Below are 72089 nucleotides of genomic sequence, written 5' to 3' on the forward strand. Positions count from 1 at the left end.
CTTCAAATTATTCTCAAACATATCCAATAAATAATTCTTGTTCTGCAGACTATTTGTAAAATGCATATTTATCTGGAATTGAAAATTCATGCTATGCAGTAATTAGCCTTCACAGAGGGCTTAAGCAGGCCTGAAGTGTGCCTAGGGCTTCTACTAGCTCTCGGTACAGGGGTGCATTTCTCCTAACTGAATTTACATTTCTAAATTTCTTGGACCATTTTATCTGGAAATCAGATCATGCCCCTCCTCCACCCCTAGCTTTCTACTTGGATCTCAGTCCAGTATTTGTTTGGTTTGATCAGTGTCTCCTAGAATAATGAAATGCACTCCTGCTCTCTCACTAGGTTAAAGAACACTTAAAACTGTATCTTAAATTCAGTTTAGAAAAACAAATCAGCCATATAAAAAGAGTATGAAGAAAGTAGGTGTCTTCCACGTAGCTTTCTTGTTAGATGCTCATCTTTTAATTTATTCTCCTCTGTACTTACCTCTTTCAGTGTATTTTTTTTTATTTCTGCATGCACTGTGCATGTTTAACTGTACAAAACTTAGACCTCTTCAAATGCAAAGAGACTTAGCCACTATTTAACATGGCTACTATTCTTTCAATACCTATCCCACTTATTGATAATAGCACATTAGGTTACAATGAAAAAATAAGATAGATAATTTATTTAAAAATTATAAAAATTTGTTCAGTTCCATGATCTCCCAAATCACTCATGATCTTCAGATAAAAATGCTAATTTTTGTCTGCTAGGAGATAATACACATCAATAAGAATGATTTTTGACTAATTTCTCCCTCGTAATTTTCTTCAATATTTAGAAAATTCATTTGTCAACATCTTTTACTCTTCAAGAAAATACAAATTATTTCAATTGTCAAAGCCCTGTTAGAACAATTTTGGCTGTAATAGTTTTGAAGATTGTTGGATGTATGGTCTTTCAGTGGAAAACTCTGGAACCTGTCAGATCTTCCAAATATGCTATACTTTCATTGTGCCAATATAGTGACAATGTGGGTGACAATACTGGGACAGATCTCTGCTGCATTTGATTTTGGTCAAGCTTTAAAATTACTGACCAATATTTAGAAATATCATCAAACAGGCTCAGTCATGCATACAAAGATGAACTCTCAGTGTTCAGAGGAATCAGAGGTTCTACCAAACAAACAGCCATGTATGCACCTAACTATTCTAAGAAAAGCTATTGAAGTTATATTTAAAAGAAAATAAACCACCTTTCAGATCACGTGGGTTTATATCTGAACATATTGCTATCAAATCCAAATTCTGCCTTAGTAAGGAGAGTAGGAACAGAGAAACTAAGAAAGCTGGAGATGTACCTAGATTTAGGAACACCTTTTCAACAGGGTGTATTTATTGACATTCCTAGAAATACTGGGCTACTTGCAGAAACATGACTTTTAAAGACAGAATTGCTGACTAGCAAATCTCATGTAGTCCCATCTAGCATTAAATATCTGCTTTTAAAGGTGAAACTTTAAGGAATTAATCACAAGATAGAAGCTTAGATCAGCTGAACGATGTAATTATTGAGAAAGAGCATGGCAAGTTGAGAGCATACAGACTCCACCCTGTTTTATTTCTGGAGCTGACGAAAGCTGCAATTTGTTATTGAATTAAACCTGGCAGATTAATGACCTATCAAATTGGAGATGCAGTACACTGCATCAAAGTCATAACCAACTTATTCAGATCCCTTATTTATTAAATCAAATCTATAACTGAGCAAACCACAAACATCACAAGCGAAACATATTCCCCAATCAACCCCACTGAGATGCTAATCAGTGTTGCCATCCCAACTGTGGACTTCATTGTGCTGGAGTCATGCAGGACAGCTGTGACAGTGCAGTGCCTTATGGGTGGATGAGTTGCTTCGGCATAAATATTTTCTCCCTCTAAACTTGCTCTTGCTGAATATCTATCATTCCTAAGCTAATCTCTGGAAGTAAACTGAAACTCTCATCAATGGCTACCTAGAACAAGAGAATCTGGATTATGAAGCCCAGGAAATCCTTGCTTTGAAACCAAATTTCAGAATACGATATCACAAAACATCTGAGAAACTGTAAAATGTATTTCAACAGATTAAGTTCTCTTTTGTACATCACATGTATGCAAGTTTGATGCCAAAAAATTTTAAAACAGCTAGGTCAAGAAGAATCAATATTCCTTTTGCACATACACAGCCAGCAAAGAACCTTATAGCAGTTGTCCTTGGAAGCTGAGCTCTGGAAGAACAATTTCCAGGATTAAATAGTTAGACGCAGTATTAATACTGCAGACTTAATCTGATTCTTAATTTTTGATTTGGAGTCACAGACAGGCAATTAATTTAAATTAGGTAGTATCAGAAGGGATGCCGCTGTTACAGATTTCTCATCTGTTAATTTAGAACTAGCAGCAATGGTATCCAGTCAAGTTTGTTTTAATTTATGGGCATATTCAGCCTTCTGCTCAGAAGGAAGAGTAAATTGATGAACTGATCAGACTTTTTCAGTATTGTTTTTCCTTCTCCTTTTAATTTTGCAGCACTTGCTTCCAAATGTCTGACACACAAACACAGATGAAATGCATGTCAGAAGAAGTAGAAGTCCTAAATTGTTAAAACTGATCAAGATCTGAGCATCCTGGATATAGGTAGAATCTCTTTCCCTTTGTTAATTAGCTTCCCACAGTCTATAGGTAGGAATCTTTTTTAATTTGAGAATTTCTTAGAATAAGTATATTCTCCCAACTACAAGAGTATCCCAAATTATTTGAAATGTACTTGACTTTTTTTCCAAAATTACATATCAATTCAGATAAAGGATAACATTAGAGGTAAAAAGTGGGTAGTATTATCATATTTGTTTTGTGGAAAGCCACGTCTGACTCCAAGGGTTTGGTCTACTGGTGAACAAAGTAATTTCCCTCAGCACCCTGCCCAAAAGACCGGTTTCCTTAATCTACTCCAGCATCCTGGCAGACAGTGAAAGCCTTACATGCACACGCTGTCCTATTAAGAAAGGATCTTTCTGACTTGCTGTTCATTTTTCAAATGTTACAAGATTTAATCCTGCCTGTGGGACAGGTTTTAATATGCAATTTTGCCAAGACCTCTGACTCCTCTTTATTGACCTGGGCCCCTGAGTTGCTCTGTATATATCTTAGATCTCCTCATATGAAGGACATGGACTTTGCTAGAACAAAACCAGGACCCTTCCCTAATTTTAGCATGTATAAAATAAAATCCGTCACAAGAAATTCACAGATGTTGCAAAATTGATCATTTTAAGGTAAAGTGCCATCTCAAGCCAGGCCCCCAAGGCTGTTTATGTCATGAACATAAAATGGAACATGAGCATAAACTCCTCTTTCCCTCAGGAGCTGTGGCCACATCCCACAAGCCACTATTTGCTGTGTGGTCAGTTTGTGGTACCACTGCTGTTCATCATATGAAGGCCTGTGCCCAACCTCTCACACCATGGTTCCTGCAGGGCTCATTACTGAGCTTTAAAAGGACTGATAAGCCTGTCGGTGTGAGCAAGGAGTATCACTGCCACTTTTGAGGGGCACTTCAAAAGAAACAGAAACAAGGGTTTGTCAAGGAACAGAAACACAGGATGCAGTAGAATTGATTGTGGTCATAACACCTATTGAACCCTGCACAACTTCAGTTGAGCATATAGATCAGGACCCCATCTGCTATTTAGGTAAATAGAGACAAAGCTAGGAAAAATTCATGTGAAGCGTGAATTCAGCAAGAGCCACCACACAAAGTGCTATACACCAGGCATCTGTAGCCTCTCACTCTTACTGGAACCTCTCCAGTATGGTATGTCAAGTAACATCTGGGCAGTCAGAAGTCAAATTACTGAGTCTTCTGCTTGGGAGGAATTCCTAGTTAGGGTGGGTGCATGTTTACTGCATTTATGTAGCACCTCACATGTGTCAACAAATACATAGGAAGAGTTTTTACCATCACAATTCTCAACTTGGATATCTCAGTTGCACCTATGTTGCATGTCAGGCACAGAAATTTTTTTTTGATCTTAGTTTTAAGACCTTGAGGTATGAACTGTCTTCTGGAACTTATCTCTTTATCACTTGCTCATGTATTTGAAGATGTTCAGCTATATATTTCCAGATAGTTAAGGCAGCTATTTGAGTGGTAGGCATGCATTGTAATGTTCCACAGAGAAAGAGAGAAATGAAGCCGAAGGAAAGGGCATCAAACTCTCACCACCATGTCCTTAATGCAGTTTAGGGATACTCCAAGGCCACACATCTTACTTGCCAGGAGAAAGAATGACAGACATTCGGAGGAACTTTTAGTCCAGACTGAATCCCTTTAACAGGAAGACTGACTCAGAAGAATAAGAATTAAGTTCTCTCCACAAGTGTTATTCTGACCCACAGGCAGCAGAACACCAAACCCCAACATGGGAATTCCTAATGTTTCCTGTAAAGAAAGTTTTTGATTTTACAGGAAGGCAACAAAGATACCACAGTAAATTGATATAATTTTGAGGCACTAATTTTTACCTGTAGCCTTTTGTGCTATTTTAGACCTTACTAGAGGAAAAGTTACCTTGACTGTGCCACTTAATTTGACTCAGATTTATTACATTCTCCTAGCAATTTTTTTAATGTGCCTTCGGAGCATTATGTAAAAATTGAACAGGCAGAAGAGTCTGCTCCAGAGCTGTACACAAACATGTCTTGCAGTGTCTTTCCAAGTCTCTATCCCAGTCGGAAATATCGAAGCTGCAATGTCCACTCAACAAGACTGTCAAAGTCATCTCTCATCAGCAAGGACAGCAGGACACAACTTTTGTGGATCAGGTCCAGTAATAATAACATCAACCCCAAATTAGGCTCTTGGGTAGCAAGGGAAACAGCCAAGTGAATACGAACATTAGGAAAACAAAATTCCACAATTATGACCCATTCCTGGTTTCAGAGGGAGAGAAATCTCCATCTAGGATTTGTATGCAATTTTTTTTATATGCAAAGATAGGAGAATTTTTTCTGTGTTTTACTGAATTCATGAGAGATTAAGAAATGTTCTAAAAAGCACTAAATTACCTAAAGGACTTAATTTTTAAGAGTTATTTTAATCTACATTACTTAATGATCCTGTTTTAAAAACCTGTTTTAAAAAATACATATTGTGCTTCAATATTACATATATGCTGTATATTATACGCATGTATTCACTGATCCCCTATGACAGTGGTAGGAAGAATACACTCTATATAAAAGAACACATGCAAACAGAGTTATTAGATATGCTAATAAGCTCAGAGGAAAGTGTGCTTCTCTTAAATGACTGCTTATATAAGGAAATCACATGCTTAAAAATGGCCTTGGTGAAGTACTGAAATTACAAATCAAATAAACAGGAAAGTACTTATTACATTCTTTATTATGAGAAAGTTGCTCTCAAGGTTGCTTTCAATCCATCAAACAGATAACGGATATACCTCATTTTCCAAATATTTGGAAATATTTCTTCTATGCCTTTTAAACTGGCTTTGGGAATGAAAACATCAGGTGTGTGTTACTTAGAAGCTCTGTTATACATCATGCAATTGTTCTGCAGTGGTCTTATTTTATTAATGTATTGTACTTACTAGCTCAAAAGGAACTTATGACATAAAAAAACATACCTGTTGAGCTCCCAACTCTTCGGTGCATGAACAAGGACAGTAGAGCACATAGCTCAATATAAAAAGATAAATAAATGGTAACTACACTGAATTTCAGAAAGGCTCTTGACATACTGAATATGTAGAGTGAAGGAATATAAAATAATTCCTTTGCAACATGTGGTGCTTGCTTTAATGATTTCTGTAATGCTGGAAATACTTTCTCTCTGTATACTAATTGAAATATTGTTCCTTGTACATTTTATCTTTTCACTAGACAAATTGTTAGAGACTGAAATGGTCAATGGCTTAAACATTGTTAAGATCACCAAAAGAGTTTTGTCCACTGTAGCAAACTGCAAATAAACAGCTGCTCACCCAGAGAAGCCCACCTCTCCCTGAATATGCCTCCTAACTTGGACTGTAAAAGGACCTTGAGATAAGATAAGGGGGTCCTATTATCCAGCTATCCCAGGTGCAGAAGGGCGTGCATACCTGAAGCTACAAACTGGATTTCCAGATAAGGGAGTTGTAAATCCATTGTAAAACTTCCCACCCCAAGGGAAGTAATAGGTGTGCCCACCTGAGCCTATATAACTCATGAAATCTTTGAGTTTTGGGGACTTGCCCCATCCCTGATAGATCAAGACAATCACTTTGACAGGACTGGAAGCATCACTTCAACCAAAAGACATCAAAATTGCAACTACCAAGTTTCATCGCTGGATCCAATGGGTGGTGACTATACATATCTTTCTACTTTTATCCTTTTGTTATTTCTTCTCCTTATACATTTTTAAAGTGTTATTTTTATGCTTTAATACTGCTACATTACTACAGACAACAACAACCAAAACAGCTACATACCTGTTTTCCTCTGAAACCAAACTGTTCTAAAAGAAACCCTACTTGTATAGAGTTTCAAAACCCAATCATTTAGTGTCGCTTCACTTAATTCACCCCAAGGGATCTATTAACAAGAACCTGGGTTACCTTTGCTTTCTGGGGCAGGTCATAACACAAGTCTGAGATGAAAATTAACAGCTGAGAAAAAAATCTGCATAGGAATTTATGGTAGAGTCAGCAACTGGTAGCCTGTACACCTCATGGTAAGGCTAGACCTAGTACAAGTGTGCTTGTTTCCCCACCAGAGTTAATCAGTAGGTGATGGCAGAGTCTGGTTAGACAATACTGTATGTTGTAATAGTCTCAGGCTCTTTCATGTCTGATTCAGGCATTTCTACTACAGCACTGTATGGTTCTATCCCCAAGGTAATTTCACAAAGGTTTATAGAGTTCAGTAGGAATGATACCTGGGTGAACATTCTTTTCAAATTTAGCCTCTTAGGTGTTTTTTTTAAAGGAAAGCTTCTCACAGAATGCAACCTCAAATGGGGATGCTACAAACACTTTAAAACTGCCCTCTCGAGTGAAGTGAAATTTTGATCTGAAAAGCAAACCTCCACATTATACTTTCTGAAATCAATTAAAAATTAGTATCTTCCTCGTGCATACTATACAAATATTGACCAAAGGAAAAAAAGAAATTACAATGTTCTGGTGTTTTAAGACTGCAGTGTTAAGGTTAGCTAAAACTGAGCAAGTAAATATCTTGGTATGATTATTAAAAATATATTGTTACCTTTACATGTTATTAAGTGTTTAAAAAGATATATCAGATAGTATTGGAACCTCATTAAGCTGCTTTAGATTATCTCTAGAGATAACTGAAAGATAAATTTTAATATTTCAGCATCTGTACATATGTAAACAAATACAGTTATCCTTGGATATTAAGAGGTCTATATTTGAACAAAAAAAAATTTAAAAGCAGACAATTTGTGGGTTCTGAATGTTTTATTTAATGCTGTTTTGTTTTTCTAGGCAATGTACTTGATCCACTGGTTTTTGCATTTGATGTAGCAAATGGTAATTTTGATTCTGTGTGTGAGGTACATGGCATGGTAGGTGAAATGGCTGATAAGTAGGGAATTTAACTGAATAGGAAGTATATTTCATTTCACAGTTAAATGTCTGCTTAAAATATTCTTGTTCAAGGGGGGAAAGTGTTTAACATAGCCTGTTGATTTCATCACTAGCTGTCTTTGAGATACCTTCATATACAGTAAATATTTTTATTGCAATATTTTCTCAGTTTTTCCCACTCTATTTAAGTGTCTTATGCATTCAATAAAATTTTAGACTGGGAGACATCCTCCCTTCGTCCAGTGCAGTGGGGAGGGACAGGGAGAGAGCTTCACAAGCCCCAAGCTGCCTTTCCTCTCTTGTCAAGCAGCTCTGCCCTAGAGCTGCCTTCAGCCTCAGGGCACCTCTCCCCGGCTGAGGAGCTGTTTCCCTGTCTGGCTGGTCCTGGAGCATCCCCCCAGCTTACCCCTCTAGTGTGCCCACCCACAGTTCCTTCAGTGCCGGGGAGCTGCAGAAAGAGAGGAGAACCATTGTCAGGCCCCTCAGCCCCATAGCCCGTGGGCAGACACGTGTACCTGCACAGTCTGGCACCATGGGGAAGGACTCAGAGCAGGATGAGGCCCCGTGGTGGGGGCAGGAGAGAGTTGCTGCCCAAGCCCTTGATCCCTTGGACCTGCCAGAGCAGCGAATTTAGCCTTCCCTTCTGGGCACCAAAAGGAGACCAGGGGACGAAGGACATAGAAATGCCCCCATCCATTCCTTGCCCAGGCTCTGCATGGAGGGCAGAGGCCATTTCAGTGTGGTGTATGCATGGCTGGGAAACTCTCCTGCCCTGCTGTGGGATATGGCACCATGACTCACACAAGTGGAACCTGCAGGTACATTCACAATTGAGTATGGGCTTCTTGTTACGGAGGTGGGAAATCAACAAAGGCATCCTCTCTGCTACAGCCCATGTTCACAGTGATAGATGGCACCACCTTTCCACCTTTGTTTTGCACCTCCACACCAAAGTTCAATCACACAGCTGATGATAGAACCAGAAGGAAGATTAATCTCTGCAATTTCTTAAGAGATTTTGGAGTCTCCACTCACGAACACATTCAAAAGCCAAGGGCACACAGTCCTGGGCAACTTGTTCTAGGTGAGCCTGCTCAAGCAGGGGAGTTGGACCCCTCCCAACCTCAGCCATTTTGTGTGATTCTGTGCTTTGGTCTAAATTCTACAACACCTGATCTCAGCCCTTATGCCAAACTCCTCCCATAAGATTCATCACCAAATAGCATCTCCTCAGAACATTGTATGTCAGTCATAGTTAGAAGAAAAGATAATTTCATTGCAAACATCAACTGTGGGGGTGGAGGGCAGGCCCAGGAGTCCCCCGGGGTTCAACTGGTGACAGGAAATCGGCACCTACAAGGGCAGAGTCAGAAGCCAGAAAATGAAATCACAAAGGCAGAAATTGGCGTGGCTTGGTTCCCCTGTCTTTGGGGAATGCAGCTGACAAGGAGCTGTTTGTGGCCCAGTAGAGAGAGCTCTTGTTGGCAGTGGTGATGGGCTGGTTCTGGGGCCTTTACCCCATGGAGGATGGTGCCCAGTGCCCCTGTGCCACACAGCAGGGCAGGGTGGAGATCCTCTGGGGAGCTGCCATGGAACTCTTGCCAAGCCCTGCTCAGCACCATCCCTTGCCAGCCCTTGCCAGGAGTTGGGCTGACTTGGGGCAGTGTTGAGAGTTGGGAAAGATGGACAGCAGAACCTGAGACACACCTGGGCTTCTTGACTTGCTGGACCTTCCTGAATTTTCTGGTGCTCTTTTTTCTCTCTTCCTTTTTTTTTCTAGTTGGCATTCCTTCTCTCCTGCCCAGGCCTCTTCTCTATGTATTTTTCTTCTGTGTTCATTTTCGGGGGGGGAGCCTGAAAACCTTTATACCCAAAGTTTGATTAGACAGGCAAAGCCACAGGCTATCAGAGTCAGTTCTTATTTGAAGCCACATGAGCTCATTTTACCTTCTTAACTATGAAAGGCTTGTCAGCGGTTCAGTGTGTGCCAGGGAGTCTGCTGCACTCTCCAGTTTTCTCTCCCTCTTTGCCAGACCTCTTATCTCATAATAGAGACAACTCCTCATCTCAAGTGTCAGTGACTAACTTTTTTCTTCTCATGCAGGTTACACCTCTGGTTTTCTTCTCATGTTCATTTCTCCCTCCATCAATGTAAGAGTTTAAACCTGGAGTTAGATGTGCCTGCATCCCACCTCCATAAAAGAGTAGGAATTGAGAAATACAGAGGAAACCTGGGGAGACTGTTCCTTACCCTGAGGCTTGCATTAGTCTGTTGGAATGTCTGCCTAGAATTTCAGAGAAAGAGGAAGTCTTAGAGAAGAGAAAAAATGGTCACAAATAAGAATAAAACAACTATCAGGACAGATAATATCATTTAAGAGATATGTCTCTGAAGAGACATTGGGTTGATGGCCACAAACACTTCAGATGTAACAAAAGGACATAGACTGGGAAAGCATCCCTCCAGAGAAATGGCAAGAGGACATAAGCTGATTTATAAGCCCAGAAGCTGTAGAAAACATAACAAAATGCTTGTAAGTAAGCAACAGGGAAAGATTAAATGTTTCCTTTAACCTCCTCAAAATGTATTAACATGGTTTCTGAGTGAAATTACACTGCTCAAAGTGGACCAGGTCAATACAAGGCATTTCATGATCCAAACCTAAGTTGTTTTAATAATACGAAAGTGTGTGTATTTTGATCATACCAGATTTATCTCTGAACCAGAAAAAGAAAACCCACAATGTTTGAAAGAGCAAAGACACTGTTTGATGCATATTGCTCTAGAAAACCTGAGAGAACCCCTGGGGAGAGTGAAAAGCAGTGGGGACGAGAAGTGCATACAGTTATTGTAGGACAGCACACCAAAGCTTTTTGAGAAGCCAAGTAAACCTGTAGCAGAGGTGCCTGTAGGTTACAACAGGGGCCTTGACCCTAGGAAATATATTTTTCATAAAGCTCCAAGAGCAAATATCATGATTTGGAGACAAAAAACCCCCAAACAAACAGAGAGACAGAGAAGAAAAAGAAGAAAATGAGCTCAAAAGGGAAAAAAAGAAAAAGAAAAAAAAGGAGATTTGGTCCTTTTGGGTCAAACGCTATATTTGTAATACCTGCACTCCCATAACATTTCACTAGGTTATATGAGTAAAAATCTGAAAAATGCCTCAGATCCAGGTTTTCAAAGATATCTATGGAGAGAATAGCTACATTTTAAAAAATCAGGAATAAAGTGCTTTCATATATCTCTTTTAAATTCATAAATGCCATGTAGATGATTTTCAAAATCTTGCTAAAAGTCCATGGGCCAGCATCTCTTAGGACCTTTCCAAAATGAAATACAATTTCTTGTGTTCATGGGTTAGCAATTTTAATTCTTCCTGCACTGAAACAAAGACTGTTAGGGTCAAAAGCAGAATTTAAAATAGTAACATATTCCAGTCAGGACCCTGAAGAACTGTGAGGTTTTTTGAAATTTCCACCAGGAAATTAAGTAAAGTGTACTTCAATGATATAGTAGAGATAAAAAAATATGTATTTTTTCTAGCTATGTTTTATTATGTTAAATTATGCAAGTTGATAGCGGAATTATAAAAATACATTTTTGTATATTCTGTGTGAGGTGTGGGTCTCTGATTTCATAATTTTGTGATATATTTTTCGTAATGATGACTTTTAATTGTAGTTGATGACAGTTTTGAAGGTTAATAGTGCTTGAGAAAAATATATCTTTCTGGATCCAACAGCCCTAGAGGGATGAAGCTACTGCTGCTCCATGGCCCCTGATCCAGACAAAGCAAGGCTACAGGTTTTTTCCCAGCAGACACATACAGAGAGGGCACATATAAACCATGTGTGTGTATATATATATGTGTGTTTGTGTGTGTGTGTGTGTGTGTGTGTGTGTGAGTAAGTGGGTGGTCACACAGAACACAGACACTCAAAATGCTCACCTGAAAAAGGACTGACCAGCATACTGACCAGCCCACTATTTAATCAGACCTTTCATTCCATTATACCTTTATTTTCCCTTATCTGTTTCTCCCCAGATAACCTAAATCCCTCCCCAAGTTTTATCACCTGAACATCCCCAAATAAGTCCTGTGCAATCCAAAACTGCTTTTCTCCTGCATCCCATAGTAGGTCCCACACCCCAGTGATGGGCCAGGTCTCCCCCTCCTGCCATTGTCTCTCTGATCTCCTCTGTGGACGTGCAGAAGAGCTTTTATCACATAACATAGCAGATACCTTAAGTAAATGTATTGTGAAGTGCGATTATGCTTGACAACACAGCTGCAAAGATCCAGTAAAAAACTTTATACAGATAAAGTCACATCTACTTTGACTGCAAAATTATTTAATTGTATTTCTTTATTAATATTCTAAAAAGTGGCTACATGGAAAAGTATTTAAATTGTCACAAATATAAACAGATGCTATGTATGTTCACATATGCATATTGCTCTTTTATCACTGGGAGGCTTTATTATTGTGCTGCTTTAACATTCACAGCAGAGGCCTTATGCTGTGGTGCACAAGTCAACACATTTTCAGCTTAAATACCACTCTTCTATATTTCTGATTAATGAATTTTGCTTTAGTGTTCACTTTATCAACTACCTAAAATTTAAACCTGCTATCAAATCAATACAAGCCTTTCCAGTGTTCATTATTCAATTCTCAAATGCTTTTCCTTCCTTATAATTTTTTATCTGTCTTCCTTAGGTGTATTAAGTACTTTGGAGATGTGCTGTAAAGGCCCTAACATATGACAGAATTACTTACCAAATCTTATGTTTAAACTACCTTTCTCTACAATACTAAGTAAAAATAGCAAATGGCAAAATAACTGTAGGACTGCTACAGTCTGCTTAAATGTTACAGAAAGAACTTCAGATTCGAATATTCTCCTAAGCAAAATTAAAACTCACACAAAGTTATCTGTTAATACCAAAAACTGATATTTTTATTTTATTAATTGCTAAGAGATGCAAAGAGAAAAGAGGAAAAAAATAAGAAAAAGTTGGAAAAAGCTAAGATTACTGCTAGAAGCATAGCAGAATTACCACCAAAAGTAATTGGTGAACCGTGCAGGGTCCCAGTTCAGCAGCACCTTCCAGCCTTTAGAAATATGGTAAGGCTAGAAGGATAAGATATAACTCACGCATGTGGCTCAGTTATGAGAAATAAAAATACGGTTTTTAATATAAATAGGCGTATCGTGAAGTTGTAAAATATCCAAGTTCCAAGACCTGAACTTGGGTATCAGAATCTCTTTAGGCGGGATAAGGGAAATGAGAAAATTCTTAAAAATTAAATCTTTTAGGGCCATTTTGTACACGAGGTTCCTTTTCTCTTTGGGCTAAGAAAAAAGGAAGAGCCATCACCTTTGACAGGAGATGGCTTGCAGCCAATTAGGAAAAGAAACCTTTTTAGGTAAAGATGAACACATTAAAACTTATCTGAGAAGGGTGGGATTTTGTGAAACTATAAAACGTATGGAATTTAAACCAAAGGTGTCTTTTTCCCCAGAAAAAGAGAGAAAGACCCAATGCGTTGAATAAATTCTTCCTTGTTTCTTTGTTCCCTAAGTTTCTGCCGTCTTTCTAAATTTAAAGAGAGGAATATTTCCCACACAGTGGCTCTCAGTTCTTCTCCAGGCCGGCAAAGTTTCAGTCTCCGCTGGCAGGCAGGCAGCACATGGCGGCAGTGGAGAAGAAGTGAGGGGGAGGTGGGGAGAGATTCTCAGCCACGGTAAAGAGTTCTCTCTCCCTTTCCTCTCCCTCATTTTCAAAATTTTTCCTCAACTTTTACAGTGTTCAAAAGGAGGTTGTATGTGGTTTCTTGGTACGTAGCCCTATTCAGATGTTCGAAGAGATGTGAAAACCATAAACAATAGCAGAATCTTTTGGCAGGAGAACTCCGGCAAGAAGCTCTGGTAAGGGATTCTGGTATAAAAGCTGACAGAGAGTTTTTGGTAGGAAGTTTTGACCTGCAGAAACAATGGTGAAACGTTATTTTTGGCATTTCTATATTATCTGGTTGTTACAAGGACATACATTTGAACAACTTATATGTCCCACTTAGATCACCCAGGATCCCTACAGGTTGCATGATCACATATACACCTTCATAAGTGGTTACTGTGACATATTTCTGTGATGAGTCACTACTTTCATTTGTAGGTTGGATTAACGTTAATGCACCTTGTCCAAATACTGCACTCAGTTTAAATAAGACACAACATGAGCCCTGTAGAAAACATTTAATCTAAAAGAAATTGCACTCCAGTGACATAAAAGTTGTATATATAAAAGTAGGTATAGACACAACTTTATATGTGAATATTACATTATATTACATTACATTATATTATTATTATACATTACATATCTATAAACCCCTATACACATCAGCAAGACGGTATCCTACATCTTTATTATGATTAATGGCTTTGGCAAACTTGACATTCAGTGTTGTCACAACAAAACTGTATGAATATCTTTAGTCAGGAGGCACGCCACGTTTAGCCTCATTTATCAAAAATAGCTCAAGCTATTTCAACATTATAATAAAGGCTATGGAATCTATTTTAGTTGTTTCTTTATTCTAGAAAAAATATTTTCCCTATGTCATCATATCTGTTTTGTACTTGACCTTTAAATCAAAATGTTTACAGTCTTTTCATCCTATGTTTGTTTACTGATTACTTTTGCTCATGATTTGTGTGTTGCCTGAGTGCCGAGTAACCAAAAGCCAGAAGGGTGACTCATTAGCACTATAAACAGCTACTATGCTGTTCTAGGCGATGACTGAAAAAACCCTCATGCAGGATCTGTGTGTGTCTTCCCTAAGGCTGTGGAGCTGCAAATCATAGTCACAGTGATAGGACACTGCCCAGGGAACTGTGAGGGAGTGCCTGAGCCCATGTCAGAGACAAATAATGTTGCAGTTATACTTTAAAAACTTTCTTCTTTCTGTGTTAGTTGCAGCAATTTAGCTACATGAAAAGTCAAAATTTGTCGAGAAATATAAAAACCTTTCTTTAGGAAAAAAGAAAAACAATTAATTTTAAAATACAGAGCAAGCTATCAGTTCTGCAGTAATATTTAAAAAGAATTAATCAGAATAAATATATTTAAAAAATACAACCTAGAGGACAGAATAATTTTTGCATAAGCCGTACTTCAATACAGAGTAAAGCCACAAAAAAAAAAGTTTTCCAATAAACATTTTACAAAACAAAATAACTAATTCCCTTGATAGTAACTAACTCCCTTAATATAACTAACTTCCTTAATATAACTGATCAGTGTTGACCTGCAATACCTCCTTACTAGGTCAAACATGAAAATCAGACTTTCTTCTCACTAAGTAAAAACTTTTTCCAACTGAAAGGACAAAAAAATTAGGTATCTCTGTAAAGTTGATTAAAAGTTCACCCAAAGGAGTCTTTCAAAGGCTGGATTGGAAAGAAACATGGTCCACTATAAAAAGATAGTTAGAGAAGCACCGTAGGCAATGCAATCCTTCTCTTACTCAATATATATGAAGAATATTGATAGTGGAACTCAATTATGAATGACAGAGAAAAACACTGAAAATTAATCTGAATAAAATGAAGGCCATTGATCACTGTCAACAACCACGAAAATCAAAAAAAAAAAAACCACCAAAAAAACCACCCCACCAAACAAAACCCAGCTCAGCATATTGGGAGACATAATTAAAAAGAAGAACAATAAATTTGCTTTAATAGCCATTTGGTGAAATAGAAATCAGATAATAGAAGTCAGGTAGAAAAGAATCAGTCTAACAAATCCATTTACAAATGGATTTGCAAATATGAAAGGTAAAATGAGAGCATTCTTCTCCACATCTTATAAATAATGAGACCATACAGGACATCCATCAGGTAACATATGGTTCAGAAAGGAGGTGCAGAGTTTGAAGGAGCCATATTATACTGTCTAATAAAACATTTTGAAAATGAGCAGATTAGAAAGAAAGCAATTAAATTCAAAAATTTTAAAAAGGGAAACAGCACAACTTTCCTCTAGAAGGAAATATGCTATAAATGGTTTCCAGCTTGAAGCCTGTAACTGGAAAATTAATCTATCAGCCACTGACATAGACACTGAACAGAGGTGTTCAGATACAACTTGTGTTGATATTGAATTGAGGGACAGAGGAGAACAGAGGTTTTACCTGAAACGCCTTCTAAAAAAATTTTATCTGCACCTCCATTTCACTAGAATAGGGAAGTTAATGTGTATTTTGGGTCCTCAGCCTGAGTAAAAAAAATGAAGAATCTATTATTACACTCAGATAAGAGAAAATCTATTAGCTAGCCCTTGTCATTTGTTGATTTTTTATTCTTATCTGTACAAAGCTGCTTTCATCAGATTTATTTTTCTATCCTGAACTACTTATAAAAATGCTGAATCATAAAGGTAAAAAACCTTTAAATTAGTATGAAGCAGATTCACAATACACCATTTTAAAGGTATCACCTTTTAATACATTTTTAAAAGTGTTACTGTCAAAGGGTAGAATTTCTTCACATCTTAAAACTACTTGGAATAAAATGGTCATCAGAACCTTGAGTCAAAATTATAACTCCTAAGTTAATACAATTTCCTAAAATGTTGCTCAAGATCTTTAGACAGTATTTAACTTCCCTTCTCCAAATTCTGAAAGAAAATTATAGATTTAAATGTTACCAACGTTAAGGGCAAGATTAGTCTTAAGTGGATTTTATTATAGTGATTGGAATTATCCCCTAGCTTACCACTCCCTTATGAGGCACACACCCGACTTTGCAAATCAAGAGCTACCTTTGCTAAAAATCATGAGAAACCTGACCTTTAGTTCAACTTCTCTGCAAAACATGTTGAACAGGTGTCTTAATAATCACCTCAGGAAAACAACATTACCTCTCTATATTGTTGTTGTTGCTGTTGTTGTTGTTGTTGTGTTTGTTATTGCTGGGTTGGTTTTGTTTGTTTGTTTGTTAGTTCCACATATTAGCATAACTGGCCTTTTTTTCTCCCGCTATCACCTTAATAGTTAAGGAAGGAAGGATGGTTCACCTATGAGCATTTTGTTCTTTCAAAAAAAAAAAAAAGAGGGAAATTCTCAATTGAACATAAAGAAAAACAAAAGGAGGACTTCTCTGAAACTGCCTTGAATCTACAGGAGAGGGCAGATGTCTAAATGCAAATGAATCCACAAATCTCTTTGCAGATCCTTGGAAAATCTGGTAATTCCAAAACAAGAGCTAATAACCCAATTTCTGTAAAGGGAAAGCCATCCTCTGAGGACTGATTTTAGAGGAACCAATACTGGGGCAAGTTTGAGGGGAAAAAAGTGTTATAAAATATATTGATATTTATAGTACAGCAGGATATGGGCAATAAAACTGTAGGTAGTCCTATAGAATACTCACAGAAATAGTGGTGAGTAAAGCCTCTATACCACATCGAATTTCCAAGCATTCCACTGCAGAACGATGTGTGTTTCCTTCCCCACTCTACAGCTTCCCTTCCACGGAGAGGGTATCAGACCACTACAGCAGCAGGGTACTTCAAAGAAGGGAAAAGGAAATGAGAGTGAGCAGCCAAAGAGGATTCAAAAAATCAACAGCTTTAAAAAAAGGAACACAACCAGGATTTGACACACTTAATTCACTCTGCGACGCTGTCTGCTCCTAAACCATTACAAGAATAATTTTGTGAAAGCCTTTATTGATACCAATATTCACGTGCTTCCAGTAATTATAAAATGACAGGAACCAAAGAAGACAATTTCTTAATTTTTGCTGCTTCTGAAAATAACCTTAAAACAAGTTTTGCATAAATAACACGTAACTCCTACAGCATATACATCGACTTTAAGATGCTTAAAGGGGAGTGTGGAGTGAAACCGGCTGGTCCCAGTCTACCCTTTCACGTGGCATGAAGAGTGTGCATTAGCCATGAGATTTAATCAACTTCAGATTATGGATTTTCAGGTACTGGATACTCTCTCTATTCCAGATTAGGGAGAAATATAGAAATATTGAATTCACTTGAAAAATGAAAACTCATCTAAACTGTTGTTTGTGTCTTTGAAAAGGGCAGCTTTCAGAGAAACAAAACATTCAAAGGAGCTCTTTCCATAAATTTAGCGTTGTCTCATAGAGACAATGAATGGATGGAGTATTCCACTTGTCAAATTATTTTTTCATGGATGATATGTTAGATTGCAGCTGGTAGAGTTGATAAACAGCCAGTCCTCAAATCTCCTCACTTTTACCACTCCATTTGGGAAGCTATTTGTGCCCAAGATATAGTCAGTTAGCCCAAACAACTGCAGAAAATAGACTCCTCAGCTCTCCTTCCCCCCTACTGAGCCACAGAGCCTACATCATTCTTCAGAATTATCCTAGTCCTTTTCTTCTTGTTGAAATAACAGAATTTGTCCAAACTGCTATGACAAATAACTCAATCACTCTCTGCCATATCTGTTCTCCTGCCACACTCAAACCTTCTGACAATGTGTCAGGATAAGCTTGCAGAATTAATTTTGTGCATTTTGTCATTAGAAAGTGGTTTTGACTTTTCCACTGCCCTCTAAATCTTCTCTCCTTGTGCTGTTGATCACCTTGGGTTTGCTTCATGGCAGGGAAGTCGCTTACTTCTTACTCTATCACCATTGAGCAAAGTCCGGTGTAGAAGGCTGATTTTGCTCATTTTGTATAAACATCAGCTGGAATGCCAGGACTTGATTCCAGCCTCACTTCTACTTGCTTTACAGCATGACAATTAAATTTCCTTCATTACTTTTATGATGTGCCAATAAGATGACAAAAAAAGTTCAAAACACATCATCCTGTGCATGAGCCTAATTTATTCCTCTGGATTACTGGGAAATTTATTTTGTCACGAGCTCATACCCATATACACAGTGTATATGGATGTTTATTTTTCCCAGAACTGGAATCCTGGCTGTTCTAATGCCTAATGTACTAAATGTCTTTCCCTCACACTTGCAGACTCAAGTCTTATCTAGCTGAAGTTTATGGCAGTTAAAATAACCCCATATGACCAAATGTTAAATCTCATTGTTAGTTCAGGTAGATATTATAGGCACACTGTTCATATTAGGGTGGCTCAAGTCACATCAGCACTTTCAGTGTAAACCCTGTCCTAAAAATTGTCCAAGATGAAACATGATTGGCATATGGGTCCCATATTGAAAGTCTTTTATTAAAAAGTTGAAGAGTTTGTTTATTCTTAAACTGTAAGAAGAAAATAAAAGGAAACAAAACTAAATTCTCATTGTTGACTACACATACAGCAGAAAATATTTTTTTCCTTCAAAGCTGGCAGTCACTTCACTTAGACTGTTCACTAGATTCACTCTAAATCTTTATGTAGGTGGAATGAGAGTTGCTAGGGAAAGAAAATTCGAAAATTAGCAAGAGGACACAGGAAGCATGGCAAAGTAAGGGGAAAGCTGATTTCATTCTCCTCCACTGTAAGAGCTTGATGTACTAGTGGATTAAGATAAAAGTGATAGATAGGCTGATATCTCAGTCTTTCTTTTGAGTCTTATTTTTCCTTTCCAGGGTGGTGAATCTCTTCTGTGACATCAATCAGGTGTTTGCATTTCAGACCATCTGAGTGATACAGATTATATTAATGCCATCAGCATTTCAGGTTGAGTTGATTAAGCATGCAACTGAGACAAGTGACCTGGTAGACTCTGACCATCACAGCAGGACTTCTGATTCCAGTACTGTTTCCAGGAGGCAGACAACTGAAAACTGTTCAGCCAGAAGTCTTGGCAGACTCCCAGTTTCATTCAGGCAGGCTTACTGAGGAACTTTCTAGATCAATATAATCAAAGAGAACACACACAGGAGACACTTCTTATTCCAGTCTGAAAGAAAACTACAGTTAAAGATACTGGCATTTGCTTTAAAGCATGTTTTGAGACACATTTCTCTGTTGTTGATAAAAGATCAAACTGCTTAAGAAGGCAGCCTATTTAAGCTTTTTGATACCAACCTTTGCCCAAGCAGCGTGGCAGGACTATTCTTCTCTGGCAGGTAAAGCCCTATCGAGGAAACCAATTGACAGACAATATTCCCAGAGTAAGGTAAACATGGCTAGCTGGATCATGTTCTTCCTTGGCACTTGCCATATAAAAAATACAATAAAATAAAAAGAATCATTGTACTGTTTATCACAGATGCCTAGAAAATCTTTCAAGTGAGAGGAAGAGTTTTCAGCTTCTGCAAACAGCATGTTCTCTGCAACCAAGGCAGCCAAGTTGTTAAGAGAGAACACACTTCAGAGGCCTTATTGGTTTAGAGGCTGCAGATGTAATCCAGTTTCAAACATGCACAAAATCACAGGCTTTGAAATTTCCTGAAGCAGCAGCTTCCTGGCTGACAAATGTCCTATTGGGGGATGAGAGAGAATTCACAGTCATGAAGCTCACTGGGATCTATTCTTTGATTATTCCTGTCTGACCCTTGGAGCATTTTGTGCTACAGCAAGTGTTCTAATACATCAAATCTCAACTTTCCTCTTCCTGCTACCAGAAGCCAATTTTCATTAGTTGTCATGTATTGTCTCTGCACTTCTGTCGACAGCAGGGATGTGCAATGGCCCTAATAAATTTTGCAAGTTCAGTTGAAAAAGAGCCTACTCTTTCAGCTGCTTTATCTCTAAACAAATTGCATTGATTACCTCACAGACTGGTGAAAATGTCACTAGAAAATCTGACCTAGCAAATTCTTGCAATATGGATTAGTAGTGAGAGAAATTTAAATAAAACCTTATTTTGCTAGGTTTGAAAAGGAAAATAATAGATTATGCATAAAGCAACTTTCTTCAGCAAAAGAAAAACTGTCAGTAAAACAGACCGAGTCATGCTGCAAACATGCTGTCAGATCTCCAGTGGTAAGAAGGAATTGGAAATTTGTCTTCAAAACCTTAAACACAGGTTAGAGGAATGCCCTTGACACTGGTCAATGCACTTGGGAGTACTCTGCCTCCATCTCTGGAAAGCAGGGTGGTATGATTTGCAGTACATCATGCAGTTTTAGGAGGAAATAAAAATTTAACTTGAAGTTTGTCAATACCCATGCCACTTCCTACAGATAGATATGGTGACAAAAGCTATTTTTCAGGGTGTGTTTATGTCCTGGTTCTGGCCAGGAGAGGGTTAACTTTTGTAGCAGCCAGGAAGGGCATGGCCAGGAGCCGTTGGATACCACCTCATTCCATGTGCAGGGGTGGTCACATCTTTTCCAGTTTGCCGGGTGTGCTGTCGGATGTGTTCCGCATGGGAAGCAACCGCACGTGAATCATTCTCCTGTCTTGAACACTCTGTCATTAGTATTGTTGTTACCGTTCATTTTTGTTGTTACTGTTCGTTTTTATTATTTCACTGCTGTTTCCCGTAAATTGTTCTTATCTCCACCCGTGACCTTTACCTTTTTGTGCCTCCAATTTTCCTCTCCATCCCACTGGAGGAGATGAGGAAGTGAGCAAGTGGCACGGGGTCCAGGGTCTTTCAGTGGGAACACCAGATTGGGGAATACCATTCCTAAACCATGATACTTTATTATACAAAGAATTGAGATGTGACAAGATGCTATTTCTGTTCTCAGAAATCCTGCCTGCACTGAGGCCTGCTTGACCTCTTTGGAGTTGGCTCCACATGCACAGACTTGAGAGGGTGCCGCGGTCCGAAGAGGGATTGGGACACGAGGAAGGGTGCAAGCAGAATGCCCTATTCACGCGTGCACCCTGTCTTTTGTCAGCTCGGGCGGGGAAGGGGCCAGAACATAGGGCGGAGCATGAGACAGACAAGCAGGGGAACAAACCAAGATAGGGACATGGACAAAAGGGGGAGGAGTGGAGGAAGCAGGGAGCAGGCAGCAGGCAAACTCATGGCAAGCCTGGGCACGACCACTGTGTAGTGTGAATACAATGAAACCACATAATAACAGTAAAGTCCATATGATAACTGTAAGGTCCATATAATAAAGTCCTGCCAATTGCTGTATGCTTTTCTTCATGCCTGGAACTGTTCCCATCCTGAATCTTGCTCCTTCACAAGAGGGGACTTGAGATGGTTAGGAAGACAGTCATTTTTTTCTGTTTCTCATGCAAAGTGGTCCTTATGAACACTAGAAGCAAAATTATTCCTAGTACTCATTTCTCAGCTAGTATAGAAGAGAATGAGTAAAAAGTTTACCACGCTCCATTGAGAAGGCATGGAAGAAGGATGAATAGGGAAAGAAGTAAAGGGAGAATAATAAACAGGCACTGGTGGAGGTTGCCAGCAAGCAGGGCAGAAGGGAGCAATTGGAACAGAAACCTCCACCAGAAGGAGGAACTGAAATGTGGTCAGGCAACAGCTTGGCAATTTAGCAGCAGAAGTACATTACTCATTCTTCTCTAGTACCACATCTGCAAGAATCCTCAGGTCTTCATGACACAGCTTTCCCTGTAAACTCAAATGGCTTTCATTTGTGCTATTGACTTGAGAGTCCTGATTGTAAGCTATTGCACTAAAACGTTGGGTCCTGCCAAAATGCCTGCTTTCCTCTGCATTATCCAGCACCAAAAGACTGCAAAATTCCCATTGATCTCCAACCTTAATTACTCCATGATCCTATGACCATAATGAGACCAAAATTTTTGTACAGCTCTACTGAAAGACGCGTTGGTTTACTCTGAAATTTTTGCCTGTCTCATTTTCCTTCAGCTGAAAGAGTATAATGGCCAGTCTTCGCGAACGAAGATTTTGGGAAAGGTCTTTTTACCTTTCCAGCCTGCGCAATGGATTTTTTAGGTGAGACACAGCCTGCGCTGAACTGAGCCCACCCTTTAATCCTAAGGTTCATCTGCCGGGGCAAAGCGAGCTTGGACAATGGCAGTGAGGTCCTCAGGACGTAGGTTTGTTTAGAGTGACCTTCTCATAGATGGATGGCCTCACAGGGCTAACGGGCTCCATCTGCCCGGGAGACTGGCTGGGATTCAAACCTGGGTTGCAGAGGTGAGAGTCCTGCATGCTAACCACTAGGCCACCAGGGGTCCCACGTGCTTAAACCACCCAAAAAGGTGACAGGGAAGGGTTACAGACAAACAGGTCTCAATACAGTTGCCCAGCTCTAAGTGTCTGACTGCCAGATGAGAGGCAGTCAGATGCCTAACAGTAGGCAGTAGAAATAATCCCAGAGACTGCTATGGTCCAAGACTGTGTTGAAACCTCTGACAAGCATTTCACAATCAGTGCACACCAAACAATCATCTACAGAGAAGAACCGCTATGATTCAAATTATTGAAAAAAACCCAAACCAACAAAACTGAAGTAATTTTGTGACTATTTTTGCCAAAATGCCAACACGAAACCAGCTAAATCTTCTGAGATAGCATGCAGAGCCTTGCACTAACAAGACACATTTCACACTTAGGTTTTGCATTTTATATGTAACAGAGTGTTATGCTCTGCAATTTCATTCCACAACCTTAAAGGATTTCACACACATTAACTAATTACTCTTGACAAGACTACTCTGAGGTAGGTGTGAATTTATAATTTGCATTTTACAGGTGAGGAAACTGAAACAGAAGAAGATATTCCTGTCCCACACTGCTGTAAACCCATTGAAAAATACGTCTTTATTAACTAAGGGAGTTCCAGACTCAGACTAAACAAATGTCAAAGTTCAGTGCTCGACATTTTGTTCTTTTCACTGATATCTGTGCTCATTCTAAAATGCCACAGTAACTTCCTCTTGTTCCTATATGAAAGCTTCCAGCGAGGGTCCCTACCTTTCATGAGCAGTCACTTGAAACTTGACATGATATAAGCCCTTAAAGAAACCAGGGCTTTGGGTTTAATGTTAAAAGATGACAAATATTTTCCAATAGACATGGTCAAAAGTTTTTCAATGGATGTACCTTCTCTGACAGAGACAATCTAGAGGGATGAGACATCTCTACCAGAACCACTGGTAGAGAGCAGGCAGGGGAGATGTGGTGGTCCTTGTGGGGTGGCACCAAGAAGCTGGGATGCCCCAATTCCCAACCAGGGAGGCATGGAATCCCCTGTCTCTTAACCCTGTCCTTGATAGCTCCTCACTTAGCAAGCTGCTGGGCTGAAGAAGACATATCTTTAGTCTGCTTTACTTCCCAGGTAGTCAATGTACACTTGTAGCTCCAGAGAAGATTATATAATATATGAAGTACCAGACAACAAATATAGAGCCATTGCTTAAGGATCCACACACAAGGTATTTCATTTTACTTCTCATGTAAAACCCCTTCCGCTCAAAATTTCTTTACATAAGAATTTCTTAAAGTAAAAAATAAAATGTTTCATTGTAATTCAATATTTTATATATATATATACACATTGAAGACTAAAGGGAAATAACTATTTTCATCAACAATCCATTCAGAAAAATCACATATTTCCTAATTTAGAACATCCAGAACTGTATTTAAGACTCCTAGCACTTCAAACAAATTGCTTACTAAACTTACTGATGCTCAAACTTTGGATCAGGCTAAATTCTAATGCTGAAAAATGAAGAAGTTGAGAAAACTTAGGGAAGCAAAAGGGGAAAAAAAATCTTTTATTTCACAAGGGAAAGTCTCAGTTTTACTTTTCTAATGACTGTCAGCAGTCTGTATCCAGCTATGCAGATAATTGCTCATGTATACGTACATCAACACAGTCAAACTTGATGAGGCTTTTCTGGACAGAATTTTTCCTATTTGGTCTTATAACTCCAGAGATTTCTAATCTATCACACCAAAACTATTGCAGTTCCTGTGTTTCCAAATTCATATAAAAAAAACCAGAAAAAAAAATTCTAAAAATTATTTAAATATACTTGCCTGGAAACTGGCAGTAAGCACGAGCTTGAGGAAAAGCTGGGAGGAACAGACAGGGAAGATGTGTCATACAAAAGGAATTCTACCCAATATGTAACAACAGTTGAAGAATGGGAATGGATTTTTAACTTAATTTATACACATTAACAGAACATATCATAGACACATTTCCTTGCAACCCACAAGTCTTTGAAACAGGGGTTCTTCATATTCTAGGCAGGGAGCTGGGTAGCAGAAAGGCCTGAAACACCACACTATGATAGCATCTTAGGGCCTGAGATAATTTCTTTCTTTTAGCTTTCATGAAAAGTGGCAGGTTTTCGGTAAGTGAAATCTCCCTGGTAAATAATTTCTGCAAAACCATGGCATGTGTAAAATGCTCACTGTGTACGTTCACTTTTCTTGCTTGTATTTTGCAAAACACTTGATGAAAGGTTTATTTACTGTGATTTTTCTCTCTTCTGAACTTAAAATGTAAGTCAACTGCTGCCTGATTTCTATTCAGAAATGCGAAGATACAAAAAGGTAAAGAGAAATCTTTAAATATTAAAGGGTATAAACCCACCTAACACAGGCATACCACATTATAACTGATCTGATGGGGACTTCTGCAATATGATACAAAGCATGAAGAAACAATACACAGTAGAGCATATGACATAAACATTCAATTTTGGCAGATGTTCTCTTTGCTACATTCAAGTCTTTTACTGTGCCCTGAGATATTTATGGAAGTCTCACTTCCACTGAAATCCTGGGTAAGAAGTGATACACAGCACTAGGATGTGAAGCACCATAAAAACAGCTCTGCAAGCTGACAAAATCCTGTGGAAAGACCCACTGGAATAAACATTGTGTACAGGGGGAAAGAAAGGTGATAGATGTCACTGAATGCTGCAAGAAATGTACTGTCTGCATACATCGTTCCCTGTGGCTAAATCTATCACTTCTATTGAAATGCCTATACTCTGCGGAAAAAGCAAAGCATTAGACACAGCTAGATCAGAAGAATGAAACAGCTTCGAGGTTCTCGAGTAAGATGAGAGCAAAGCAAGCTTTATATGGTTGGTTGAGAATGGATGGAGTAACAAACGTTATGAAAGAATTCACAGCCTTTATTGAAAAACAGTGCATTGCTCTGGGACCTTGTTACAATCCAATTATTGAGAGATACCTCTGCCTAAATTAACGTGCAAACGAGACCATATGCCGAAGTCAATGGTACAGATTTTATTTAATGTGAGGCAGAGAGATAGAAAGAAATAGAAATAGTCCGGGAGGAGGGAGAGAGAGAGAGAAGCATGAGAGAGAGACAGATTAGCAGAAGATGATCACCATCTGTGGATCCAACGGTGTCCTGTTGGTCTTTCTTCACCCTGCACTTCTCAGTGGTGGTAGTCCCAAGGTCATTCAAAACTTTTCACTATCTACACATTTTAGCAAACAAAGGAATTAATGCTCATTGGCCACACAGTTCTCTTATTCTATTGGTTAAATGGTCCCCTCACTTCTAATGCTGATTAGTCCCATGCTCAGTCTTTCTCTTCTTTTGAATCAGTGGGTTTTTGAGTCAGTGGGTTGTGATCTCCCCCTGCCAGAATTACCTTTCACCCAGTCCGAGCTGGGTAAACAGTTGCAGAGTTGGCTTTCCTTGTGGTCCATAAACTCTGCATTCTTTTTGTCCATTATCAGTGATACATTTTTCTCCCCCAGCTTTGTTTACCTCCCCTTAGGCCTGAGAGAATGCTTGGACAAGAGTACCACCTTTATCTTATCTCAAGTTTCTCGGTCACAGTGCCTTAACTTACAGTCCAAGTTTCAGGTATCCATGGAGGCATATTGGGGGGGCCTCCAGTGGTCGCAGATGCCATCTGCCAACTTGGGGTGATTTTTGACCAGTGAAATGCGCATGAGCAGCTACTTCTTTACGAAATTTGCCACAGTGGGAATTTTTGTCTGGATGTATTACCCAGGATGTGCTAGCCAGACCTTACCAGGCCTGGAGTCAGCACCATCCTGTTGTTCCATTCTATGCCTATCTCATGGCACAGTCCTTCTGTGGTCTTAACAGTGTTTGAGACATGCAATTATGCACCTTAAGTCCTTACAGATCCTTACATACAGCCTTTAAGAAATCCAGTCCACACAACTCCATCTGCATGTCTATTTTTGTTTGAAAATAATAATGAGACAAATGTTTTGTGTATATTGATAAGAGGTGACATCAATGTGAACATTATAGTCTATTAGAAATGGTGGAGGAGTGAAGAGGGATGAAATACAAACTCAGTTAAAAATGCCACGCTGAGATTTGGGGAAAAGTAGAAATAACTGAAATTTGAGGTTTTCTCTAAATTAATAGAGAATTTCTAACTAAATTTGTAGATGTAGTACAGCTCAGATTAACTTTGTTTAATGAAATTGTGTTGGCCATCCAGTTGAGCATGGGGCAGGGTTGTAGAATGTCCTGAGAACTGGTGCATGTTAGTGGTTCTGTGGCTTAATATTCTTATACTCTCACAGTCTCTTAATTTGATCCAGTTTAAATCAATTATAGGCAGAACCAAGGCTTGTGAGTGAGCCTCAAGCATACTTCATCTTCTCCTGTCCTTATTTCCAGGTGAAACAAAGCCAGGGTCCATGGGAGTTCCTGGGCACATATCAAAGGATTGCTCAGTCTCAAAAAGACTGGGATCACAGCACAATATTCATCCTCTGGAAAACTAAAAGGACAAGATCAGTACATTTTAAAAATTGTATTACTATCACCAATAATAATGTTTATTATTCCCTTTTTTGGAATAGGGCAGCTTATACAAAAGCTGTGGAAAGAAACACAGCATTGCCTTGCTACATTTATATGCTCCTAATGATCTTGTATCCCAAAAAGTAGAAGGGGAAAAATAATAGAAAATTACTTACACTATGAACCATTTGAGTCTCTTGGCTGTCATTATAGTTATTGTATCCAAATAGACATAGACAGCTTAATGCTTTGCTCTGATCTGCTATCTTATTTCCCAAAGACATACTCAGCACTAATGACTACCTGTGTGACACAATGGAACTCATAATTACTTTTCATTTAACAAAGACCAGCAAATGTTAATGAAGAGTTTTGAGTGCTTCCCATATCTCAGTGTACTACTTTGGGACTCTTAGTCTGCCTGCAAGCTTGTTTAGAGCAATAAAGATAAACCCAAAGACTGGTAAGAATTAAGATACTTCTAGTGAACCCTAACTGTACAACTTGAAACAAAGCAGCAGGGAAATAAAAACAAAAAACAAAGATATAAAATGACGGGTGATTATAATGGAGCACACAAGTGACAAGGCTGAGGAGTACTTTTTCAAATGCTCAAAAGTACGTCAGTGAAGAGACTTGAAATTTCATTGAGTAAATGAAGACAGAGAGGAAGAAATTATCTAAGCGGAGGAAAAACCAAGATTGATAAAAAGAGATGAAGGAGTAAATTAATTTTACTTTAAGATAAGGAATAGTTCTATGAAGAAGGCAAATTAAATGACAGCTGGGAAAGCGCATGCAGGAAACTACATGCACAAATTGCAAATTATAGGTTTCAATGAGTTTTCCTAATTTCCTGACTTCAAGGAGAGAAGGGGGTGAAAAATGTAGGTGGGTTAGAATCTAGAATAAGAATGAAGACACAGTGATACAGGTGAGCTCAAAACCACTAAAGATTTTTGAGAAATCAGTTGAAAATTACTGTAAATTATTACCTTGTGAAATCTTTTATCTGTGGAAAATCAGTGGTGGTTGTATATGAGTTCCTAGCAATAGTCAAAATATCTTCACGTAGGCAACCTCATAAGAAATAGCAAAAAACAGCTGTAAAACAGTCTTAACTGACTTCTTCTAAGAGGATTTTATCTCAAGGTCAGTCAAGCAAGTAATTTGTTGTGAATTACCCATCAGGCCTTAAAATCTCTTTCTTTATCCTTTTGAAACTTGTACAAACAAAATTTGTGCAAAAGTTGTTTTGCAAACTGTATTTAAGAGTATTTGCTTGATAACCCTCCTAATGCCAGAGCTATAGTGTATGACACGTTAAATCTTCAACAGTGAAGGCTTGAAAAGTGAGCATCACTGAATAACTTTACTTTTTGCTTCATATTATTCTCGCTGAGAAGAAGTGACTCTTGGAAGAAGTGACATTCGGTAGGTTAATTTATAGGTAAATGTGTAATTTCTGCCAGCGATAGTGTTAGATAATCTTCTTTGGTTTTTAAAACTAAAATTCTTTATAGAGGTCATAAGACAGAGGAAAAGAAAGAAGAACCTGGTTTGACGGAAAAGAAAATGTAAAAAGTAACTGTGCAGTTGTGCTGTCCTGGTCCTGTTCTGTGTAAGATCAGTTTTCAACTAGAGATTTTCTAAGAAATGCAAAGCCCTAAGTTCAATGTACTTAGCCTTCATAAAACCATTGAGCATAGCGCCATATGGCAAACTGATATGACTTGCAAGAAAGAACTACAAAATTGCTAAAAAAAACTAAAAAACCCCTTCAACATTTATATTTGTAACAGCTGTAGCAGATTATGAGTGGAGGCCCTCAAAGAAGCTCTCAAGATCAGTTTAATCTACTGTTTTCATTAACAATTTTGGCACAGAACATTGGTGTGGACTCCTAAACCTTGCTGGTCTGGACCATTTTGTTTCTCAGTAGAGACCTGGCCATTTCCAGTGACAGCAGGGAAAGTTTGTCTTGTTGCAGAAGGCACTGCTGTCGATTCCTCAGATAAATTGTACAAACTTCTGGTTCCTCCAGTCTAAGAGAGACAAACACAAGCTGAGGTGGGTGCTGGGATGATTAGGAGAATAGAAAGTCCATCTTACAAAGGAAAATCAGAAGAAGTCAGGTTGTTCAGCTGACACTCACAAAGCCTGTGATCAGCTGTAACTTGTCTATGAATATCTATAGGTAAGAACAAAGAATGAGGCTGGTTAGCTGCAGGGGTCGATGCTGGTAAAGAACAATGTGGTTTGAACTGGCTACTCATGCATTTAGGCTGAAAATCAGAAGGATGCTTTAGGCTATCAGAAGAGCAAGGTTCAGTAACAGCTTTCTGAAATGCTGCCAGAGTGACAGAGAAACTGATTTCCAAAACTGCTGGTCTTGTGGATTCCTCTTCCCTTGGATTCAACCTCAAAGCCCAGGAATACTCAAATACCAAATCAAAGCTGTTATGCTACCTTCCAAATGGCAGTTTACTGACGGCATCTTGGTAAAAGCAAGGAGGTGATAATTACAAAAATCTCCAAAATGGGGGCCTATAGTTTATAACTTTGTTTCTTGGTCTTGATGAAAATATACTGATCATCCAAGAAAGACATGAATGTTCTCTGGGGCATCTCCAAAACTGTTCAATGAACTCCCACTGTAATTAAAAATTAACTCCAGCCATAGCTAATTTCTGCTTCAGTGCCCCAAATATTAAGCAGAGTTTTAGAGACAGAGAATAGAATGTATTCATTTCTTTGGTATTAAAAAAATAACCCATAATTTATTATGTACATAAATCTTCCATGAAAGAATGAATCAAGAAAGATCGAGAGAAATATCACTTTATGATATTGCAATACTGAAAGGGGCTTAGCATAACTGTGAATAGCTGGGTAAAGAAACCATGATAGAATAGCTGTGTCTGACCTATTCTTTGTACTCCAAATAAAAAGGAAAATCATAAGAGTGGGGTAGTTTTATGGGGTGATCAAAAATGAGAATTTAGGAGATAGAATAAATAATATATCAGTAGATCTCCATATAAAAACTCAGGCAGGTTCTCTGCATAACCAGTATAGTCAGTGAGGGAAGATTTCTTCTGTTTTCCTTTTGCATGGTTCCCTTATATAAAAACAAATAAGTAATTCAGAGATGATAGTGAGCATTATAAGTTATGTTTTGTCAAATATACCCTGTTGTAGAGCGTCTTTCTCAATGAATAAATAAATAAATAAATCTTTAACAAGAAGGAAAAGAATAGAGATGAAATCTGGTTACTTTATTTTAATTGAATTTACTACATTTTGGTGACTCTGTATGAAACAAGCATATAAAAAGGGCATAGAATCAGAAAAAAAAGAAAGACACTTTTGGATTCTGAGGAAAAAGGAAGGAACAAGGATAATACCCTGATCACAAAAAAACAACAGTGCCACCATTATGACAAAGGAAGGGAAATGTCTTCAGGGATGCAATTTACCATGATTTTATAGAAGCCAACACAGTATTGATCGTGTACATCAGTTAAGAACCCTACCATTGATACCACAGCAGTGGCTGAAGACAACTGGGTTTGTTTTCAGCTTGCTTCCAAATTAGTAGAGAATGAAGAAGCTCTCTCAGTATGGTATTTTACTGAGGAAGAAGTAACTGAAATAGCAAAGGTTTCCTTCCAAACAACAATAGCATGGCTTGACATAGATTTCTTGACAAAGCTGCTCAGTATGTACACAAAATAAATTTAAAAATAATTTCAAGGTCATAAAAAAACCCTCAGATGAAAAATTAAATTGATTATTTTCTTCCTATGAGCTAACTTGTTACAACTGGTAAGGAAATCAAATGAAAAATCAGACTTCTTCACTTTCAGAATCTGGAATTATTTTAAGAATATTATTTACCCATTTTATGGGGATCTGGAATCCCTACAAGTGGTGCTGAGCTGTGATGGCAAAAAAAGAAATTGGGAAAGTTCTGATAATCTTCTAACTGAACTTCAGCCACGTTTTCAGCAAACGACTAACGTTTTCTATGACCTGTAGACTTTCCTGCAAGACTGAGACAAAGCACGTTCAATAAGCAGTATGCTTCACTTCATTATCTCATGGCTGGGTTTCCTCAAGCACTCTCAGAGGGTGAAAAAGCTAATTCTTTAAATGTCCTTTGAAAAATGTATGCACACACATACCTACACATAAATACACCACTACACACACAGTCCCTTACCTGGACACTGTGAAAACTACACAGTTTTAATTTTTATCAAGTAAGATTTTGATTAAAAAACTGTGGATTTTATGATGCTCAGCTAAGTGTTAGTTATATTCTTCAAAAGAATAAAGCCCCAAATGAAAATGGTTTTAGTCTAAATAAAGTTTTAAAAGTAAATATGTAAAATGTATTTTATTGATACCTTAAGGTTACCACTTAAAAAAGATATATAACAATACAGATAAAGCTAATAAAGCTGGAAGAGGATGGAAAAACCTTGAGGGAAATAACAGGCTAGATTAAACCTTGAAGGAAGACTGACTCTGAATTTCACATAAAGTGCAATGTACAAATATGTCTACTTCGGGCTTTTCTGGTCTTGCAGTTTACTCTAGATGAGATATGCTGCAAACTCTAACTTCTATGAACATTATATTAAATCAAAGGGTTATGATACACATTTCAAATGGTATGAGTATCATATCTTGCAGACACAAATGCTACCCAAGCTTAATCATCAGCAGACTGTGGATAACTCCTGATTCTATAAATTTTAAAAAGTGTGTAATTGTGCCATCTCTATAAGCATCTGAAGCCATGCTTTCATTTTAAACAATGTAAATCCCCAAAACATTATTCTGACGTTATTATCTCGTCTGCCTGTTTGTTTTCCATCCCTTTCACCACTGCAAGCTTCCCATTATTCAAGCACAGAAATGATAGCTTTTGAATGGTGCTAAATACCCTTGTGGTACTCTTCATGGAAATGATATACCCAATTGTACTTTGCCTGCACATAATGAACTTCTTGATGATAATCATCTACTACTAATACAGAACTCTCCACTTGAATGAAACTTTATGAATATTAAGTGGGACACATTCCCTACCTCGAAGAGTTGACTATTTAAAACAAGAAAGACAATACTCATTTCTTACAATCCAAAGAAGTAAAAGAAGAATCAGCTGAAAGACTTGCAGTTCAGCCATTTAAGAAATAGCATTACTGCTTCCAGTATCTCTTGTTCTGAACACCAAAAGGGAAAAATATAGCCAAATACTACAGTGGTAATCCTTTATGTGAAACTTCTGATTAAGAAATAGTCAAGATTTCATTGAGTTTTTATTTTTATCCTATTCCAGTATTTTTTTCTGTTTACTGCAGTTTTAGTCCCATTTATTTCAATGAAAATTCTCAGCGAAGCAATCTGGAACAATTGTACTATTCACAGAAAGACTATCAGAGTCTCCTTTGTAATTATTGCAGCAGCTCAGAAGCACTTGCACACAGAACTTCAGCTGAATATAGAAAGGATTTTAAGTACTCTCTTAATAGATCACAGAAATAGTTTTGCACTTGCAGGTGTCAGAACTATTTGTCCTTTTGACTACTTGCTGCTCCAGATTTGTAGGTGATCAGTCAACAACACATCATCGGGATATCATATAATCACAAAAGGCAGGAGAAGAGAGAAAGCAGAGGTGGTGAGAGTGATTGTCTTTGTCAAGGGCAGTAGTGAAATCAAGAGGAATAAGCTAGAGGCACACACCTTAAATTGATCAAAGAGTAGCTCATTAGGAGCCTTGCTTCATCCTGCTCCTGAGGTAGGTAGAAGGCAGACAAGACTGACTTGAGGAGACAGATGCAGGGAAAGTCTGTGCAGCACATGGAGATAAATGAAAGGAAACAAAAGAGGAAAAATGAAACCTGAGACTCAGGAGCTAGAGAAGTTTTGTTAACATAAGATACCACAAGAGCATGTTTTTAGGCAGTGGATAGTTACAGACTGAGAGAAAGGTAAGAGACTCCAAAATATGTAGGAGAGGAGGAAACTGAAGGGACAGGTGAGATTCTTGAGAGTGATTCAAGTGGAGCATCCGATTCTGACACTGTGGTGAGCAGTGGAAGATAAGAAGAGGTAGGAGGGAAAAAGAAGAAAGGTTGAAAGATGATTCAGTGCACTTCAAAACAGAAAGAGGTATCAGAAATGTTCATATAAATTTCCTATGGAGATATCAGTTTTATGACGTCGGTGGGAGGGAAGGAGAGCAGACCCCTTCTTATTATGTTTTTATGTCAGTGGATTTTTTATTTTTATTCTTCTAATGTGTAATTGTGCTGCCTTAGAAGGGTGATGATAACTGGGAAAAGGATTTGGAAAGGTTTCTCTGAATGCATTGCCTCTTTGTTGACTAGAAGTTCCCAACACCAGGGAGGAAATAATCAAGAAAATATACTCAGCACATGCTAGCAGCTTTGTGCCCTTGAGATTCTGCAGCAGTGCAAACAAACAAGTTGCAATTCCAGTGAAATACATGCATTAATATTAATACAAAACAAAAAAAGTATAAAAACTGGAATTTAAAACACCACTGGCTAAATGTTCTGGTTGTTTATAATAGAAAACCCTTTCGTTGGCTCCCTTGTTTCAGAAAAGTGAGACCTCTTAGAATTCTAAGTCCCTGTTGTGACAGGGAACCTGAAATGACTGCATTTCATCAGAAGAAATGGGTCTGTCCTCATGTCTACAGCTAGTGCAATTATATCCAAAGGAAGTAAGGATTTGGATCACACATCTCAAAGGGCCTGGCTGTCAGCAGGCACAAGCTGAATATCTCCCAAGGCCCAGATACTATCCATGACTTCCATGTGCAAGACTAGAATTTACTGTTTAATGATAATTTTCTCCTTCTCAGAATAAGTCACAAAATATGTCTCTGTACCTTGTATTCCTGCCTGTGAAGAAGAGAAAGTTTTTTCAGTCGTATTTAGAAATTTTGTCAAGGGTGAAAGAAGTGCAGATTGAAAAGAAACAAATAGCTTCAAAATGTCACAGTAATAAAACCAACCCCGAAAAAGTAAACTTTTGATTAAATTATAAAATGAATGCACAATTAGAACTAATTCCAAGTTTGATACTAACAAGTAACTGGCTTTATTTGCAACAGCAATGCTTTCCACTGCTTTTTTCGGGAACAGTCTTTGTCTATAGTCTTATATTAAAAAAATATTGGATTGTGGTCTTTTAATCAATATCCTTATGGATCTTAATTAAAATGGAATGAAGAGCTGTGGGAACTCATTCAAAGAACATCTCAACTGAGTATGAAAGATTTGCATGCAGTTCATACAGTGACACTTGTGTGGCAGGTAAAGTTTTGCAGAAACAGTTGAAATAAGGGAGTCTGATGCTTTCAAAGGCATCGAGGATGGTGATTAATCCCTTTGCTACAGAGATTTAAAGACAGCTTTGATGAGAAGTCACTTTATGGAAATGCAGACACTTTCACCTAAAGACTACGTGAAGAGGAGGTGTCTTTTCTAGCTACTGTATGACACAATATGGAAGTCACTGGAGAACTTTATAGAGGCCAGTCATAACTTCATCTTGCTAACAGTTTTCCTGAATTGTTTCTATTTTGTAACAGAAACACTTGTAAAGTGTTAAAAAAATCCCACAACCCTGCAAGACTGACTTAAGGTACGTATGACTGTCACCAGCCCCAGCTAACGACTCCTGCTGCTGGACAAAGCCAAGGCACCGTGCAGCGTGGCATGGATCCCTGGACAGTACGTAGTCACTTCTGCCAAAGGTATGTTGTATCACTACAATGGCCTTCCTGGGAAAGCTCAGGTTGCAACTGAGAAGAAGACAAAAGATCTCTGCCTACGTACAGCTGTGCCGAGGCCACCAAGGGTACCATAGGCAGCAGAGGCTAAGGTCCCAGGAGCTCCGTGCAGCTTGGGCAGCATTAGTTCCTCCCTCTGAACCTCACAGTAAATATCTGCGTACGTCCACGTACATCCACACCTCCTCCTAAAGGACATCCAGCACCACTGCCCCAAAATCTTCTCATCAGGCAATCATCAGCACTCAAGAAACCTTCAGTGAAATGGAAAACAAATAACATATTATCACAAAACTAGATTAGGAGTTATTTAAAGACTGTCGTTACCACTTCATGCCAGATGGGAAACACAATGAGTGCCAGGTGAGACGCTGCCACCTGTCGAAACCAGGTCATATGAAAACCTTCATTTTAGTATTGCTCCTTTGGAAGCATTAACAAAGCCTGAGACACTGGATTTTAATTTTGGATTTTTTTTTCTTTCTCTCCATTACAACCCATAGAGGCCAGCTGAAAATAGGTGATACGAAGCATTAAAATGTTTCAAGGGCCATGGAAACAACGTCCTCTACAAAACACTACCATGTGATCACAGACAGACATATTCAATGCATTTTATTTGACAGAAGTTGTGACAGAAGTGAAATTCAGAAGTTGAGACAACTTCCAGGAAATTTGAGAATAAAGTAGCACATATAAAATGTCATCACACAAGATGTCTAGCCTATATGGTACCACAAACTGAATACTTCCTTCCAGTTTAGCTAGAAGGCAGACAGAATGTAAAAGATGAAAAGCAACAGTGACATGAAGGTTAACACCATGTCACAACAGAGGTACCTCAGCATAATGTGTCAAAATGAGGCATTTGTCCTTGGGAAAATAGAGTGATCTAATTTTATACAAATATATTTATATAATTTGAGATTTCTTTGCATATATTTGTACACACAGGCATGCACACAAAATGACTTTAAATGCATGCACACTGCTGAATAAATATACCACATCTGTGGCACACCATATGATCCCAATCAAGCACTTCAAATAGCCCAGAGGGATGTGAACATCATTGGAAAGCTGAAGAAGTCACACGCTTTTCTTTCAGAGTCCCCTAGAAAATACAGACATTGGGCATGTTACATAAGAGATTAAAATCCAAGTGCATCTCAAAAATCTGCTTTTTGATCAAGATTGTAATTTTACAGCAGAAGTCATCACAGAGGCCCTTGGTGGTGCACGTGGCCCCTTCCATGGGCTGGCAGGAGGATGGTCCCCTCTCCAGGGCTCAGCCAGCCAGGGTGCTGGTGGGCTCTTTACCTCCCGCACCAGGGCACTGTCACAGTTGTTTTGGTTCTGTGTCCCCTAGAGCTCTGAATACTCTTCTCTCTGAATTTCTGACTCCAAAAGTGCCAAGATTCGATATATAGGGTAGTTAACAGGCTTTTTGCTTAAAGTCTTGCTATCACTTGTATTTATAGTTTAATTCATCAACAGATTCTTGCTTCAGCTTTCTCATTTTAAAGGAAGCTTCTTTCTGGGGAAAAGAGATCACAGCTAGAGCAATGAGTTTTGTAAGGATGTTCCAAAACATCGTTACAGGGGAAAAATCAAACCATCTCTGTGTTTCCTTATGCATGTTTCATTACCACTAGTTCACTGGGGCTCACAAAGCTTTCAGACGTGGAAATAAAAGACTTTCTTACTGAAATCATTGTCGCAGGTTCTTCTTAAGGCTGGGAAATTGGAACACACATGACTGAGTAAATCAATGTCTTGAAGAGCTTTAAGTATGTACTGTGGAGCTGCCCACAACTGGGGTATTCTTCTAATCTGAAGGCTGGAAGCCAAGTTGCAAGGAATATTTAAGCTTTTAAGATGATTACAGGTGACTGTGCAGATTTATGAAAGGGTCTAAAATGGAGTTAAGTACCTTATTTCCCCTGACGTTCAATGTTTTTTAGGCACTTCTTTCCTTATGAGATGCTACAATTTAATTTACCCTTTAGCTATAATTTTTTCAGAATACTAAAGTAAAACACTTTCTTTCAGTAATTCTTCTAATTAAATGTTGTTGACTGAAGTATATTGCACATATTAAGTTTTTTTAAAAAAAATCTAAGAGCATGATATTGCATCTGTCTTTGCCATTTTTAGGTCCCCCATCCTTAAGTAGAAAGAAATAGAAAACATTTTTATATTCCTGGGGTAAAAGTCCTAAACAGCTTATTCTCCTATAAAATGGCAACCCCTGTGAAAAGTAGAGGCAACATATATTTTTGCAAATAAAAGACTCTGAGCTCTGCTCTTTAATGAACTGCCTGTTACGAACTGTCAGCTAACTATAAATCGATCAGCATCTTATGCATCCATGTTATAGACTTTTCCCACAACCTCTGGGAAATATGCTTTCTTCCCTAACCCCTTAACAAATAAAACAGATTTCTACCAGGCAGCTGTAAAATATTTATGTTTCTTTAAAATCTTACTCTCCTTGAGAACACAGAAAACACATGAATTGCCATATCTGATCAGCTCGATCCATCTCACCCACTATCTCACCTCCAGCCCTTGCCAGTACCTGAAGGGAGCATAATGAAGCTGTTTTTAAAAGGGTGCTTGTTATTACACTGCAGTGTGCCCGGCATGCCATTTCCAAGGAAGCAAACAGGCTCTTCATCTTATCCAAATTGCAGACAAGAGAAGATACAGCCATTATTTAGAATCTGCAGAATTTCATGAGTTAAGAAAGAAAATGTTTGAGTTGGCACAAAATATGATTGAATGAAAGAGTGCAGATCCTTGCTGCACTGAGATCAATTGAGCTACAGTGATCTGAGAATCTGCTTCAAATCACTAAACTTGGAAGCTTCAAAAGGGATTCTTCTTTTTCTTTGTTACTTTTTAAACATAAACTAATAATATTTTAGAGTAAGTTCTTAAGTAGGTTGTCAACTATGGTTTACTATTATTCTCAGAAAGATCATAAAAATATTTTGAAAACAGACAGAAACTTGTAGGAAAGCATTGACATTAGGAGGTTGCAGCAATATATTAAGACTTCTTTTTTTATGTAGAAAAATATCCTCAATATATTCTATGCTTTTTACTGAACATCCATTCTGTAATACAAATAAGGCATCTGTTAGGGACACATTCAGATTTCATGCATGGCTTGATTATGAAGATTAAACTGTTACTCTGTGACAATAATTAAAAAAAAAAGGCAAAAATATGCACATATTTAAAAGTCTTTTATATCCTTACATGTGGCATGAATTGAAGCTTTCAGAATAGCAGGATCTGCCCAGAGCATGCATTTCTTGAGCCATAGAAGAAAATAATAAATAACACAAAGATTGTTTAAATAATTCCAAGAGCCCCAAAACTTTTCTAGCTCTCCCTTTAATCTCCCTGGTGGCTGCAACTTGCATCAGATAAACTAGGGTAAAGTAGCACTGGAAGTAGAAACTCTGTCTCTTCCTTTCCTCTTCTCCTGTCTCAATCCCCATGAAAAGGTAAAGAAAGATAAGATATATGAAGAGAATGGCTGGAGCATCCTCCTGCCCATCTCTAGTTGTTTAATGATCTCAACACCCTCGACAGAGATGAAATATGGACAGAGAACAATTGCTCCTATCAGGATGAGAAGATGACAATGCAGCTCAAAGCTATGCATTTGATAGTCTTGAGTTAAAGTTAAATACCAAAGCAATAAAAAGACCCAAACAATAAAACTAGTTATTCAGGCTTTTGAAAGCTGGTGAAGACATTTTCAGAAGGGATGCAACAATGATCGGCGATGGTTTCTATGTGTGAATTACCACTAGCAACTGGGAGTTATGCTCCCATATCTTCATCAACATGATGCAGACAAGGGCCTAGGATGGTTGGTCAGAGCTGTCCTGACTGCTGCATCCCAAGTCCTTCTGGGCTCTTTGGGCAACCTGCTACAGGGAATCAGCCGCACGCTTTGTGTGCATGTACGTCATTGGGAATGGGCATCCACGACTACCCTAGTTCAAGTCATTAGTCAAAAAGAGAACCTATGAACACATCCAGCTTACACTGCCAAGCCTTCAGCCACTAAAGCTGCATCTTGAGATGCTGAACTATCTGAGTAAGATGTTTAGGCTCTATTTTATCATTAACTGTCGGGTCTCACAGGAGAAGAAAACCACAATGCTTGCTGGGCTAAATCACACAGCCATAAATGATTCTATGATGAAATAAATTATGATCTCACCAAAACTGAGATCAGAACTGAGCCAAACAAACTTGTGCTTGTGCTGTAGCTAGAGCTATCAAGTAAACCTAATAGCAAATTTTAGGCAAGAATATTTAATAAGGTCATTTCTCAGCTGCAGTAGCCTATGTTTTCATGGTTCATTTCCAAGATTAACTGTTTAGTCAAGAAGTGAGATGGGTTTTGCAGCTTTTCTTTTTTCTCCAAAATTAAATGATGTGCTGACATTCACCTATGAAAGCACTTTGGAACCTTGTGTACATGATTTATGGTGATTTTCTACAAAATCAGGAAAGGCTGTTGTGATTTTTTGGGAGTTATTTATGTCTTTGGGGAAAGAACATAGTATGTGCATGTGTGTGTTTGTGTGTGCATGTATAAATATATACATACAAGTCCTCATTCCTGAATGGATGCAGTGGATGCAAGAAAACCTGTCATTTTCTTAACTGTTAACTGAATGGAGTTGTAGAGTAACAGCTGCATTTCTGTGCTAGATCAAGTGGTAGAAGTCTTACAAATAAATTAATATTTTCAGCCAAGATTTATAAAATTTGTGAAATTTCAGACATCTTACAGTGGAAGGATATTTTCTTCTCATTGTAAATCAGGTATTCTTTAAATGACTTAGATTAATCATCCTGAAAAAGGAAGGATTTAAGACCTGTGGCTACTTTCAAGAATGGTCTAAATAAATTACATTAACATTTTATTTTGCCTGGGTACCATATCTCCTTCCAGTACATGCAGTTTTGATGCCAGTTTATTATTTTAAGAAAATGTTAAAGGTAACCTAGCCTGTCAAAAAGATGCTGCCCACTCTACAAATGCACTTCTTGAAGACAGAATTAGAACCACAGCGGGTCAGTACTGACAACAAAATTTAAATTTCCTTCCTCAAAAAGAGTTTCAGTGTACATATCACCCCCTTCCATGCGCTATAGACACTTATTTTCACAGAACGGCAACCTCCATCTGGAAGAAATGGCAGTAAGAGAATCCTGTCTTAGGAGACCTCTGAGGGAGCTATGTATCCCCAAACTAACTCAAACCTAACAATTTAGAGATTAAAAATGCATAGCATCTTGAACAGAAGTAAGCAGCAGATGGGAAACCATAATGAATCATAAGGGCAGCTAACCATTGCAACTGCCAGAAGGAGGTAAGCAACCATAACAACAGCCCAATTTGTTTTCCTTACGTCAAGCCTTAAAAGTAAGCTGAGTCAAGAAAACCAGAGAAATCCAAATGAACTGAAGTACTGAAGGATTGTATTTCAAAGAGAGCCTACATCTTGAAGGAACAATCTCAGATTTTGAAGGTAGATTAATTTTCTGTTCATTTCTTAGCCTGCTCTTTTCAAATGGGTTTTCACAATCCACAGGGAATAAAAAATCAATAAGAGAAATAATAGAAAACCTGAAATTATATAAAGATGATAGAAACAATAAGAATAGATAATAGAAAACCCCCAAATCCATAGGTAAATAGGTTGTAAAACTCAATTCAACAAGCAGCTGATCAAAGTGAACTTTTCTGGTATGGACTTAACCAAGTAGAGAAATAGAAACTTGTTTCTTGTATATGGCCAAACATGGTTAAAAACAAACAAACAAAAAACCACCACAAACAAAAATCCTGTGTAATTCTCATCTGGTGAAGCAATTTTAGTTGAAAGACCTTGAAGGCTTCTTTGTCTAGTTTGCCTTCATAATGTTTGAAAATAGCACTATTTTTTTTTCAGATTATTTCATACCCTTATAAGAGGCTAGGAAGTCCCTTCTTCAAGTAAGTTACTGGTGTCCTGGTCATGACTGGTCATGACCAATGATTCACAGCCGTATTCTCTTCAAACTCTTGGAAAGGGTTTGAACTACTTTCAAGACTACTGAATAATGATAATTTATTTTATTAAAATCCATTAAAAGGAATTTTGCTCTGACTTATCTTCCCTTATAGACTACTGAGTCAATGGAAATGCAGTGTCTAAACTGGGAAAGAGTCTAACACTTAAATTTACTGTAAAGGAGAAGAAATACAGTGTCTCACATTTGTTCTCAAAGACAATTGAAATCTGATGTTCGTACTGGATTCTTCCACACAGAGAGGGAGTATGGTACAAGAGACGTACTTATCTTCTGAGAGTTTAACCCAGTTTAGAGTCCTCAGCCTGGATTATTTGTTGTGATTTAACAGTATGTATTCTGTACCTAATAAACCATTTAATTCAAATAATTATGCATTATTCAACTAAAATTGGAATGATAATAGTATGTGGATTCCTCCACTGAACTCATTCCCTCTGTAACAGTTTCACAGAGCAATGTCATTTGAAGTAATCACTTTTTAGTGCAATAGCTCAGTAACTATAAATTATTTAAAATTACATTAAATGAATTAAAGTGATAGAAACCAATCTTCACTGAAAGAGGAAGGTGTTATTTCAAGGCAGAAACAGCAAGAACACTGTCTCATTCAACAAGCCGGTGGGATGGGACGTGGAGCACGTTTCTTTGCAAAACTTAAAATGCTACACAATCTACCAAGAGTTACAGAATCACAGAATATCCTGACCTAGAAGGGACCCACGAGGATCATCGAGTCCAACTCTGGGCCCTGCACAGGACCATCCCCAAGAGTCACACCATGTGGCTGAAGGCGTTGCCCAAATACTTCTTGAACTCACTCAGGCTTGGTGCTGTGACCACTTTCTTGGGAAGCCTGTTCCAATGCCCAACCACCCCCTGGGTGAAGAACCTTTTTAAATATCCAACCTAAACCTCCCCTGATGCAACTTCAGTACATTCCCTCAGATCCTGTCACTGGTCTCCAAGAGAAGAGATCAGTGTCTGCCCCTTCTCTTCCTTTCATGAGGAAGTTGCAGACTGTGATGAGGACCCTTAGAAATTTGCCTTCTAAGCCAAATGGATGTGCCTGTAATTTGAGCAAATAAGACTGAATAATGATCTGAGCTTAATAAATTTCCCTTCCCATACATTTGTTTTAAAAATACCTATAATAGTCAGGAAGGCGGAGATCACACAACCTGAAAGCAACTATCAAGCACAGAAAATATAAGCGTGCTTTTGTTTCATTGTACGTGATTCAGTCCTGAAAAGTGTTTTGTTCTCTAAAATGTTAAAACTTAAATCTTCAATAATCATTATTTCTGAAGCACCATTCAGATATACTTCTGTCAAAGATAGAGCTTTAACCCAGAAAATAATATATATTGAATACTAAATGCATTCTACCAGAGTAGAAGGAACCCGTGAAAGTTTTAAGAACCATTGCTTTCAAACTACTTCTCCCTCTGTTTAAAGGTTCCCCAAGTTTCATTATGGCTGATACTGCTGCCTCAACACTTCAGTTTCATCTTTTGTTGGCCAACAGCAACAACCAAGACTGCTGAGGTATCACGGTACTCCAAAACATCAACAGTGTTGCAGAATTAGAGAAAGAATCTAACTGAAAAAACTAGTGTTTCCATGAAATATATCCAGCAGTGTGACCCATATCTGATACACCTCTTCTCCACAGGGATGTAAACACATCTAGAGATAGAATGCCCTCAGGCAAACAGGCTACTTTGTGGACTAAGAGAGATCTCTGGACTCAAATCAGGCTTTTGAAATAAAAGTTGCAAGGTTGAGGCACAGAGCAAAGTCACACATTTCTAAACAGAGACCATCAATCTGGTCTGACTTTCCACAAAATAGAGGCACAGTATTTTACTGACTGATGAAAGGTTTGCCTTTTCTTGGTACTGCAACACAAGAAACAACCTTTCCAGCATGGCAGCGGATGCTTGGCTAGTAAAGACAGAAATTGGCTTTCCCTAGCACATAGCAGTGACAGCTATTTATAGCTGTTACAAGAATAGAGATTTGTGTATTTCCTTGAAACTGCTCCAACATTAGTGCATTTCTTTGACACACCAAAATCAGAAACATTATTAAAGACTTTAGAGAGAAAGAGAGACTATGAATATTTTTGAGGCATCCTTCATAGGCTGGCTCCCATAAAAAACACAGTCCAAAAACAACCAAGCAAACAAAAAGCCTCTAAACCCTTCCCTCTATGAATCTATCCTTCATATCACCAGACTTCTTCTTCTTCTGCCTGGCATTAAAATTATTTGTTAAATCTCAAGCTCCAAGAAAAAAATGACACACTGAAAGAGGAGGTTCATAAATGAAGAAGCAGTGACATAAAAACCACTCTAACGAAATAGAAATTAACAGCATGGTGTTAAAAAAAAGGGAAATATCCTCATTTTGAGTATTGGCCAATAGAGGTCAATCTCATTATATCAAAGACAAATTTGGCTTATTACAGTCTTCAGAAAGCATCTTGTTACAGGTTACCTTCATAAGAAGAGAAAATAAAACCCAGTATGTTGGAAAAGCTTTCATACTTTATCCCTCCCTCTCTGTCATCACCCACCCACCTCATACCCAATTTAATTTTTTAAGTGCCTGCCAACAATGGCTCTTAAAAGGTTCAGTTTGATTCAGCTAAGTGGAAAAGGATAGTTCAGAGGTTCTGGATGGTTACAACTCATCCATTTTTTGTTGTTCCTGACAGAAAAATCTTACAGCTTTTGAATGGTATGGCATGTAATTTGTATATGGGTACTTGCAGCTTTCTTGGATCAAAGCATCTTTAAACTGATTTAAACCAATAAAAATATCTGGTAATTTCTAAACTGAGTAAAAATGGTGTGTTGGAATGCTAAATTAGTTCTAGAGAGTGAATGAATGCTATTATGACAATAACTGGGTCGAAAAAGCATTATGACAATTCAGACTGCTTTAAGTACCATCAAAGAAAGAAATGCCCAAGCCCAGAGGAAGTGATGAGGTGATGGGGAAGCATCTGACTGGGGCATCAGCCCTGGTTATACATCTCATTCTCGTGCTGACCTTCTGTCAAACAGCTTAGTATGTGTGCTCCAATTTTCTCACAAAATGAGCATCATTTCATTTGTCTTTGGAAAGTTATTTTTTAGATATCAAAATGACCTTTTAAAAGATTGGAAGGCTTTGTCCATTAAATTAGATAATAAGATTTAACTTAGATGATGCAGTATCATTGCTTTGCCCTGCTACTTGTTTCCTGGTTAATCCCATGAAAGTCACCCTAGTATTTTTATGTCTCATTTCACCAGACAAAATAATAGTAGGAGTACTGGAAAGATAGAGGCATACAGACAGTTTTTCCTATCAGATCTCTGCCCACTACTGTCTGTAATCTGACAGCGCTGCAGGTGCTGTTTTCTGCTTGTGGGATGATGACATTAGCATGATGTATTGAGAAGCATGTTAACTAATTAATTGAGCATTTTACTTTGATGATATGGCTTATGTTGAGGAGGGTCCATCTGGATGAACTTAATTGTTTCTTTATTCTTGCACCCTAAGAGAAATATTTTGCAATCACCTGACTACGTGATATCAATTTCAGCATGAATACACACGAGTTATAGCCATTAATGTTAAGGTGGTAATTCATGACCACTTGGGATGGGCGGGCCAGCTATGTTTCTCTTCAGCCTTTGAATAAATAGCCCTGTCTGTAGTATGTATCTTTTCAGGTAAAGATTTTCCATACACCTGCCTATGGAATTAATTTAATTTATGAATGTTTCCTGCTATGTCCCAGTACAAATTCACACACCATCAATATTCATACAAATTTATAATATCAACAGCAGGTTCAAAATAACAGTACACAGAATATATTAGTATGCCTCTTCCATCTTGCAGGCCAGAGAAATCCATTATTATGCAGACCCAAAAGATTCACATAAAAGTACGTTATTTTTGCCCACAAAATGTCTGCTGTTTTGTTCTTCTTAAACAGATGTAAATTTAAAATTACATTTGCTGTATTGAGAAGAAGATAAGACCGGGGCTTTGAGAACTTTTTTCCTTTATCCGAAGACATTCTTGCAGATTAAATCTACTGTTGACAAATACAGAAGCTGACCTAAGAAGGGCTGATGCCTGTTGGGAAAACTGCATGTACCCATAAATGAGACCTGTCAACATAGCTCACATTGATAAGATCAGACAGATTTCAGAGCTGGTTTTATGTTTTTTGCGCTTTTTTTTTAGTTTTGGGTTTTTTTTGTGCTTTGTTTTGTTTTGTTTTAACTATCTTTGCATTTGGGAAGCTATTCTGATCAGAACGAGAGTAATTTTAGGCAATAATCACTTTCAAAGAGCATTTTGTCTCCAAGACTAATAAACTTAGCATGTTTCCAGTAATGTGAACAACAATCCCCATAGCATCTTTGTAACAAATTTAGCATAACTGTAAGACATAAATTGGGAATGATACCAATCACAGGGCAGAGAAAAACCAGGTATTCCTAAAAGCTTCTATATCTACCCAAATCACAAATTGATTTTGCATTCTCCTGGTAACTTTCTTCTGGAAAACATTGCTTGAACTCCTAGCAGCATTGTTCAAAGTTACTACTCTTAACCTGAAAATATTTGGAAGGACCTACCTTGGTAGGCATTATACAGATGCAGGCTATTTTCCCTCCTCTCTTTCCCCCTTACAAAAATCTACTATCTTTATTGTGATGAGGATGATTAGTAATGCCCCCTGAAAATACTTAATGACCCTCTCCTGTTAAACAAGAATAATCCCTCAAAATGACAGAAGTTTAACTTGCATGATTTCCAGTTGAAAATGCAGTCCTAGATACTCAGAAAGCAACTAGGAAGACTGACTGTGTTAGATTGCTATCCTTGAGAAAGCAAGTGAGATAAATGCAGCCTGGCACGGATCTGGTTAGGCAAGTGAGCATGACATTGTGCCAGTAACCATCCCCTTTCTGTCATCACCTGAAAGGGAGAACTATTATATTGTTATCATAGAAGGAAGTTTAGCATCCCAGTGTTTTTGCCTTATACTGTGGAATTCAGTAAACCCAAGTACTTTTTCACGTAAAAATGCACAAAACTCCTGCTAGATAAAGTGTTAGCCCTGTTGATAAAATGCACAGAGCGCTAAAAACATTCCCAAGTGCCACAAAAGAGGCCACCAGCATCACAAACTAACCTCCAGGAAAGGAGAGAGGTAGCAAATCTGTAAAAATGAAAAGCATATGCTCTGGAAAGCATTTGAAAGGAAAAAGTGTAGTCACCAGTAGAGAGCCCAAAGTGCCCTAATTTGCATGCTGTGGTACATAAGATCAATTAAACCAGAATACTGATCTGTACATAAGAGCAATTAAAACAGAATACTGCTACTGGATGAATATTGTTTTTCACTGGCTCAAAAATTCTGATATTTTGTATTTTAGCAAAAATGTCTCTTAGATATGCAGGCCATGTATCACCTCCATTGAGATCCAGTGGCTCTCTGGAGACAAACTCACTAGTCTCCGGAGTAAAACAAAAATACAAAAGCAAAAAAGATTTGTTATTTTATAGGAGAGGAAGACAATAAAACAAGGATTCAGAGACCTTGCAGTTCTTCAGTAAAAAGACAAATCACAACCCCTCCAAAAACCCTCCAAGAATATTGTGACTTGGTGATTTAAATCTTTTGCATACAGAGAGTACACAAAACCAGTGACTATATGTGATGCCAACAAAAATTACATTTTAAAAGTGTTGCCCAACATGACCAATGACTTTTCTCCCAAAGCTGAAATTGCTTCTAACCCTTCCTAAAAGTCTGGTAGGAAATGGACCCATAGGTTTTTTTCATATGTACATAGTTCCCCAGTCACTTCTCAATTCTCATGTCTCTCAGATCAATAAAACTGCCACAAGACCCACCTCATAATCCATTGTAAGAGCTGGTTAGTAAACATTTCTTTATAGGTCTTCCCTTGTTCTAGAGAGACAAGATTTATTTGACTGTTTTTCTTTAGCCATTTGTACCAACCATACCATTCTGTACAGATTCAGATACTGATTTTCTGCTACACTTTTGGCTATTGCAATATCTTCTCCCTTTTCTGTGTTTCTTACTTTTCTTAGAACCTATATTCAAATTATATTTCAGTCAAATACAATGATCAGAGAAATACATCAATTTCTCCTGAAATGTTTTTATGCACTTCCAAAATGTAGATTGTGTTAGATCTTAGAAAAATCTATATTTGTCGAAAGATTCATCTGGAATAATTACACATTCCATCATTGCACTACATTTTCATGCATATATACAAATGAAATAAATATGGATAGAGAGACACAAAAATAGTAAACCACTTATGTTTTATTTTCTCCACTCTTCCTTTACTGAGAGAATGCTTTTCAACATCAATATTAGAAGAAACTGTCTTTTGAGTGCCAACTTTACCATCGTGCCAGAGTTTGTAACATTATCCTCACCTGAAGACACAGAGATTCACCAAAGACACCCTGTAAAAGCAACATTTTGGATCTTCTTCCATATTGTTTTTTTCATAGTATATTTCTACTCCTCTCTTTCATTATCATAAACAAACTTCATGTTTATTCCTTCATCGTTTCTTCTCCAAAGGCCTCATGTTATTCCTGCAGATCTTATCCTGTGATTGCATTTCCATGTACCATGCTACAGTTGGGACTATTATTCTTAATGAATCTCACTTTTTTTTTTTCTCCTGGGTTCTACTTTCAGATAAATCAACTTCAATGAAAGCAGACAGGCAAACTTTTATTTTACTGTAGGTCTTCTTATCGTTATCAGCAACACTTTTCTCTCTTTCTCTCTATCTCCACCAAACATCATTTAATGATCTGTTACTGAATCACCAAGAAAGACATTGACGTATTCCACTACAATTTGCAAGGAAAGATGGCTTACACAGAAAATAATTGCTTTTAAAAATCATTATTCAGTTTACATAGTAGTTATTAACAGCAGGCTTTTTCCCATCCTTTCCTTTATTTTCAGATTTCCACTTTCTATCACATGTGGTTATACCTCAACTGAAAATTTTTGAAATGCAATGCTATGAACACCCACAGTAAACCACAACAACAATAAAGCCCTGTTTTCTAAGTCTCTAGGCAGCTAAGGACTACTAATAGCTGTATGATTAAAGAGATTACATTTGTTGAAGCCCATTTTTAACTCCAGGAGATTTGCTTTGAAACAATGAACCTTTAAAAATTCATCACAACGTGGAGTTTTCAAAGGTATTAAGGAAGTGGTAGTTGTCTCTCCCTTGCTTCTCTTATGCATATCTTTAACAACCTCTCATTGTGTTAAATTCTGATTGCTTTAATAGCAAAAGCATACCTGTCTCAGATATCTGGCCCCCGAGTCATCTTCCAGAAGTCATCCCAGATATTATACTAAAGTACACTAAATTGCATACATTGCTATAAACATCAGGAATACTTTTGTTTCTGCAAGTAAGGCACTGTCATCAGATCTAAAAAGCTGCAAACCCATTTTATTTCTTGACCTGCTTCCATCCTCTCCACTCAGAAAAGCCCTGTTCACCAAAACATTGAAACCGCAGTGAGCTCATTCCTTCACATCTGCATGGAGTAGGGCAGGATGTATTTCTATAAACACACAATCAAGACCTTTATTTTTTTTCTTTTGTTTGTTTTCTTTTTTTTTTTAATGGAAAAGTGAAATAACTTGAAGTGTGGCTCAGCAAGTCCTCAAAATGACATAATTTTATATCCAAGAAATTTCAAGCTTGGATATGTATTTTGAACCAGATGGTAACTCTTGGAAGATGAAGAATTAGGATTCAGCCACAGCTAAATGTTCTGGAAAATGAATGCAGATTATAATGCAAAAAAAAAAAGTACAAAGGTGGCAGAGACTGATGCATCAGTCCTGTCTATTTTAAAGTGAACTCAAGCGAGAGCTACACAAACATAAGACTATGACTTCATGGTCACAAAGAGGGTGTAATTTCAAAGAGATGTAGAGGTTCTTCAATGAATGGGAATCAACCTCTGCTTAAACACTATGGTACTGCTAATGTTTACTAAGCACAGTAATTACTGGAGTGCAAGTTCAAAAGCAGTCTCTTTGAGTCTAAAATCTGAAGAAAACTGACTTCCTGGAAGCTTGTTTGATGTCAGCATGAAGAATATAGAGCCTAATGTTACTCTGAAACTCTTAAGGAAAGCTCAGTTTTCTCCACCCAAAGTAGTTTTAAATATCTTATTCTACATATCCCATAACAACCTACAGAAAGCCTTGAGAATTCTAATTAAATTCCCGATGATCCATAATTGAAAAGCACCATCAATACAGATATTCTGAGTACTTTAAAGAAAGAAATGATGAGTCTGAACCTGTGTCCCAGAAATGGAATGAGATTCAACTAGAAAAATGCAAGTTTCTGCATAATAAGCAAAAATAGAGTCACCACTACATAATGGAAGATCATTTAGTGGCAACTACATGGAGGAAAATATGGTGCTACTAGGTGACTACAGTGAGGGTGTACTATGCACCTTGCAGGTCTGAAGCCCTGCTATTCTAATAAAAAAATATTAAGTGCATGTACAGAATCTGCAACAGTTCTCTGCAGATCAGAAAACAATACTCCAAATTCCATAAAATAATATCTTTGAGAGGCATATCATTAAAAGGAGATAGTCATAACCTCCTAAAACATGATTATAATGGCAACTACTGCAGTGTCCTAAGATGTCTTATTTCCTAGTAGGTACAGAGAGGGTCATTTGACTTTGCTCATTGTCTCATGAGAACAATATCTGCAATTAGAATATCTGTGCAGGCTACAATATAAAGACTGTAATGCACATCATAAACAAAAAGGTGCAATTTTATCTGATTTCAAAAATCTTCAAAGACATTTTACCTGTTTGAAAAATGTTTATCACCAAAGCATAAAACATGTTTCCTAGCTTATGATCACAGACTCCCTAATAAATATCATTACTTTTTTACCTGGTTTAGGTTATCCTAAAACAATAACATATCCTTATCATCCAACATTTACAGTATAAATAATTCTAAAAATTTTATTCTAACCACTATGTTTTTGAAAACTGAAGTACAAAAGTGTGAGAAGTCTGCAGTTGGAAAAGCCTACTGCTTTTAAGTAAAAGCTGATAGAGAAATTAAATGCAACTGTATTTTATAAAATAATATCTTGGTTAGGGTTTGACAGCTTGTGTTAACCCTATAAAACTGCTGGTAGATTGTTTTAAAACACTAGAAAAATCATTCTGAGTAGCAATAATGGGTGCTGAGATTCCACAGTACAACAGGAAGGTGGTGTAAGGACAGATCTGAAGTGAAGAGCAAGAATTCTGGTCCTTCCTCAGGTATGCATGTTCACTAAGGACATGTGTGCCTAAATTCTCACTCAGAAAGTGGTGGGCTGTGGGAAGGGAGGGGGAATGATCAGAAAAGTCCAGATGATTAATCCTGTGATGTGAATGCAACCACACAACTTGGGCATAAAATTTGGCTTTTCCTTTTATTTTCTTCTTGTTGCTGGGTTGTTTTTTTTAGAGGAGGGGGTTGTTTGGTTTTGTTGTTTTGGGTATTTTCAATCTCAAGGAATACTAGCAGGACCTTGTATAATTACCTCGAACAATTTCCTAATGGTACCATCAGGCAAAAAAGAAAAAGGCTTTTGTCCACAGACAGGGTTAAAAAAAGGTACATTTTTTTCTGTCCTGCAAGGGAAGAGGATGAATCACACTGACATATTCTTGGCCCAACATGAAGCTGATATGATACTAAAACTAACCTCAAACACTATTTTGATATGATTTCATTTCACATAAGAAGTTGATACAGTTTTTAATGCATTGCTTGGTAGGTAAACATGTATAAGACACTTTTATTAAGTCAAAGGGTATAAGAGTAGCAGAGCAGGGAAGCAAGTGCTCTTGTTGGACTTGAGCATACATAATTTAAGTCAATGTAAGATCATCTACATTAAAGAGAAACTTTAATTAGTGATTTTCAGTTTCACACTACACCACTTACCAACCAAGAAAGATTTATGTACTAGTTTTGAGAGATGAGTGTTGAGTCTTTCTTTATTTCTACTTGGAATACTTTAATGACTCAGCTGCACCTCAAAAACTCCTGCCCGAACCTTCTAAAAATGTTTGCTGTTTTGCAACAGATTTCTTTCAAGCAAATGTTCATTCAGAATGAAATTACTTTGTTCACCCTTTCCATGAAGATATTTCCCTGACTCCTGCTTCCATGTTCATATTTCTTGAACTCTGTGCTGGCTTTCAACACTGTTGATTGCTCTCTCCTCAAAGACAAACTATTCAAAGTTTCTTCAGTCCCCATCTTCTGATTCCTCTCCTGATGGTCTCTGCTCCCTTTCTTGGTCTCTCCTTTGAGGGATCAGTTTTGTGTTCTCAATGTGATTATTTCTGCAGCGCAGTACAGACATTGCCAATCTTGATTTAAACAAGATAATTCCCATAACCCACTCTTACCATAATAGCATAGAGCTCCACTCAGGCTATTTTCTTCTTCTACTCCCCACTTCTTGTTTATATATTTGCCATACATTCTGATTTTGATTTTTAAAAAGTTTCTTGTTAAAGCACAATCGTTTGCTTCGGCAATACTAGCTAACAGTTCCAATCCTTTTATTTAGTTTATTTAAACCCTCAAGGTTCCTTTCTACAAGCTGTCCACAAACCAGGCGCCTAAGAGGAAAAGGAAATGAGAATAAACAATATGTAAATCATAAACATCCTGGTTTAGGGTTTTCTTAATCAACTTATTTCTCTATCAATTATAATTACTACCTGTGTGAAATGGTGGGGATGGAAAAGGGACTGTTTGCATTACAAGGGGAAAGCATTTAGGTCGGGGAAGCACAATGCAGGCACCAAAACAAAATTCCTGCTGCATTTTATACCTAGTCACTTTCTGCAAAAATGACTGCTTCCTCCCTTCTTGCCAAAGAAGGTTAGGCACATTTTTTACTGTCAATTTAAGCACACATTTAAGGTTATTTGAAACAAAGCCTCAGGCTTCAGTGTTGCAACTTGAGACCAATTCTATCTGTATTAATGAGCTCTATAATTGTCCTGTGTAACATAGCTTTCAAACCTGTAAACTTTTTAAAATTACTTAAATCTTGTTTAAAACTTACTTCATGGATTCAGAAATACTTCATGGATTCTGTTTCCACTTACCAGGGAAGACTTCTTGCTAAAAGTGTTTAAGCAGCATTTCTTACATAACAAAATAGTTTTAAAAAATAAATATTTGCATTCAAGAATTAACTTTTGTTTATTATACAATTCTGTCCTCAGCATAATAACCTCAGACGTAAACATGATACATTTTTATCCAACACTTTCTTACTCTTACAACCAGGCTCAGAGCCATACCTCTGTTATTTCTGTCATTAATTCTCTGTTCCAGCACATGCCAGAGCCTGCAGGAGTAAAGAATGACCGAGGTCCATTTTACATGACATTCAGAGCTCTGGCCACTTTATTTCACACCAAATCACTTCAGGGCAGACCTTTCATACATGTTAATCATGCATACATAAAACAGGGACAATCACACAAAATAATCATTTTAGCAGGTCCCAAAATTAAAGCTCTTTGTAGCTCATCCTACCTTAAAAATGCAGAAGCTAAATGGTTGATCAAGATGCTTATATAATGTGTCTGAAAGAGATAATTTTATTTTACAAAAAGGTATCCTTGCACCACTGAGCAATTAAAGCACTTTTTTCCCAAATTTACTACACTCACTATCTTTAAGTGTTTTACTTCAACTCACAGAGTGACTTTAAAGAAGCTTGATCCCATATTAAAAGGCCAATAGCTCAGACCCATATTCCCTTCTCTATTTCTGTTCTATATTTGAACAGCTCTGGCTAAAATCTTACAAAAATTCACTGAAAAGTAAAAAGTTGTCTGCAAAACCCCAAAATTCCTACAGACTTTGACATTTGCTACTTGACATTTTACGTTTCCTAGAAAAACCAGGAGAGTGCCAAATTCCGTTCCTAGTTATACCAGTGAAAATTGGGAGAAATTCAACTGATTTCAGAAAAATATCCATGGATTTACACTGGTTATGAAGTTCTTCCTTTTGAATTTGCTGCAATATTTATTCCTAGTGAATTCTAGTAATCCACATGACATGGGATGGCGAGAAAACCTTGCAAATTTGTATAGAAGCATCTGAGTGGTCAGCTTCTCTTTCTGAAATCACACACGCAAACATGGTAGTATTCAACAGACTTCCCACTTTGAGAAGCTAAACAGGATCTCAGCTTGTTCTTTTATGATGGATTCTAACACAGTGGTCATGGCTTCATGTTTTCTGCTTCTTCTTTTGGTTTTGTCTGTTCTTATGCGTACTGACCAGGCAGGTACATACTGAACACAATATATTCTTTCTCTTTTTTTTACCTTTTTGTTAATCAAAAGACATTGAAGTGGTTCATCTATAAAAGGCAGTAGCAAAAAAATAGCAAAACAATACAGTCACAAGTGCACTTTAGAATTATCACTGAGAAAGTAGTATCCTCCTTGAATGCTTCAAAGTCACATTCAGCTCTGTTTGCTCCATACAGCTGAAACTGTCTGGCAATGATAAAAAGAAAGGAGTGCTGTAAGAGGTTATGAACCTTTACACCTAAATGAATTAATATCCTTCAAACACCTCTCTCACAACTACTTTCTAAAACTCAGAGTTCAAGGACAATGAACTGAAAGTTGAGAAACATATAGGTAAGTTTTAATTAAATCAACAGATCTAATGATACCTACCCAAGGTCAAAATCTGCCTCAGAGTGAAACCAGGTTTCCTTTCATTTCTGTAAGTTGGAGGCCTTAATTATCCATCTTCTTGTACCTGCAGTTTTCCGTTCTTAAAGTGAGGAAATGTTAGCAGTATATTTTGCAGATGCAATAGGCTTTGAGAAATGCCCAGCACTGAGGGATCACAACGAGAGCAGAGACCTCAAGGGAATATTTTTGGTGGACCATACTGAAAAAGGATCATTTCTTTGACCATGACATTGCAAAGAAATTAAAGTTGTATATTACCACAGTCCACTTGCATGTTACAATGCTGTCTAAAGCCAATGACAGAGCCATGAGATTAACATGCAAGTTTCATTTTTTTCTATTTACAACTTCTTGAAATCTGTGAGGACAGACACTGCATCTAAGAAGGAAAGTGAAATGTTCCTACCAAAAGACTATCTTTTTAGATTCTTTATCTTTACAGTGGGCAAGGGATTTTTCATACTGTTCATTTTACCTCTAATATTTTTTTTTATTTTTGTCAGGAAAACATCAGACAGTGAGTCACAGCATTTACTTAATATTGAGGGAATACATAAGGGGAGCTCTGCTCTGCTGCCATCAGAGTTCACTTCTGTTTTCCCCAAGAACAGCAGCCCTGCCCCACAGAGGGTGGTGTGAAGACACTCTGCTATCTGCCTCACGTACACTTCCATTGCTCTGCCAAACATAATGCAATTCATCCTTCATCCACTAAGAGATAACCAACACTTCATGACTTTTACTTTAGCAGCATCCTCCAAGTAAGAAGGATTGAGATCTTAACACTCCTTTTTTCTGTGTCTTTTTCCAGCTTTGAGACATTGGCTTTTCTCCTGACATGCAAGATTTCCAAATGATGCAAACATCAAAACCCTGTTCACAGAGCAAAGAAAGCATCTTCAATTCCCCCCACTGCCCGCCTTTCCTGTGACACAGTCCTGTCAAACAGCCAACAAGGTCTGAATCCTCTGCTGGTATCCATGGGTGTGTGAAGACATTGTTTCATCTATCCATTGATGTTAACAATGCTTGTGACTACATTCACACACAAGGCACTTGTGCTGGGAGATATTACATTTGTTCAGCACTTAGAAGCCCACCTCTGCCTGGGACTCACTGGCCATGGGTATAGGCTCAGGTCATGGCAGGGCTGACCTGTGTGGGCCACAGAGAAGTGTTTTCCTGCCTATAGAAACACAGACTAAGAAATAAGTCTAAATATATAATGGAAGTAGGAGGCAGGAGGGAGAGAGAAGGGGGAAAAGAGAGAGAGAGAGAGAGAGAGAGAGAGAGAGGCAAAGGCTTCCTGAGGACAGATCTTCCTGGAGTACTAAGCCTGGTATTTCAGAATAAGAAAAATGTCTGATGGTTGTTTCTCTTGTATTCTGAAAAACAGATCTTATTTACAAAACAAACATGCTGAGATTGTACTAAAAATGTTGTGTGCTTATGTTACCGATTCCTCCACCTATACAAAGTGTTCTTGCAGGGTCCTTAATTTTGACTAGTTGCTCAGGTTAATTGAGCAATGGTACCAAATTCAGCTCCTGTTGGTATTACAGATTGCTTTCAACAGTATGAGATAGCAGTACTCATATAAATTAATTAATGTTTTCCTCAACAGCACAAAACAGATTTCCTGAGCCTATAAAATCAAGGTTACCAATATATAAGCACTGTTTCCTAAAGTCTTTGACAAGCCTGTATCATTGCATTTGCAAATCAGCACAGGTCTGCATAGACTGTCAGTGCTTTCTTGTGCAGGAAGCTCTGCAGTTTGGCAGATCGCAGGCACAGATTAAATATCATGCTTTAGGGAATAAAATCCACTATTTTTCAAAGTAGAGATGCTATATTAAGTGTAAGTAAATCAGATATGACCTGTAGAGGGTGCCATGGCAAGCTGTGTGTGAAAAGAGAAAATAATGATCAGATAATGATACCTTGAGTTCTTAAACACTGAGTGAAAGCATACATTCCACCTGAAAGGTATGATTAAATTCATAGCAGGGTTTGGTGTGGTTTTTTTCTTCAACTGTTTTGGTCTCTTTCTTTACTAAGTCTAGATATATAGGATGGAAATAAGAAGGAAAAAAAAAGAGCAAGTTATAAATAAAGAACTGAAGTTAGAAGAGCTGATAAAATATGAATACCATTCCAAGGAGCTTAATGTGTCATAGCTGCATAATAGAAAAGGGAGTGAAGTGCGTATGTGCCCCTGCTGCTTAACAGTGGGTTTGAAAGAGGCTGCAAAAGCAGCACAAATGGAAAATTCCCTTGTTGGCTGCTTTCCAAGGCATCTATTCAGCTTATGAAAAATATGATGTTTTATTTGATATCAAGTGGATGGATTGGGGTGTTTTGTGGTTTTTCTACAGAGCAACAATTGGAGAAGAGAGCAGGAAACTGGAATCCACTATCTTCTGCCTTTCCCCCTGCCTCCTCCCATCCTGACCTTTATTGTTTGTAAACCTCTCATCAAATCTGTAAAAAGCTTTCTTCATACAACATAGGCAGTCATATATATGATGGATAACATGAAAGTGCATTTCTGTGATCATCTTTTCTGGTCTCAGAGGTGAACAGTAGCCTAGTAACAAGGGGCTGCTAAATCCTGATACCTTGATTCTGTGCAGCTCTGGTAAGCCTGCCATCTTCCATCTCCAGGGGAATCACTGTACTAAATTTATATTAAGGATGGCTGCATGACTGACCCGAGGGTCATTTTACTCCAGTAAGTTGGTCAGCACAACATTTTTGTATCATGAAAATTGTTCCGGTACTCTATTGTTAGGAATTAAACATTTGTGACAAATCTTGTACCAGCATATTAGCAAGAATGAGCCAGTAAAAAGTACAACATGGGCAGAGCAGTATCAATATGAACATCTGAGAAAGATAATCAAATTGGATTCTTTTCATCTCAAAATAAAAGTGGACACTGGGATACCAGCATGAATGCGACTCAAAGGAATCCTCTATTTACTGGAAGAGACACAACAAAGGCAATGGTGACAAGTGTGCGTAAATCCCCCTCTCAGCTCGCCTGTACTCACTGGGCTCTATTCTTATGCAGACCCTTTCATCAGACTCAAAGTTTGAGAGTGTAAAGCAGATAAATATTATAAAACAGAATCTCCATTTTTAGATGAGCACAACAGGTGGAGCTACTCGGATTTTACACCCTTGAGACTCAAGAATCCGCCACAAAAAACAGACAAGGGACTAATTGACATTTATTCTATACTTGAAAGGAAATCAATAAGCGTATGTCAGAAAGAATCAGCTGGGAAAAGACAGTAGAAGACAGAAATATAGAAAACACTACCGCACAGTTGTATAAGTGCAGGAGGAATGAAAAGGAACTAGCAAAACTTGGTATTCAGAACTGAATAACAATGACTCTCACAGCCCATTAATGTCTATTTGTCTGTACCCTAGATAATTCCATATGGATAAAAATGACCAAAAAAGCCCCCACTTAACAATCTAATAAGCACTGATAAGCACATTTCTTTGCACTGAACAATAAATTTAAGACCAGTCCAGAAAGGAATTCTATTATATTTAAAGGAGATTTGGCTACTCTTTTTTAGTCCTAAAACTACCTTCTAGGAAAATAGCTTTTACTGCCAAGGTTACATTAACTTGCCAAAGTAATTTCAAGCATTTCCAGTCTCCATTTCTAGAAAAAATAAGACTGACTCAGTGGTTTCCAACCTGGGAATCTGGCTCTGTAGACACTAGCTCCTTGATTGTACTTCTCATTCAATCACCCATATGTAAAATGAGAAAAGGAATAGCTCTTGAATAGTTCAGAGTTTTAAGAAAATACTTCATATAAAGATTGTGGGATGTTTGGAAAGGGCATTATCAGACTTTTGTCAGACATTTCCTGGTTGGATCTAGAAGAAAAAGGATGACTTCTAATAACAAGAGAGGTAGAAGAAGGTAAGTGCTCTCAGATACAAAGCGAGGGAATTGAAATACGGCTATTTCCATCAGATATGCCATGCCAGTTCCTGGAATATCTCCTGCACTGTACAATCACACAGATAAGAATCTATTGGTTAAATAATGTGCTATAACAAATATGCAGAAGATTCATATATGCTTATTAAAAAAAGTTTTGAAGGAACTTTCTAATTATTCATGCCAAAAAGCTCTTTAAAACACATTCACTGATTTTAGCAGTAATGTGCCAGCTTCCAAACTAAAGTGATATATTTGACTTGAGTTACTGGCTTGAACTAAATCCTATGTTCCTGAAGGAGCACAAAGACTGCACGGTGAGCGTGTGCCCACCTCTTTTTCAAAACACTCTTTAAACAAACAAACAAACAAAAAACCCACACAAAAATTCCTTTAGCTTACCATGTGTTCCTTTTCTCCTAGACTTTGGGGTTTGGGAGTTTGTTTTTTGTTTGTTTTCTTGGTGGTGGTTTGGTTTGGTTTTGGGTTTTCTTTGGTCTTATTCTTTGCTCTTCTCTTTTGAAGGCTTGTCTCATGATTTCCATACTTTGTTTGTCTAGAGGTGGTCATTTTATTCTCATTTTCTCTGTTTAGTATCCTCTGAAAGGTGATTCAGACTGGAATATATAAAGACCTAAAGTCTTTCAAAAGTTCTTGACACACACAGGATATTATAAATGCATACACAGTCTCTTCCTGAAACAAGACACTTCAGTCGGAGCCAGGACCATCGCTTGTCGGCAGAAGAACTTGCAAGGTAAGACAGTGTCATGTTCAAAGCACTGGAAAACTGCTATTGAGCACTAGAAGCGCTCCCAAACCCAGCTGTCATGATACTGTGCCAGACTCGGGGGAATTCAGCCACCTCGACACAGTTTGCCTTCTGGGGCTGGCTGGGAACTGTTCCAAGCCCTGGCACAAAGCAGAAGACACTAAAAAGCTGCTCTAACTCATACCTGAGGCACCCACCACTCAGACAGCTTGTTTCCGCAGCAGGGACTGGCAGGGCTTGAAAGCACTTTGTGGACCTTTTCTTCTCCAAACACCTCCCACATCTAGAATAGACAGCAGAATAAAAACCTTGATTTTTTGCCACCAGGAAATCCCTTTCCACTGAAGGACCCTCCTAGGGCTGCATCCATGGCATTGTGGTTGCTTTTGGCAACTGCAGGAGGCCTAAACATGCCAACAGCAAGTGAATTCATAGCTTTCTACATGGGGCAGCCATTTCACAGAAAAGCAATACTTCTAAAACATGAAAGACAGTAATTTTAAATATTTATTTACTACTTCATTGTGGGCATAATAGTCAAAAAGTTTTATAATTTTGCTGAACAAAAGTTCTGAAGTTCTTTTGAGAGAGTCAGATTTGAACATAGGGAAGAATTTATTTTTGCATCTTAATTACATGATGATTTCACAGGTATCATAAACACCATCCGTTTGCTTTTGGCTATTCACAAAGTGGTTACCTTAGTAATACTCTTTGAAAGTTCAATTATGACTTCAGAAATTAAGGTTAGACTTTAAGCTGGGCTGTTTCTAAATGAACCACTATGACTTATTTTGTACTGTTTTCCTTTCTTCCACGAGAATGCAGGTTTTCACGGAGAACAGCTTGTCAGTCAGGCTGCAAGGTAAACTGTAACTGGAGAACAAGTGTCTTCCCCTTTCATTCACATGCACACAGGATACAACCAGGGATTGTAGCCTGCACCTCCTAATACCAATGTAAACACTCAGACTACCAGGCTACATAATAGTTCAAGGGTGCCACTTCTGTAAACATTATAATAGTTTATATTATACTTCCATGAGAAGTGTAGTATGGAGAGAGAGTAGATAAGCATGACCAGGAATCACCTCATTCTGTGATCTCAGTAGTCACCTAGGGAGGAGCTGACCCAGCAAGAGCTTGTTTCAATGAATACATAACACTAAGTACATCCTGGAGCACAGGCATGAACCCACCTCATACTTCTCTCAGAGAGACCTCCACATATTCATTAGGTTGTGGTTATATTTTTTCCACTCCAGCCCAATAAATTATTAAGTGCTTAAAGTAAAGTGAAAGCAAAGCAAAAACCTTCAAGCTTGTGTGATTCAGAAACCTTCCACTGCAGAGCAACAGACAGCTATAGCAGTCAGCAAAATGGCAGAAGTTGCTTCTTTGGGGAAAATGAATAAAGGGTTTCAAGATCACTTTTTGCTTTTACACCAATGTTTCATTAGGTGCTTCCCTCTACTCTTTCTCATACCTCTTCTCTTCTCTGAAGAAAATCAGACAGGTGACTGCTGCAGTACATGATTTGATAACTGCTTCTGAGAGGATCAGGGCTTCAGCCATATTCCCCACTCCAGCACTTTTTGCTGGTTAACTCGAGCTCTTAAAGCACTGAATCTTTATGCATCCAGCTCCCCTCCTGTATCACACAGAGTATCCTGACACTCAGGACAGCACTGTTGAGTACATTGGGCAACAAAGCACTTAAAAGCTGTAGTGTTGGCTGAGCCCTGCCATGCCCACCCACCAAGAAGAACAATTAAAAGCAATAAAGGATGTGACCATTCTGTGTCTCACTACATAACAATATCAGCAATAATTCCCCTCATCCTCTTCACCAGATATCTCAGGATCACATTGGGTAACCTGAAAGGCTTGTGGTAAGACATGGAAAATCGTACTGCCTTCCTGCCTTAAAAGGCAAGCCATAAAAGCTCTCTGAAAAAGAAATATTTTTTTCTTTTTGTGCAGGATGTGGGTTACAAGACCGACTAACATCATTCTCCAAGGTTTCACATAAGATCTTTTGAACTTTCAGCAAGTGCCTCGTATATATTCACATTACTAATGGTTTTAGGCAGTGACAAATAGCAAACTGTGCCTGACTCAGCAGTCTTTCACTTTCTATATGTATCACTCAAATGAAAAATGCAGCACTTCCCTGCTGGCTGTTCCTTTGAAATTTGCATTGTGCCTTCAAATAAACAGGGAGATCGGGGCAGTTATAAAGGACAGAGGGAAACAACAACAAGATTTTTTACTTGGAAGCTGTCATACTGATGTCTCTCAAACACCTGCCTGCAAAAAAAAAGTTAAAACCTAACTCAAAACAGACACTTATTGCTCACAGAAACGTAGGTCAGTTCTGCAATCAGGTAGCTTATGTGAACTAAAAGAGCATTGGTAAAAGGTTTCAGTAGGACTACTTATCCACTGGGAGAGGCGAAATGACTAATCACAACTGAATCACAACTTAATAGGTCCAAAATGCACTAACAAACCATCTAAAATTCATATGACACTGGCCTACACAAAGTATTTGATTCATGAATTGAGGTGCTGAGGTTTCACTCAGAAAAACTGAATCTTTATCTCACAGATAAGTTGTTTGAGATCTCTACTCTACACCTGAATCTTCTGAGGCACATAAAACAGATCACAACACAGTATATCATGGGAGTGCTGCTCTTAACCCCTCCAAAGCAACAAAGAAATAAGCAGCTCCAGAAACTGGCTGATGCCATAAGAAACTCAAAAATGCTGTAGACGAATTCTTCTGGGAATGCGTTTTCTACGTTTCTAGAGAAGGAAAATTGAAGAATTGAATGCAAAGTCTGTGTTAAAGAAATTATAGCAAATATGAGCTAAACCAAGGTGAAGCTTATTTAACTACAGGCAGTACAGTGGCAATCAGCTTTAGCATATTATCACAGAAAAGTGAGCAGAAGAAGAAGAAAAAAAATACCCACAAAAAAAATTCAGTAGAGCCTGGACCTTAAAGTTGACCTTCCCTCCAGCCTTTAAACAGAAGAGCAGAAGAACTGTTGAGGAAAATATTCACTCCTGTTTTCTGTTGGAGCAACCATTGATTCTTCAGAAAGTTTAGAATTATTTTTGTTTATCTATTTTAAACAAGACCCTCTGATTTTCTGCTTTGTGTCTCTAGAAGACATTCTTTGCTCTTTGCTGTTCTGATTTTGAAAGCACCTCACACAGTCTCTGAATCTTACAGACCAGTTATGCCAAGAGATTCTACAGCTCAGTGGCAACTCCAGTTTTTCATCTCATCGCTCTGGTTTTCCTCTCATATCCCTCACTTTTACAGTGCAATAATCGCACTGACTTCAGTGGAGGAGCTCCTGATTTACACTGACATTGCGGGCTAAGGTCATGTAGTTCCTACACAGGCCGTTAGACTGAGGACAGACCAGAGCCTGGTGCACCACTGTACAGGAGATATCTTTCCCCTGGCAATGTCTTAAAAGAACTGCTAGTGGTAGCAAGGGATGCACTGCCATCCAGGTGAGGATAAACGTCCACCGTCTGTGGAAGCTTCACCTGTGCAAATGTCTGATTTGTAGAAACACATGCAACACTACTTCTCCCTCTTACAAATCACACATCTCCTACACTAGGCATTACTTCTAAGCACGCCTGGGGTGAATTCATCTGCTTCTACAGGACATCCCACTTGTGGCACAAATGTTTCTCAACATCATTTTGTGATAGCAGGATCCCAAAACTGGCAACTTGTTACATCATCAAAAAGATTTTAAACAACTGTCTGAATACTGCAGCTGCTACAAATGATCTCACGAAAAACTCAATGGTCAAGATACTAATAGAATTTATGAGTAGCAAAATAACTACTTCTTATAGTATACATGGGACATTTTCAGCTCATAAAAAAATTGAAACCTGTTAATAAAAATAAATAAACTTAAAATAAAGTCTTTTAACTAGCAAAAATGTATTGAGGATAAAAAGCCTTTCAGACAGAAAAAATGGGCTACATGAGGATTAAAATGACAATGTCTATTTAGAGAAGACTCCCCAATACAGGGGAAATAAATGCATCAGAAAATTAGTGAAGAAACAGGGTAAATACTAGTAGGAATGCATATTAACAGAACCATTTTCTTTTTGGATAAAACATGCAGGACGAGACTTCTAGTAAGCTCAAGAGACCTGTTTGAGACCAAGGAGAAGAGGACACATTGAGTCAGAGAGTGCCCAGGGCAAGTAGGATTAAGTTGCTCCCTTCCTGAAGTCATTTCACACATCTGCTCTCAAGGGTAGTTCTCTGTCCAGGCTTTGTAGCATCAGCCCTCAGCTACGGCATCTAAGTTCAGTCATAATCTTCTATGGTGGTTTGGATAAAAGATTGCTTTCACGTGCATTTACATTTTTCTTTTCTCTACTTTATGCCTTCCTTATCAAATGGCCTTTTCAGCTTTGTAGCCAGGAGCTTATCTCTTGTTTTAATCTTACCTGCTGTTTCAAGTAGACTGGTGTTAATCTGACGGTCTCAAGACACATGGCTTCCATGAAATGGCAAAATCCCAACAAACTGGTGGTGCTGACAAACCCTTTGAACAATCTGCAATGAAAGCTGCATTTGGCAACCCCAGATGCTAGGTTAGGCCTACTAACTTGCAGAAGTCCCTTGGAGAGTGATACTGCAAGTTACCATATAAAGCTAGTGATGTTTCTGTTACAGATTTTATTCAGTAGCCTTTGGCAGGGAATTGCCCTTCCAGTATTTATTTAACATGGAATCTTCTCATTCCTGCACCCTCCATTCCATTTTCCCACTGGTCCTAAAAGGAAGTTAGTTTATCCTTTTCAGCACTGCATTTTTCTGAATTGTATCTGAACATGATCCCTAAAACAGCCCTAACACTCTGCTTAGGTATATATATATATAACCCTATCCTTATAAGGTTGAAGGCTTTTTTCTAAGTGTTCATTAATACTTTTAATGTCTTGAAATTTTCAGTTCTTCAGATCTTCAGTGGAAGAGAAAATGCTACAGCAATGGCATGCCAAGGGGTATTTTGGAGATTCAGTATTGGAGAGCTGCAGGCTTCAAGAACAGCAGCAATAATGGCATCATAGGTGGGATTCTGAAGCTTGAATTAGCAGTTGTACTAAACCAGATTAAAATAACACATAACTTGCAGTTCTAAGTTTTATAACAAGACACCTGCAATACTTCAGTCTTACAATATATCAATTCCTGTTCAATTACCTTTAACTCTATGATAGTATTACACCTTAAGCTTGAGAGACTTTGAAATTTAATGTTCAGAAATCATATCTGGGAAAGGAATTCCCCCTGCATTCCTTACGTATTATTAGAAAACAGCACATTCCACAATCTTCCTTTTCCCAGTTTGATGTTGGTATTATTCAGGCGGCTCTCAGCTTCAGTCTGTGTACCTCTGCCAGCCCATGATCTTCCAACTGTCTCTCAGCCATAAACCACAGATGCTTCACACCCCCTGAATGCAAATTACTCATTTTCTAGTGGTTCTGATAGATACTAAAACATCCTCTTGATCTCTTGTCCCTTCCTTTTGGATGAGATTTTATGCTTTTTTAAAAACAAAATAAAACATACCCAACCTTCAAGCTCCCCAGAAGAGTCTCCTAAAACTGTCACAGAAACTATAACCAGATAGATAGTTTAGAGCAATATGTTACTACAACTGCCTTATCTATTGATTTTCCTTCTAGTTTGTCTTTGAGAACTGAAATGTTAATGATTTCTGTTCATTAGATTTTACCTATTTTCCTATTTATGAATGCATGCAGTTCCTCCCCTTCATTACTTGCAAGACTCTTGAGAATGTTTCTTCTGTAAGTAGATCATCTATTTGCTATGAACTGTAAATTCAGAGTATGTAATCACTAAGTACACTGTAAAGCTGAGTGGTGTTATTTCTTTCCTGAATGAGCCATTCAGAAACACATGCATTTAAAATAGTGAAACTTACTCCAAAATAAATGTGTGGAAAAAAATAAAAAAAGGAAGAAATACTATTTTAGTGACAATCTTCAGAACCCAGCAATCTGTCACATGTATGCACGACAACCATGTGGCAAAAGGTAACCATGAAAAGGTGGAAAGTATTATGTAGCTCCATTTTTTATTTCAGCTTAGAATTAATGTTATCACTCTTCCTACTACTGTTACAAAGTAATGTAACTGCCTAAAGATTCATTCATGGTTTTCTGATACTCCTTAGAGAAACAATCTACTGAAAATATCAACAAAAAATACCTAAAGAGGAAGGGCTATAAACCCTAAGATTAAACTGAGGAATCCCACAAATGTCTCAATACAAGCAGTCAGAACAAAGCATTTGAATACATCTTTTTGATGGTGATTTTTACTGCTAATTAATGTAATCTGACAAAACTAGAGGCACAGACACTTTGTAAAAAGTTTTTACTAAGGAATATGAAGAAAGTGCTGTGCCCCTTCCTCTCTTACATACAAAACAACTGCAAGATTCTTAAATCACTTAGAAAACTAGTCAGCTTTTTGCTCACAGAATCCATGTTAATGCACTGATTTGAATGACATGCTACTTCTAGAGAAAACTGTTACATTTATAAAGCCCTGTGACTTGGCCAATTTTGTAGATTCAAGTTTTTTGCGATATTAGCAATACAGAATCTCCTTGCTTGTGTCAGTTGCAACATTTTACATCTGATGATTAGTTTTGATTAAATGAATGAAGCAACCAGCATGTGTCATTACAAGTCTTGAAAAATGCAAGCTCTGAAAGGATTAAGATCCCTTCTAAATGATCAGTGAGGGAAGTTTGCCTGCTTTCAGTGCAGACAACCATCTGAAGTCCTGACTGCATAACCGGGAGCAGATCCTTAGCTGATGTAGAGCATCACAGGATTGCTGAAGACATTTTACACCAGTCAAGCATCTGCTGGCAGATGCAGCATTCTGAAAATGGCCACACTTCTACATGCATCTCTGGGTTGGCAGTTAAGCAGTAGTGGATGTCTCCTTATGTGCCCACTTGCACTGGGAGCAGGCACGATGATACAAGACCAGGCAGCTTCAGCATATGGAGGTGCAGTTGCTTCCACTCTCAGTACAAGGTGAGAGAAACCCTGCAGTGCTCACAGGTGGAATAGGACTGTCTGGGCTGAGGACCTCCAACACACTTTGCTTAGCAAAGCATGCTGCACTCCTCCTCTCACTCACTGCATGGAGATGCCAGGATCCACTCACCAGAGCCCAAAACCTGAATTCCTTGGGGTCTCTCCCATTCCCTACTCAAAGCCTTCCTGTAAAATGTAAAAAGGAGATGTGTTAATTCTTTGATTGCTGATGCCAAGAGGAACAGCATGCAGGAAATACAACATCAAATGCAGCAGCTTTTCTCTGACACTTCATCTACCGTCACCGAAAGCAGGAAAACCATGACCAACAGTCACCAGGAAAAAATAATGCACTTTCAATTAGTGCTTATGTTCAAACTCAAGAGCACCTCCTGAAATGCTCTCTACAGATCTCCCCATTCCAGAGTAAACATAGTAACTCTACCCAAACTCTACCCAAATCTGTCCTTGATAAGGAAGAAAAACGACATTATTCATATTTGAAGTCAAGGAAGGATAAACAAGGATATTGAAGAAATTAGACATCAATTATGCTTACTCTTGCTGGGCCTTTCTTTCAGTTCTACTGAGAGGCAATCAATAAAGCAAACAATACAGATTACTAGAAAAAGAACAGAGGGAAAAAAACGAAATAGAGAACATAATTCAGTCTCTGAATATACACAGAAAGTGCCGGTATTTTGAATAATGCAGGCAGTTCTGGCCCCCCTTTCCAGAAGTCTACAGTAGAACTGGAAAATTTTCATTGAAAGAGTGACAAGAATGGGGCAGGCACAGGACAACTTCCACATAATAATAATAATGGCCCATCTTCGCGAACGAAGATTTGGGGAAAGGTCTTTTACCTTTCCAGCCTGCGCAATGGATTTTTTAGGTGAGACACAGCCTGCGCTGAACTGAGCCCACCCTTTAATCCTAAGGTTCATCTGCCGGGGCCAAGCAAGCTTGGACAATGGCAGTGAGGTCCTCAGGACGTAGGTTTGTTTAGAGTATCCTTCTCATAGATGGATGGCCACACAGGGCTAACGGGTTCCATCTGCCCGGGAGGGACTGGGAATCGAACCCGTGGTCGCAGCAGTGAAAGTCCTGCACGCTAACCACTAGGCCACCAGGGGTCCCACTTCCACATAAGGGATGAATAAATGGACTACGGTCTACAACCTGAAACAGAGATGTCTAAGGGGAGGTATGATGCCAGTCTAGAAAATCATCTGGGGTACACAAAAAAACAAATAGGAAGCAGCAGTTCCCCATCCTTCCCACTGCAGGCCACCAGCAAAGCTTACTGCTAGCAGGAGGTAGTCCAAACGAATAAAAGGTGATTGATCACAGCAGGTAAATAGGCTGTGGGGAGCCCTTACCCCCCAGTGTTGTGGGAATTACAGTCTTACACACATTCCCAGGGTAAAATGTACACAGAGTTAATAACACAGATGTTGGAGACTACAAAAATATTACTGAGTAGTGCCATTCTATCCTTACTCCATTTTTATACTCTTCACTAGAAAACTGTTAGTAGCTCCTGTTTTAGACAGAACAGTAGACTATATGGACTTCTACTTTGACCCACATCTGCAATTCCTTTCTTATACAGTTTGTTCAAGGAACACTCCCATATGTCCCAGGTCCGGGAAAGTAATTGCAAAGGTCATACTCTTCTTCTGATGGATTGTTTTGGTTTGATTTATGTGGTGATGTCTGCTTTTTGAGAGGTGAAAAAAGCCAAAACCAATCTTGGTTCAGGAGTTGAGATCATGCTAAATAACTTGTAGGATAGAATAGCAACTTTAGAGGTTTAAATTCTGTATTAAACAATATCTACTAGAAAGTTACCTACTTCCAGTATCCTTCTACAATATTTAGAGGTAACTCCCTTGAATATGTTTTCTACATACAAGAATGTAAACACATATGCATGATAGCACATTTCAAGTAATTTCCACACACAGGTTTTAACTACTTTTGTGACTCTCTGCAGGGTCACTGTTAAGCACTGTCAACAGGTAAGATCAGTGAGTATTTTATGTGTTAAGAATGACACAATACCTTTTCAAATGGACACATGGTCTTTCCACCAAGGGAACGAGGAGTATCATGGCACAGCCAGTTTTATTCTGGCACAAAGTGCCCTTGTGAACAGCACTGACTCTTTTCTTGGAGCTGCGAACACTGATGGTAGTCAGCCAGCAGCACCACAATAAATAGTCATCCTACCAACTGCAGCAGATAATCAAAACGTCTGTACCCTTGTGAAAACTGCTAGAGCAGCTGAGGACTCTGAGCTAGATCCTCTGTTTATGTGATTTGCAGTAGTTTGATTTACTCACTGAAGTGACTCTGATTCACACCAGCTGAGAAGCTGACCCTTCCTTATATTTCCCATTGCAGCTTATTTAAGTAACCATTCAAGGGGAAAAATATGCATGTGCTTTGGGGGGAAAATAGTATAAACACTATATTTTGATAACAGTTTACTTTATTTTTAAATTGTTTTTCACCTAAAATTCCCATCATTAAGATTCCCATTATTATGATTTGCTGTCTCAAGAAAAAAAAAGCACTGTTTTTTTATAAGCAATTAGTACTGTATGAACTGGAAATTTAGACAACTTTATGGCGAAAATATTTTCTCCCAGGTGTGCCAAATTTACTATGATTAATGGCAGAAATTTTTGTCAATTAAAAAAAATACTTGCAGATACTGTATCAAAGATTGGAACCTGGCTGAGTGATCAAATTGTCTCCAGAAGAGAAAAATGTCTCTGAAGAAAATGGGGTACTTACCTACTAGTGTTTAAAAAGCCATAATTTAAAAAGGAGAAGAAAGAGAAAAAGCTAAAATAGTATGATATTACTCATAAAGTGGTCTAGAAAGTCTTCTTGGTACTCTACTAAATACAAAGGGCATTTTACTTTGTCAGTAAGTGATGGTATTTACTTTTACCTTTTCTGCCAAAATGATCACCTTTGAACTTAGACGGCTCCACAACATCCACGATCAACACATTATTCTCTTTGCCATAAATAACTCAGAGGACTATTTTTCCACTAGAACCACACCTCCCCTCAACTTAACATCAGTCCTTTGAAAACTGCAACCTCCCATGGGAACGAAAACGTGGGTATCATTTTCAGCCACCATTTTAATCTAGTTTGCAATGACCTATTTAAAGTCCAGCAAGGCCATTTGCTGGACTGTACCATGATAAATTTAGTGCAGAAGAAAAGCAAAATTTATACTAGCTTTGTGCCTAGGATTTAACTAAGGACCAGTGAACCTGTGGGAAGGTGGAAGATTCCCAAGCTTGTCTCAGATTAAACCCTCACAGCCTGAAAGTGAGAAAGAGAAAAGTAAATCAGCTACGACATGAAGCAACCTCTTATTACGGAACCACACTGAGGGTTGGGATTGCCTTAAATGTTTACAACAAATACTGTTATTATACATAGCTGGTTTTTAATATATAGATAGCTCCTGAGAAGCTTGTTCATATCCACATCTGGACAGGAACATTTGTTGAGTAAGGACTTCTCAATGTGCGGTATTTTTACAATCTCACTTTTGCATTCAAAACATGATGGTGATACAGATTGGGTTATGCTCCAAAGTACCTACATTGTACATATGTGCTAGGCAAAGGTAATTTTTATTGAACTTAAAAGGAGCAGTGCTGTATCAGTAGAAAAATAACAGATATGATGTTCTTCTATGCCAAAATCCTTTCAGTGAAGAATTGGCTCATGAAGAAACCAGTTACTTAAGCAAAGCTGTTCTTGGTCTTTTTGCATGTCAAGAGAAATCTGAAGAGTTCTTCTAGCTTGTGTCAGTTACTGAAAATACCACATTGGACCAGCCACTTCTCTCCTGCCTACGCTTCAAAAACTTACCCTTGGTGACATGTGGAGAGACAGCAAGGGATGGTGGAGCCAGTCCATCTCTTTGATGCCAACTGTAGCTCAGTTTTTCTGATTGCTTTCCAAAGCCTGAGTGGGACAGAGTGCCCAGGATGGAGGACAAAAAACTATTCCAATATGTGAAAACTTATTCTAAATGTTATTAATACTTCTGCAGTTACTTGTGTTCATTTTCTCCTTGTTTAAAAAAACACAGTATGAAAATCTGCCATTCCTGCAGAGGGTGGAAATACAGAGAAAACAAAAAAGAAAGGCTCATATAATGATAATACTCCTACCCTCAGCATTGAGTATAAAGATTCACTTTGTGGCTTCAGAGACAGTGGTAAGAGCATTGGGTCCCCAGGAACGCTTTAATCTGAGAGCACGATTGCTTTAGTTTGCAACAACAAAGATTGCTGTCAGTGCTAACAAAGCAATACATACAACCACTCTCCTTAAAACTCAATATTTCATGAAGAAAACTATTTTCTTCAGATTTAAAATGAAGCAAAATTTTATAAGGAAGATTGTAGAAGAGAGAGGTAGGAAAAAAAATCACTCATCCCTATTTAAAGAAACCATATGTTCGCAAGACTGGAAGACTGTGCATTGTAATCATAAGGGAGAGAAGATCCTTGAGAAAGAAATGAACTTAATCTTCATCTAAAAACAAAGCCTACTTTCAATACCTTTGTGTATTGATAACAAGCACACAACAAGAGCCTCATTGGGACATATTACTTGGCATGATTTAGCTCTCATATGTTTTGGTCTACTGAAACATAAACCCCTGTTTAGATCCCACTTGAGCCGACTAGGTTTAGCCACAAAGTTGGCCACCACTTTCTCTGTTGTTGTTCTCCCTGGTTTAAAATAAACCTTCAAATATTGATGGCAGTTTCCTATGAAGTAGAGTAAAATTTCATTTTACATTTTTCTCCAATCACAATAAATGTAGATTGTCTGAACAATATTAATGTTAGTTTAAAAAGAATAAATTTTAAAAGCTACTAAAAATCACTGAAGCATTCACAAATGCTTCAGAGAAATATTTTCGTACAGACTTGAATGGCTTAAAGATTAGAGAGCTTTAAGAGGCCAAAGAGAAAATAAAAGAAAAAAAATACAAAAAATTAAGTTTTAAATAGATGTAAAAATGAAATGTGAATTTTCTGTCTTTGAGCATTCAAAAAATCAAAAATATCTTATTTAAGAAACAAAAGAATTGCTCTTTACTAAGGGAAAAGAAATAGATTCCACTTTGAGGTCAAATTACACTGATTGATCAAATATGAAATCTTTTTTCCTTTCTCGTTTTCATAGCTAGAAAGCCTCATCAATTTTTTTCCCTAAGTATATGACCCACCAGATTCTTCCTTTACCTTCTTTTCTAGCACAGTTAGTAGTAGAAAATATGAAGTATTTTTCTAAGACTTCTTGCACAGTAAATGCTTAATCTGTTTTAAAATCTATCTATTCTTCAGTATATTATTATTATTTGTATTTGCATAATTTTTAATGTTTGAAAAATCAGGGTTTCATGAAGTGTTGTATAAGTACTGTATTTTCAGCATGGTACCAAGCTTGCTGTATAATATTTTGGCACAGCTAATCCTGATGAAGTAATTCAATTAATTAGCTTGATGAATCAGCTGGACCTACAATTTCTATCTGTAATCAGGCAGTTAACCTTTGACACAGACAAAATAATTTGAGAGTTCTTAACTCTGAACTGATGTCACATCTCTAACGGTAACCAAACAAGACTGTATTAAGTATAGATGTTAAACACATTAATAGTGAAACATTGTAGAGGAAGTGAGGTTGCATAATCTTCTTTTAGTTCTCAGCACTGTGCAATGCTAAATATGACATACACTGCGTTGTAGTTTAAAAGGTGCAGACTCATGGTTAGCAGTAATCCAGTTTAGCAGAGTGCATCAGAGCCCTCCGAGACTGCTTGGAAAAAGGCTGCTCTGGACCTTCCAGGGATTGAGTCAATAGTAGTGATGTTCCCTGCACTCCTCCTTTCTGATATATGTGAAGGAAAAGGTAGATATGAGAAGGATTGGTTACGCCATATTCCTCAAATATGACATTTTATTTCCTTCCTAAATTGGAAAGGAAGGAAACGTGAT

This window comes from Neopelma chrysocephalum, unplaced genomic scaffold (genome assembly GCF_003984885.1).
Source record: "Neopelma chrysocephalum unplaced genomic scaffold, ASM398488v2 Primary Assembly neopelma1_108, whole genome shotgun sequence".
Lineage (NCBI taxonomy): Eukaryota > Metazoa > Chordata > Aves > Passeriformes > Pipridae > Neopelma > Neopelma chrysocephalum.